Below are 72,089 nucleotides of genomic sequence, written 5' to 3'. Positions count from 1 at the left end.
AAATCACCTGGAGCAATCTGGACACATTCTGGAACAAAACTTCAACTGATCGTCCCAGGACGATCCTAGATCGTCCTGGACGATCCTGGAGCAAAATCAGCACTTTACAACTTTACCCTTAGAGATATGATATAAAATGAGCATACATGTGAAAAGGTTGGCGTAGCTCTAATGGAAGATAATAGAGAGTGTCGCCTTAGATGGTTTGGTCACATTAAACGGAGGTCTTCTGATGATTCAGTTTGGAAAGTTGAGTTAGATTCGACTTATATTAAAAAAGATGGAGGTAGACCTAAAAAGACTTAAGTAGAAAATATTAAAAATAATCTTTCTTTATTAGATTCAAATGAGAATTTGACTTTTAATATGTCACACTGGCAAAAAAGGACTCATGTGGTTGACCCCATGCAGTTGGACAAAGACTTGATGTTGTTGTTGTTGTCTAGTTAAATTTGTATTTCTATTATTAAAAAATGACGATTGTTTTTGTATTGATAAAGTTTCATCGTGTAAATTTTTATTTATTATAGAGATTAAGATTATGAACGTTTTGAGTATTTATTTGAGATTTTTTATTGTGTGATTTTAAAATACGATTTTTTTCTTACTCAGAAATTTATTTTGACTTCTAAAAATAGTAATTTAATTTAACTAAAACTTCATAATGTTATTTTATATAATATTTAATAATTTGGTTAAATTCTAAAAATTTGAATTTTTTCTTAATATGATTTTTGTTGTCTATCGTTAGGACATTTTAGCACTTTCTGAATTATGCTCAATTATTATTTATTTACTATATTGCATTGAAAATGAATGTATATATGTGATTGAGTAATAGCTGGTCGCTATTACTGTTATAGTGCTGTGATAATAATGTGTGTAAAAGACAAATAAAGATTAGTTGCCCCATTAGTTGGAGATTGATTGACCTATACAGGATAGTGGGTCGACAGTCCCTTAAATACTGTGGTTTTGTGTTATCTTTTAGTAATTCATGTGATATACTGATATGGAATTATAAGGAGATGATTAGTGTGCCGACGGACAAAGAGTGATGACTATATTTTCTGAGTCAACGATTTACGGATACTGATACAATACTAAAAAATACTGTGATAAACAAGATTTCTTATTTGTTTAGTGTGACTACTGAAATGCATATTATTGATGCATTGTTCTTATTATTTTATGAATTTATTATTATTGCACAAATTTACTGTTATTGTATTATTCTACTGCTCTTGCCACTGGATTGTTATTGTTACAAATTTAGATAATGATACTATTTAATATTATTGATTAACCGTACTGGCACTAGACATGCGATATATTGAGCACGTGATCTAAAGTACCTGAATAGTATGAGTACACACTTATATGATTTTACTGCATTGATATGAATTCGATAGTCTTTACTGATATTTTGATTTGATGCTTTATACGATTTCTGTATTGATTGATATAGATATAGATATGACGATTGCTTTATTGATTTGATACTCGTATTGGTTTACTATTTTACTAGCTTCAGTACCATAGTGTTTTATTGTTTATAGATTCTACTACTATTGCTTGTGAATTTTACTACTTATGTACTGAGTCAATGATTATATGAATGCAATTATTATAATTTAACTGTTAACATGCATACTGCTTCTTTATCATTTTTTTGAATTCAGTTATAAGTTTTGATGACCTGCTGGACTTTTAAGCTCATTATATGTGGTTAAATGATTTTATGTCAGAGCATATAATCAAGAGTGTAAGGCTAGTCAGGATTATTCAGGTTCTTTTTTATTTTAATTATTTTTTATACTCAGGACATAGTATTTATGACATTATTGTGTAGATCTTGAGTAGTATATATGATTTTGGGAATTGAATACAGATGTATATATTAATGTTTTGATTGATAGTTTTATTTCTATTGTTATTAATATTGATAAAATAAATTAGGTAACTCTGATTGTTATTTATTAAAAGATAAAAGAATAATTATTCCAACTTAGATTCCGGGGCATCACACGAACAAGAGCCCCCCCTTAATCCCCATGCTACCCATCCGCTATGATTGTTTTAGTTTCAAGTTCTTTTTCTTGGCCCTCTTTAACTTTACCATTCTTATTCTGAATTTGTTTGCGTGAAGGGTACTCATTAGATTTTTTGTTGGGCTGACAACATTGGAAACAATTCAGGTTGGCTAGTTTGGAATATGGGTTTTCCTTAATTGAATGCTTTTTCTTGGCCTGCAATTATGACTGTGATGTAGATGCAATCTTGTTAGTGGTTGGGGATGGAGGTTTGTGGTTTTGTCTAGTAATCATTTGCTTATTGTTGCATGCAGGATTTTCGATGGATATCCTTATTGATGAACTTCTTCTGGTGTATCCAGTTTAACTGAAGTTTGCCTCATATGTGAAATTCAGAACTTGAGAAAGTGACGACATCGAGTTTAATTCCAGCTTGCCTTGAATTATGTCTTTAAGCCCTTTGATGTACTTTGCAACTATTTGGTTATTAAACTCATTTAGATTGCTTCGAGCACTGAGACGAAGAATTTCTCAGTGCATTCACTTATTGATCTCATTTCTTGGGCACAGTACTGATTCTGAACATACAACAACAACAACAATAACAACAATAAGCCTTTATCCCACTACGTGGGGTCAGCTACATGAATCTTTTTTCTCCATTGTATCATGTTAAGAGTAAAATTCCATTTAAATCTAATAAAGAAAGGTCATATATATTTTCTAATAAGTCTTTTTAGGTCTACCTCTACCTTTCTTAACATAACCCAAATCTAATACATTTACTCTCCTAACCGGGTCATCGTAAGGCCACCATTTTATTTGACCAAACCATCTAAGGCGACTCTCTCTAATCTTATCTTTCACCGGAGCTACTCCAACCTTTTCACGTATGAGCTCATTTTGTATCTTGTCTCTAAGAGTAAAGTTACTCATCCATTTGATTGAGCATCCTCATCTCTACAACACTTAACTTAATATTATGCTTTGCTTTTAATGGCCAACATTCTGCACCATAAAACATTGCAGGTCTCACCACTATCTTATAGAATTTTCTCTTAAGTTTGTATGAGACTTTTCTATCACGCAACAAGCCCGATGCTTTCCTTCACTTCGACCATCCAACTTGAATTCTACTAATAATATCTCCATATATTTAACTATCACTTTGAACAATAGACCCAAGATATCTAAATTGTGTACTCTTGTTAATGACTTGATAGCCCAAAGTAACAATCCCCTCACTGGATCTATTACTATTGAGCATACAAGATTTGCTCAAAATCAATGGGTAAGAAACGCCCCCTCAAAAGCAAACCGACTACACACATTTCCTTTACCTTCCCGCCTCTGTGTTTGTAGGAATTGCAACCACCCTGCCCTTACCACCCCTTTCAATTGCAGGCCGCATCCTTGACCTACATCTTTGGTGGAGTTTTCATGTAGTCAAAGAAGGTTTCCATGTTGTATTCCTAGTCAAGGTAGTCTTCAATGTTTAGAAGCGCATCGAAGAATAGAATGTCCAATTTGAGTCGAAATTCATTATAACTTCGTTCATGAGAAATGTATAACTTATGGGCTGGAGTATTCATTGGATAATAATCATTCTCTTCATAATTAGACATAGAAATGTTGCCTAGTGTTAATTTGTCTATCAAAATTAGGATCCCGTAAGGATTGATCTCGCACCTCTGTTTCCATTGAAATTTTCTTGGGCCATCTGTATAATTGTCTGATATGCCTTAAGGTGAAAACAATGAGAGAATACAACAAGAACAAAAATAAGTTTAGAAAACAAATAATAATTTTTTTATTAATGCTCCAATACGAAAGTAAGATACAATGATCTGCACATAAGAGAGGTAGCCTAGACATTGCTAGGAAGCCTTCACAAAAGAAAACTATAGCAAACACAACTCAAATTCTGCATAAAACAAAGTAACCCTAAGCTTCCCTTTAAATAAGCTCCCCCACCTCTTTAGCTCCCTTTCCTAATATATTTCCACTACTAATTTAGCCTTCCTATCTTAATTAATTCCTTCTCTTATTTGAATTTAAATTAGATTTTTTTTTCTAATTAATCCCCTCCTAACATAAGTGATTAGATCCTTGTTGGATCCCACCAAATCAACCGTTGGGGCTGCTGCCTTCGCCTCCGTATCAATACTCCCACCCAAAATTACCACCTTGACCTCAAGGTGGAATGTTGGGAACTACCTCCTGATTGTCTCAAATAGTTCCCACAAGGCGTTGTGCTATGGCATATCTTTCCACTTGATTGACACATCTTGTGCCTTTGCCCCTCCACCATGCATCCCCGCTACCTCTAGGGGTTCCAGTATGACCTCCATTTCTTATGTCAATGTCGAGGGTACTGTTGATGGTGTGTGTTCTCCGATTTCCTTTCTTAGCTGGGAGACATGAAAGATTGAGTGCAACGCTGATTTGGGCGGTAACGCCAATCGATAGGCTACAGCCCCAATGCGATCCAAGATCTCATAAGGCCCAAAGTTTCATGGGGATAATTTTTCATTCTTCCTCCTTGCTAGTGCTTTTTATTTGTAGGGCCTCAATTTTAAGTAAATCATCTCTCCTGACTCGAAGTTTTACTTCTCTCCTATGCTCATCAAGCTTCCTTTTCATGATCTGTTGGGCTCTCAACACATATCCCTTGAGTTCAGATAATATCTTGTCCCTCTCATCTAAGTATTACTTTACATTGGATGCTAGTGTAGTGTTCTGCCCATAATGAATCAAGTGAGGTGGATCTCTCCCACAGAGAATCCTAAAGGGAGTGGTCTTTGCTGCTGAATGGTATGAGTTGTACTAATACTCGACCCACACAATCCACATTGCCCACTTCTTCGGCGTGTCTAATAAGAAGCATCTCAAATAGGTTTCTACACTTTTGAATAACCAAGACAATAGCCATTAACTTCCTTTTGTAAACCAACTTGAGTTTTGCCTTGGCTGTAAGCAGGTAGCTAAAGTATGCAATAGGTCTCTGATCTTGCATGAGTATTTCCCTTAGCCCATAACCTGATGCATCAGTCTCCACCTCAAAGGGTCTCCTAAAATCTAGAAAAATCTAGAAGTTCCAGCACAGGTACACTAGTCATTGTTGCCTTCAACTCTTGGAAGGCTCGGGTTGCCTCTTCCCCCCACGTGAAATTATCCTTTTTCAATTGCTCAGTTGAAGGTTTTGTTATGGTATCATATCCCCTTCACAAACTTTCGGTAGTAACCGGTGAGCCCTAAGAACCGCCGCAGCTCCCTCAAATTCTTAGGAAGTGGCCAATCCACCATGGCTTGAATATTGGACTGATCAGGTGACACCCCCTCTCCGTACACCATATGACCTAAATACTCCACCTGTGTTTGCCCTGCCCAAATGTGCAAACAACTGATGCTTCCTCAATGTCTCCATGACATTCTTCATGTGCTTAGAGTGTTTTGCCTCTGTCCCATTATATATCAAAATATCATAAAAAATATTAGGACAAACCTTTGGAAATATGGTTGGAACACTCAGTTCATAAGTGACTGGAAGGTGGCTGGTGTGTTGGTGAGGACAAAAGGCATCACCAAGAACTCATAGTGCCCTTCATATGTCATCAAGGTCGTCTTATGCACATATGATTTCTTCATCTTGATTTGATGATTTCCCGACTTCAAATCTATTTTGTAGAAGATCATAACTTCAAATAACTCATCCAAGAGTTCATCTATAACGAGAATTGGAAACTTATCTAGTACCATTTTCTTATTTAAAGCTCTGTAATCTACGTAAAACCTCTGATGTAGAACCAAGCTAGCTACGATTAGGGTGGGATTATTGATTTAATAAAGTTGCCAATTATGATATATCAATTAAGGAAATAGGAATTAAATCAAATCTCAAATATGAAGTTAATTTGGAGCAATTGATTGAGAGACTTAATTGGGAGGAGCAAAAGGGGAAAGGGAGAGAGGGAGCGGTCGGCTCCTTTAATGAGACTTGATTATAGTGTTTTATGACTTGTCAATTCTAGGCTATCAATTATGGGAGGGGAAATTAAGGTCAATCTTCCGTTAAATTCAAATTGACAAGGTTGGGGGAGGTTTTCTAAGACAGCTCATGTTATTTTAGGAAAGAGATTTAAAATTTTGAGTAAATTAAAATCTGATTTAAAAACGTTCCTAATTTAAAATGCGCTAAATATAGAAAGTAGTGACTATGCATTTGAAATTTAAAATTTGAAATCATAGGGGAGAGGTGGGATGTTTAATGACTTGTCAATCTTAGAATACTAATTAGGAAAAGAAATCATGGTAATTTTCTATTTGAATTTTAAATAGCATGATTGAAGGATATTTCCTAACATAACGCTTTTCTTTTAGGAAAGAGATTTCAAATTCAAAATTATTTAAATTTAAAATATTTTGACTTTTCAAATTTACAAGAATTTAAATTAGGAAAGTAATGAATGCTTGGTTCTGAAATTTTGGAGTCAAGGGGAGGGGGGGTCGAGGATTGTGGCCGGTGGCTAGGACGGTAGTGGGGCCGGTGGTTGTGTGGGGGAAGGGGTTCAGCCAAAGGTTGGGGAAAGTGGAGGTAGGCGGCTTGGTGGCAGTGATTGGGCCGAGAGGTGGGGAAGGACTGAGGGAAGAGGAATAGTATCAGAGCGGGATGAAGGTGGTGGGTAGGGGAGAAAAAGGAGAGGGAGCGTTGGAGAAGATAAACCATAAGCCCGGACGCTTCATGCGACTGATGAGTAATACGTTGCCCTTACCTAGGTACTTCAAACCACGAGCCCGGATGGTTCGTACGGCTGGTGGGTAATACGTTGCTCTCACCTAGGGAATTCAACTCTCATAAGAACTCTCAAAGCTTTTAAGAACAAAGTGCATGATTTTATTTTAAGAAGAGGAGGGGGCTATAAATAGCCAAAATACAATAATAAGATAAATAACAAAAGTGCCTATAGGCCTACTCTCTCAAGTGAGGGTAAAAATGAAAAAATACATAAATAAATCAAACTATAAATAATAACTCAATATAAAGTGGTACAATCATGGCCGTTGATCTTTGGCTCCTCCTATGATAAACTTTCACGGTCGGATGTCCTCATCAACCTCCAACTGCCATCTTTCTTCACCAACAATACCGGGCTAGAGAAATGACTCACACTAGGTCTGTTGATCACTTTCATTATCTCCTTGATTAGTCTCTCTATCTCATCTTTTTGGATTTGGGGATAACGGTATGGTCTGACACTAATGGGAGAAGTCCCTTCTTTCAAGTTGGTGGCATGCTTGTGCTCTCGAGGTGGTGGTAATCCGACCGGTGGCTGAAATACATTTTGATAGTATTACGAATTCAGATGGGCCTCTACTGGAATTTTCCTTTCATCATGTTCCTGGGCCCCTACTGAAATTTCCCTTGCATCCTGTTTCTAGTCCCCTTCTATGCTTTGCAACTTTACCAAATATCCGCAGCCTGTATCCTGAATTGTCCTGAGCATGGTTTTTAAAGAGAGCATGCTCTTGCATAAGCTGGCACCCCCAATAGTTTGTAGTCACTTCATCGCCATAATCACATTCGTGCTTCCCAAGTCCAGGTGAATGAAGCCTTCCACCACCTAAACGCCCTGCAAGTTCATCACCACCATTTTACATATCTCCATGCTCCTCTCTATCTTGCATGTTCTCATCATCACCCCACATCCTTCAGTCCTCACTAACTTCAACCCCAACCGATCCACCAACCAAATTGAGATGAAGCTATATGTAGCCCCGCTATCTACCACAAATTGCTCTCCAATTTCCCCCCTCACCATCATGGTGTGATTGGGAGTAAATACCACCGTTGAGTTCAAGGACACCTTTGCCACATCCAGATTTAACTGCTCAGTCTTCTTTAATACATCCTCCAGCTCATCCCCGCTCTCCTCTTCCCCTTCACAGACCAGTAATACCCGAAGGGCATAATTCCTGCACCTATGCTTGGGTGTGAATCTCTCATCACACCTGAAGTATAACCCTTTTGCCCACTTATCCTGAACTTCTGCTTCTGTGAGGTGTTTGAAATTGCCTCTAGGACGGACTCCAGTCCTTTTCTCCTTAGGGGCTTCCCTCTGAAATGACATTGTTTGGGTCCTCGGTGCAAAGGTCGTAGAAGTGCTCCTATAGGCCCCTCCCAGGGTGTTGCTTAGACTGCTCCTTTCCCTTCGCTATTTCTCCTCTATCTTTTGTGCTAGCTCCATTGTCTCCCTCAGCCCCCTAGGCCTCAATATCTTGAGTTCTATCTGTATGTTCTCCCTAAGCTCCTTAATGAAATTCTCCTCCAATCCTTCCTCAGATATTCCCCTCAGTCTCCCCGACAACAGCTCAAACTTCTCCCGGTACTCCATAACTGTCCCTTCCTAAGTGAGGACATAGAACTGCTCGTGGATGTCTTCTTTTCGGATGGCTTGGAAACGTTCCAACAAGCACTCCTTAAATTCTCCACATAAGTAGATCAGATACCTAGCCTCATGGGGAGATCGAATACCTAGCCTCCCTCCATTGGAATCAGGCTAGGGCTTTCCCTTCCAAACATAGACCCGCGCCATGAGTTTTTCCCCTTCAATCAACCCGTTGATAGAAAAGCAATGCTCTACGCGATACACCCAACCTAAGTGTCTTCTTCTTCAAAGATCGGCATTTTCAACTTTCTTGATTTGGTATCCATACCCCAATTGTTTCTTCCTCCGTTATTTCCTTTTGTGAAGTGATGGTACGATTCTCTCCCTTTCTCCCTTGGTTGATTTGGACCACATGGTTCGACCCCACCATGGACTGACCCACTGTCCCTCCTTCCTGGGTGGTCTCCAACCCGTTTCAACCTGTCCTCTCATTGTTGTCCCTTCTTTAGGATACCTTGGTGCACCTCCCCTCAGAGCCCGTCGGATGTTTCTTGAGGAAAAATTATCTCTATTTCATCATTGTCCTCTTGGACTCTCTTTCCCTTCAGACCAACCAGACTAGCCGATGAAGCCTTCGACTGCAACTTGATTAATTTCCTCATCAGACCAAAAAAGACTTGGTTATAAAATATTAGAAATGATATTTCTTTATTAGATTTAAACGAGAATTTGACTTTTAACAGGACACAATGGAGAAAAAAGATTCATGTAGCCGACCCCACGTAGTGGGACAAAGGTTTGATATTTTTGTTGTTGTTGTTGTTGCATGCCTTCCATGTTCTCGAATCTGTTTTCCATGGATGAATACCGTCCTTCCACCATCGTGAACCATCCTTTTATTGTTGTGAACCTTCTTTCCATCACTGTGAACTTCCCCTCAATACCGGAATATTGTTCCTCCATTCTGGCCTTGAATCGTTCCCACTCTCCTTCCAACGCCTTCATCTTCTTTGCTGCCAGTTAACGGATCTTGCTTTAAATCCTCCCAAAAAAAAAAGCGATAACGATTCAAACAATGAAATTAACAAGGGAAGGAAATCTGCCGTCGAAAACAGCAAAAACAGCGAGAAGAAAACTGGTTTTGGTCTAGAACATTGTTCTGATACCAATTTCACACGCCTTAAGGTGAAAACAACGAGAGAATACAACAAGAACAACAATAAGTTGAGAAAACAAAGGATGAGTTTTGTATTAATGCTCCATTACAAAAGTAAGATACAATGATCTATACATAAGAGAGGTAGATCGTCTTTCCCGCTAAACCTAGACGCCGCTAGGAAGCCCTCACCGAAGAAAACTACAACAAACACAACTCAAATTCAGCATAAAATGAAATAACTCTAAACTTCCCCTTAAATAAGCTCCCCAACCTCCTTATCCCCCTTTCCTAATATATTTTTGCTCCTAATTGAGCCTTCCTGCCTTAATTAATATACTCTCTTATTTGAATTTAAATTAGGAAATTTCTTTCCTAATTAATCCCCTATTAACATAAGTAATTAGATCCTTGTTGGACCTCACCAAATCAACCGCTGGGGCTATTGCCTCTGCCTCCATATCATTGTCATTTACGTCAGTCAGTTTGTCAGAATCGCGAGGCCTCACGATTTGAGGCTCTGTATCTCACGTTGCATCTTCATGGAGAACTTGTGAAACTCAAGGGAAAGTTTGCCCATTCGTTGAGCAAGGCCAGATTGCGCCGCTCATAGTGACTCCAAGCTGTGATTGACGCAAAGAGCTGGACGTTTGCTACCTTCAGCCATGATGTTCTCATCTGTTTGGCTCTGATACCAATATAGCATAGAAGCTCCATGCTTAAGCAACAGAAAATCAAATAGGATAAAATAGCCAATGAACTTCAGTATTCAGTATTAAAATCATTATAATCCTTTCAAATGGAGCTTTCAACCTATATATCCCTCTGGCAATTACATGTAATTCTTCCTATCCCAAATAGACCAATCTATCATGAAAACAGAAATTATTCTCTATAACAGAGAAAGGAAAGTTTGCCAAAAATAGAGTAGAACTATAATTTGTAACTTAAAAGGGTATAACAACGGTAGAGTATTTTGGAGCTGATAAATAGTATGGCGCACCGCATCAAATATGACTTCTTTGAGTATTATAAATGGTTTGTTGGCTAAATATTATTTGTCCTTTGATTGTTTTGTTATTATTATTTGTCCCACTAAAGGTTTTAAGCAAAAATTATAGATCAATTAAGCTACAGTTCACCAAAAACATTGCATTAGACTTTATACTAGTTTCTAATGTGGAGTATTACATTATATCATTCTAACCGAACATTTATGTCTCTAAAGAAAAAGTCACGTCATCTATATTAAGCCTACTATGTATGCATCAACAAAGTAATTATATATGGTTGATGTTGATCCAGTTAAAAAAATGATAGTTCATGAATTTTCATTAGAGGATGTTTTAGATGTTGAAAATGATTTACATTTATAAAATGAATCTAAATTTAATATTTTGAATTTGAGTTTGCACAAATATTAGAGCAGGCTGGTGGACTTAAACTTATTTTTAATCAAGTCACAATAAAACTGAATTGAGCTTAAAAATTTATCTAAACCTAAATGTCTAATGGAGTTTGACTTCTTTCTGTATTCAATATGTTGGAGAGTCTAGACTAGGGGTACTTTGGCGTGCAGTTCATCTAACAATCTCAAAGTTTGATAGTCTTTAGGGGTGTCAAAATGGGTTGATTGGTGAAGTTTGGGTCCAACCCAAAAGTGACCTGATCCGAATCCAATCAACTCTCAACCTCTTTAGTAAAAGGGTCAAAAATACCAATTCGAACTCGACTCACTAGCTACCCAAATGACTCGAATACAACTCATTAACCCATTTTCTTAAATTTTTTTATTACTTATTAGCTATAAAGTTTATATCTTAGGTCTATTGTTCAGAGTGATGGTCAAATAGATGGGGGTATTATTAGTAGCAAGGTTGTGAAAATAAGTCCGGACAACGAATTGAAAGGAGGGGTTCATGGTTCAATCGGTTGAATCGGGGTCAAACCGGATGACGTAATAAATAATAAAATTATGAAAAAATTTATAAAATTAACATAATAACTTAGGAAGAAGAAACTTCGTATTGAGTATCTTTAAAGTTTTTGGTCCTGTTGTGCCCACTTATAACTTTTAAATACACTCACAGTTAAACTAACAAGTCATAAACCCTACATGAAGCTGAACAAGAAGAGCTTAGATCTTCTCTAAGAATAACGAAAACTAATACACCATAGAGAAAGTAGGGAACAAGCTTCAATGCTAATCTTCTTTAAGATTTTAACAGTAAATACTAAATAATACATCATAGCGAGTACAAAACAAGCATCCACCCTGATCGTTCTTAAGGGCATTAAGAAAGTAAAAGAATTATTAAATCCTTGGCAGAAATCCTTCACAAACATTTTAAAATATAACCAAACAAAACTTAGAAAAATTATGTTAAAAAAACTTACATCTTACGACTTGAAGCAAATAGGAGAAGGAAGTGATGCGGAAGAGGAATAATGACTTCGTTGTTGTAACTCGTCAAGTCCAATTTGCAAATGAAGAGCGAAGTCGAGCATACGAGAACAAGAATGAAACGTCGCCTATTCATGGGAATGAAGAGCAGCGAACGAAATAGGTATAGGAATATTATGTTTTTACTTCTTAATTTTTTGTCAAACACCACTCGATCTCATTCCTACGGCTAATATCACGTTTTAATCGAATCAAATGGTTTTTTAAAACCGGCGATCGGTTCACCCAGTTTTCTGCTATCCTGTTTCAAGAATTAATCAAAGTTGGCCGGTTCAACCGGTTGAACCGGCAGGTCCGGTCAGGTTTTAAAAACCTTAATTAGTATAATTCAAGTTGAATGATTGAAATGGAGGAATGCATCAAGCTTGTTGTCTAATTGAAAATCCCTCCTCAAACTTAAGGGAAATTTCTATAGGATGGTGGTGAGACCTACAACGCTTTATGGTGCAAAATGTTGGCCATTAAAAGAGAAACATAATATTAAGTTAATTGTTGCAGAGATGAGGATGCTCAAGTGGATGAGTGGCTTTACTCTTAGAGATATGATATGAAACGAGCATAAACGTGAAAAAGTTGGAGTAGCTCCAATGGAAGATGAGATTAGAGAGAGTCGCCTTAGATGATTTGGTCAAATAAAGGGGCAGCCTTCCGATGATCTGGTTAGGAGAGTGAATCTATTAGATTTGACTTATGTTATAAGTTAGATGAAGACCTAAAAATACTTGGTGAGAAAATATTATAAAGGACATTTATTTAATAGATTTAAATGAAAATTTGACTCTTAATAGGACACAATGGAGAAAAAAGATTCATGTAGTCGATCCCACAGTGGGACTTGATGTTGTTGTCGTTGTATTAACTATGAAGTTTAGAATATTTGATGAAATTAAGAAGATTATACTTACAAGTACAAGAAATAAAAGAAAAAAATTATTAAACGTGTTATTTTCGGATAAAAAATGAATTCGCGGGTCGACCTGAACCCGACACATTATTAAACAGGTCGGAAAATCCAACTTGTAGTCCCGAACCTGACCAAACATGAATTTTTTGGGTCAGGTTTGAGTAGGATAATTTTTTGACATCCATAAGTATCCTCCAGTCATCATCTTTTTAGATTTTCTTCCTTTGATATTTCTTATCAGCATTGCATATTAGCGTGTGTTTACAAACAATTCTCATCAACCTGGAACTCTTGTGTCACATGGACTTGGCCCGTATGATATATTGAACGTTCGGGGGCCGAATATAGACTGAAGAATAGACTTGTTTAATGTATTGCTCCCTGGATTTGATTTGATTTTTATTTTTTTACTTGGCTGTTAAAAGCTGATACATGCTCTAAAATATAATAGTTTTGCACATGCATCGGAATCTGCTCGGATGGACTGGTCCTCCTTTACCAAGGGCTATTTTCAGAATCGAGACACTTTGGTCGCTGTCTTGCTGCTTGTTGATGCCAGTATTCCACCCCAACAAATTGACCTAGATTGTGCCAACTGGCTGGGTCGCAATAACGTAACACTTTTAAGCCTTCCTCTATTGCTCTCTTTCTGTTTTTTTTTTTATTTTTTGGTGGTAAGCGAATGTTCAATTTCTATTAATTTCAGATTGGGATGACCTTTGTTTTCACGAAATGTGACAAAACTAAGGGTGGTAAGGGAAGTCATCCTGCTGATAACATAAAGCAGTTTCAAGAACTCATCAAAACATGTTATCGTGAGCCTCCTCCATGGATCATGACAAGTAGTGTTACTGGCTTAGGTCGTGATGAGCTGCTGCTCCACATGTCCCAGTTGAGAAATTTCTGGGGTAATAATGAGGAGTAATTTGTGTAGGCTTGGAACTCTCTTACCAAACCAGTTAGTTGTCTTCTTCAGTAGGTAGCTTCTCTGTATATTTTAGATTTGATATCTTATGTGATAATAAGGGAATTATTTCAGTGTACAAGCAAAAGCCACAGGCAGGAATCTGAAAATGGAGCGTTCCAGATTTATTTAGTTTCAACTAGTGTTGTGTTGTGACTTGTGTGTGAGTTTATTTTTAATTGACTAAAAAAATCTCATTAAAAAAAAAAAAACATATATAAAATTAATGATACTTTGAATACAATGATAGAGATTGATCAAATCAATATTTTATTATTTCAAGAAATAATAATTTCCTCCCATGCTCTATAAGTCTGAATTAAATATTCGCAAACCATCAAACCAGTTTTAAGATTAAAAATGTGAGTCTTGTTGTGTAAAAGAAACTTTATGGTGGTGGAAATTTGGGGTCTAATTAATTTGTATGAAGATGGAGAGACAAAAGTTGTGTAAATACATAGAACAAATAAAATGTTTTAACATGAAAGTAAAATAAAATAAATGCTTGATAGGATTTAACTCAATTAAAATAGATTTTCTAGCTTTTATTTAAGATTAAAAATAGTTTTCCTTACCTACCATAAAAGATTATGAGAATATACTGTAAATATTTAGTAGGAGAGCATCTCTGTTGATGATGTATTTGAGTGTCGGTGAAGTTGAAGAAGAGAGATAACTAGCGTTTGGTGTAGACACCGATGGGTATTGTTGGATTAGAAAGTTTAGTGTTGTTGGTCGAAACATGTTTGATGGGTGATGGAGAAGTCAGAAGTGATGGCTAGTTTTAGGAGTTCGTTTAGGTGATGTTAGTCGATTGCATACGTCTCATGACATTGCCTAACAAAAGGAAATAGCTTGTTTAGAAGCAATTAAAACTAAAACATTATCTATACTTCTTGAAAAGATAAGGACATGGAGGTTGAGAATTATTCTAAGATATTCATGGTCCATATCAACGATGGATCCAACAAATCATACTCTTAGCTGATTGTGAAATAGCTAGTTTGTCCTCCATGATCAAATCATGGTTGGGGTGTGTGATGTCTCAAAATTTAATTTGGAAGAATAATTCTTTTATCTCTTAATAAATAATAATTAGAGCTATCTAATTTTATCTATCAATATGAATATCAGCGAAAGTACTACTATTGACCAGAACATCAATATACATATGTATTCATTCTCTAAAAAATTATATACACTACTCAAGATCTATACTATTATATCTTAACTACTATGACATGAGCACATTAGAATAATTAAAATAATAAGAGCCTAAACTTGAAGGATTTTGATCAATCAGTACAGGAAAATCACCAATTACCGGTGGTAATCTGGCGGTCAAAGAACCGCCGGAATTACCGATGGTTAAACCGGCGGTTTACCCAACGATTTTTAATAATAAACTGTCAGAAATGTTGGTTGTAAAATAACCACCGGATAGGCCATCGATTTTGTGTTTTTGCGTCGCATTTACCAGTGGCTTGGACGCCGGTGTTAAGTGTTTTTTTCCCTGCGGTTCAAACCGTTGGATAAACATCAGAAATTGACCTAAATTTGGCAAAACTGGCATTTCATCCTCAGTGTTCGTGTATTTTTTTTCCTCTAGATGCCGCTCGTGCTCGCCTCCGACTGTATCCGTAGGACTCCGTAGCCGACATCGTAACTCCGACCGCCGATCATGCCTGCACTCTACCCACCGACACCCTCAGTCCGGCTTGCGAACGCCCCGAAAGTTCTCCTTGCATTTACTTTTTTTATTTCTTTAGTCATGGATGGTTATTTAGAGAAAATAATGAGGACCTACATATGATATTTATTGATTAGAGATAGCATATGATAAAGTTCCAAGAGTAGTGCTATGGAGAGTTTTAGAAAAGAAAATTTTAGTAATGCTTATATTCAAGCTATTAATTGTGTTCAAACACTAGATAATTTGATAAGTATTTTCATATTTTAGTTTGATTACATCAAGGATCAACCTTAAGCCTATATCTTTTTATATCATACAGAGAATAATGAGGGCATACATATGATATTTATTGATTTAGAGAAAGCATATGATAATGTTCCAAGAGAAGTGCTATGGAGAGTTCTAGAAAAGAAAGGGGTTAATAATGCTTATATTCAAATCATTAAGAATATGTATGCAAAAGTTGTTACTTGTGTTCAAACAAAAGATGGTTTGACCAAGTATTTTCCTATTTCAAATGGATTACATCAAGGATCACCCTTAAACTCATATCTTGTTTCTTCAATCATGGATGTTCTTACTAGAAATTTGCTAGACGTTGTACCTTGGTGTAAGCTTTTTTGCTGATGATATTCTTCTTGTTGATAAGACCACAGAGGGAGTTCAAGGTAAACTTGAATTGTAGTGGTCACCCTTAGAGTGTAAAGATTTCTGTTTGAGTATATTTATAACTGAATATATGGAGTGTAATTTTAATAGTAATAGATCTATTGGGCGGATTGTGGGTTTCGGCAATTAAGTCATTAATAAGAGTATACATTTTAGATATTTTGGGTATATTGTTCAGAGTGATGGTGGTGAAATAGATGTGAATATTATTAGTAGAATTCTAGTTGGATGGTTGATCTAGTGGAATGCATCGGGCTTGTTGTGTGATAGAAAAGTCCTCCTCAAACTTAAGGTAAAACTCTATAAAATGGCGGTTAGACCTGCAATACTTTATGGCACAAAATGTTGGTCATTAAAAGAGAAGCATAATATTAAGTTAAAATAAACATATAAAACAGTTGCCTTTTGATAACCCGGATAGGATAGTAAATGACATCAGTAAAGACTATCAAAAGTATATCAATGCAGTAAAATTAACTAGGAGTGTACACATACTATCCATGTATTCTATATCAGCATTAAATCAGTATATTACATGCTTAAAATGTCACATGCTTAATATCAATACAGTGAATCGGTACGTAGCATAAACAATATCAGTATCTATATCAATAAAAGTAAAAAAAATATAAGTGTAATTAAAACACTATAATATCTATGACATGAAAAAGGCGATTTGTAAGTTGGACTTATAATGAATCCTGAAAAAAAAATTAACTTGATTAAAATATGGGCTATTACAGAGTGGACTTCTACTAGTGGCAGGAGGTAGTAGTCTAACATGGAAGATACCTCATTTAAGCCCTTAATATCAAAATGGCAACTGTATCTATATATAAAAAATTTATTTGTAGATGCACAAAAACCTCCTCACAAAATGGCAACTAAGTCTATATATCAAATTTTAACTCTAGTTTTCCAAAGGATTTTCAATGTTGCTTAAGTTAAGGTTATGTTGGGCAAACTGTCTCATCTTTTCATATGTTTGATTTATGTTATAGTCATGAATATATATTTAAGACTCTTTTATGTAGGACCTTTGATTTAATTTTCACTTGAGAAAATTAGTAGGTCCTCAATTGAAGTTTGATTTCATATAATTTACCTCAAGTTAAGTAATTTTCATTTATTAAAGAATAAATGTACCTTTCGTTCTTAGGGGCATTATTCTTGTTACTTGTATTGGGTTTCTATAAATTGCCAGTTATGCTTTCATTGCTTATTATGAACTTTCGAAAGGACACCGCCGGTAGCAGAGTGTAGTGGGTATACGACCGCACCACCCCTAGGGATAGAGACGCTCGCAGGCCTCTACGCTCTTCGCAAATGGGCCAATGGAAGGGCAAATTAGATCGCACATACGACTAACTATTGAGGATAGCGGCTCTCGCAAGCGCACCCCGATGGGTAGTAATATATACGACCTGATCCCCACCCTATATATCTGCTCGAGTGTGATTTATTTGATGGTGGAATTTCATTTTTCATGGGCGCAAGCTCCCGTGGTTAATTACATATCGAGCATCGGGCCCGAGAAAACTCTTGATTAAGGATCCTATATTATTCTTCCCGAATAAGGGGATTGGCTCACAAAGGGAGACTAGAAAGTTCCTACTCAAAGGGGAAAGAAAGGATCGATTCAAATGGCTTAATCGACATGCACGATTCATCTCAGCATCTAGAGGGGCTAAGGTAGTAAAGAGGGGAGGAAAATCAATCACTCAAAGCATACAGAGAGAGAGGTTAGAAGTGGCTTCATCTATGTGATGCGAATAAGTAGGATTTATAGTTCCCTGAAGAAAAAAACTTACACACTATTTAGGCACACTACGAGACATCTAATGTAGTAGACTCGAATCCTAGATCTAAGGTGGATTTAGTGTTATACTTAACACTAATACCCGTATCCTAGCTAATGCACCTGGGCTTATACCCTGCCTGAAAAGGGATGCCATCTAACCGCCTAGGCGCTTAAAATCTATATAGTACAGTCTTTATGAAAGATGGGTAGGTAGTTTAGTATTTTTGGAATTAGGGTTGCTGTCTAGAGAGTTTTCTAATTGGCCATGGACTTATGTAGGGTGAATGATCCTAGTGCTAATGCAATTAAATTTTAATTTATTGAGTTTCTAATGCAATATATGTTAGTTGAAGTCTCCAAATTAGATATGCATAAGATTTAAAAAAAAAGTTTATATAAAATAATTTTTTAGAAAAGACTGGGTCTCCCTAGGTCTGACACTTCATCCTCATATGATAGATTGTCCAGGCTCTACCCGCAAGCGAGGAGATGTCTTATTATAAGGAGAGAGAAGAATGCATTCAATATGCATGTGAGCCCGGACAGTTCCGGTAGTTCCCTAGCTCATTAGGTTTTTATGTTATTTAAACCCTAAAATATTAATTTTTTAGTTACGAGTAGAAAAATAATTTTATCACAAAGAGCTTAGCGAAAATCATGCCATACACATGCAAGAAAGAAACCTAAGAAAAACAAGCAAGTTCTACTACGCAAACATAATAAACACATCAATAAAAATATATCATAAAAAGTAAAGTTCAAAGTTCGTGGCAAGTGTCACATAAGTAAAACCCAGGGTCTGTACAAAAGTAATGGTACGTGGTCAGGCCCCACTGATAACAACTTGGATTATAATCCCACTAAATGATGCAAGTCTTAAAAGCTAGGCATTTCATCTTTAAGGTTATGTCTTTAAGTGGATCGTCCTTCTCCGGATCATCTCCCTTTGGATCGTCTCCTTTGGGCTCCATCTGGTTTGTCCTCTAGAAGGGTACCCAAATGTCTAAAAAATTTCCCAAGCGGGGACCTTTCTTATTCTCTTTGGGTAGCGAGTATTTGAAACGTTGGACTTTTAGAGACTTTAACAACTCAGTACTTTATAAATTACATTATATTTGAAAAAGAAAATCTAGACTCGGACTCATGCATGATTATCCTAGTAAAAATCATAATTAGTTTATATATCACAACACAGGCAGTTAATAGGTATAGAAAAGTAAACACGCTTAGCCATGCACTTTTAATTTTAAGGGGGGGGGGGGGTTTTAATTTGGGGGGGGGGGGGACTAAGTAATCTCTGGAGCATCTACAGAAAATAGCATTAGTCTTAAATCATTATGATTATGCCCCCTTTATTTTAGCGCTGCATGAATGTGGCCACATACATAAGACTAGATTAGTATAAAAGTGACCCTAGACAAATCACATCATAAGCAGGAAATATAGTAATAAAATATCACAGTAATCACAATAAGTCAAACTAAAACAAGTCAACCAACATTCGTGCCATAAGCAAGATCATCACATCATAGAAATAGAAAGCAGAAAAAGTAAACACCTGCCCTAATCCTAGAGCAAGAAGTGGTGCCCTAGCACATCTATATGTGTGTAATAGGCTTGTATGACTTTAGATAGGTCATATGTAGGATAATTAGTTCAAGTTATGTTATCTAAAGTTTAGATTTGTTGAAGGTTTAAAAATGAAATTTGATTAATGTTTAAATATTAATGAATTAGGATCAATTTTAAATAATTTAGTTTGTTGGTCCATTTTAATGCTTAGGGTAATGATATTTAAAGTTCAAATTACCTTAGCAAATTTTGGAAAGTCCTATGTGCTAGGCTAAGGAGGTCCAAAAAGTCACTATAGGAAATATGCTAGGTTTGAGAGATCTAGCATTTTAATTAAATATTAGGCCTTACAAGAAGTAATTAGGTTTTGAGTTTGCTGGATTTAGAATTTTCTAGGCCAAGATATGAATTTCTGAAATTTTGGACAATTATTGAATTATTAAAATTAGTTAATTATGAGGTGATTTTATGATTTTGCTTCAAATTATCTTCAAACTGATTGAAATCACCCCCAAAGCTCAAGAATGACCTAAGAATATGTTCCCAAGTATTTGGAAAAAAATTGGAATTTTTTATAATTTTTAATTATCTAATAAGGGCAAAAAAGTAATTTTAATTAAAATTGAATTAAGGGTCAGATTAAATTCTAATTAAGGGACCCTAACTATATAAGTTTAAGGACTGGATTCTAAAGAGTTTGAGCTATCATGAGAAATTTTTTGAGTTGAAATGAATTTATTAGATTTTTTTCTGAAGTTATCGGGGCCTAATTAACAGATAAATTAGGGTTCATTATTTAAGGGATCTAAAGACTCCTAAAAATTCCTTTAAATTTTTGAGATATTTATAATATCACTAAGTTTAAATGTTGAAAGTTTCATATCAATCGGTGATCTATCCTATCTCCTAGAATTTTTCTAAGTTTGTTAGACGGGTCCTTAATTATTATCCTTAGAGTGTCGCTACGTTATAAATTTTGATCAAGTGTTTTGAGATTAAACCTTGAGGTAACATGCAATGAATGTGTAAAATAATAAACACATCAACCCTAACATCCAGGAGGGCTTAGGTTAAATGCTCGTGCGTCCTACACATGCAAAAAATAACAAAACGAGTAATTAAGCATGCTTAACGATGTAGTTAGTGAATGCTTGAAACTCAATCATCCATTAAATCACCTCCCCATGAATGTTATTCATAAGTGCAATCAATGTTTAAAATTTCTTAAGTAGATCTCCCAAAGTTAGGAATTTAATAATATACGTAATTTTAAAAGCATTTAAAATACATATATTATTAATAAATAAATGTATAAGTTTAAAATATGATAATTAAAAATAATTTCATATTCATATTTATGGGAGATCCATTGGCCATCCAAGAGAGGTTTCAAAAGGATTTGAAAATAATTTTTTAGTTTTAAAATAACTATTATATTTATTATTTAAATAATATTTAAATAGCCAAATAATTAAGTAAAATAAAAATTAGCCAGGAAAATCAAATTTAGCTTCTGAAAATAATTTTAAATGAAAACTCATAATTTTTTGAAAAATATGAGGTATTATACGTCAAAATACGATTTATAATAAATTAGATATGAATTTTTCCAAGTTTAATGCATTAAAGTGTATTTTAAAAAATAATTTTAAGTAATTAATATTTTAAAATAATCATTAAATTAAAATAAATCAAGAATTAAACTTTCTATAATTTAGAATAATTAAAAAATAATAATTTTTGTAATTTTGGAAAGTAATCATATCTTAGTTATTTATAAATCAGACCTTTTAGGTAATTAGTTAATTGAAATAATTTTAAAATAGGAAAATAATCATCGACTTAAATTAAATAATAATAATAATAATAATTCTGATTTAACATAATGTCATAAATAATAATTAGGTAATTATTATGAAACACACTTTTATCTTGTTTAATTAATAATTACATATATAAGTATTTAAATAATTTCAAATTAATTAAAGTAAAAAGGTATTTAATTATTAAATTTAATTTAAGATAAAATAAAATAAAATAATAATAAAAAAATAATAATATTTTATTATTTTAATAATATTTTAAAAAATATATAATATTTTTAATTAAAATTAATTTTGAATTAAAGAGAATGAAAATACGAATGATTTGATATATTAAATGGATTTTTTGAATTTAAAATGAATTTTCTACAATTATTTGAGTTATTCTGAATTTAAAAAGAGATTTAAATTAATTTAGAATGAATTTTAAATAAAATTAGTGGTGGTGGTGGCGGTGGCTGCGGGCCATGCGTCGGCTCGGGACTGGTTCCGCGGTTCCTAGCAATCATTGCCAATGATTGCGCGGTTGCGCTGCCGCACAATTATTGGTAATGATTGCATGAAAAACGACGCAACATTTATCCACGTCAGTGCCTGCTCCCAACCGTCGGATCATCCGCAGTTTTATCCAACGGTTCAGATCACGCCAGATGAGTACAGTGATTGTGGGATCAGTTCCGCGGTTTGGACAAAACAACGGAACGACGTAATCTCCACCGTTAATTACAATATCAATGGCGAAGATCTTGTACACCAGAGTTTAGGGTGAATCTGAAGCCCGTATGTATTTTTTGAGATTTTCTCTTGATCGGGTGCATAGATTCGAATGAAATTTTAAACCTAGACTAAGAGTATGAACATAATACATGGGAAAAAAATAGTTTAGCCTAAAACGCGCTAAAAATAAAGTTAAATAACCTTAAGTGTAGTGACCTATGTTAAGGGTTTTTGGAGAATTTCACCATTGGATATCATTCAATTTAAATAAATAACCTTCAATTTATTAGCACGGTTGAGCTTGTAGACTGTCATAGTACAAATTCCTAGTTGATCCCGAGCCTTGATACGCCTTAATTGGATCGGGGGGAAAAAGCTTTGGGATGTCCTTGCTCTCGATTGGCCAGAGATCTCGCCGCCGACGAGCTTTGACCGGCGGATCTTGATTGGGAAGGGTGAAGGAAGCTTGTGAGAGCTTACACACGAGAGTTCTCGAGTTAGGAGGCTCTAGGGTGAAAGCAAAAAAGCAAGATCCCCTTATAAGAACCCTAGGAGGTATTTAAAGGGTTTGAGACAAGATCAACGACCTAGATCCAATCTAGTATCATTTAGGAGGGAAATTAACTTGAGTAAGCCGTGGTTTTGAATTAGAGAGGATTAGGATATGATTAAACCCATTAAATGCATTTAATTTGACCTAAATATGTCAAAATTGACCAATGAAGACTTGGCTTGACCAAGTCAAGGGTTGATTTGGTCAACCCAATTAATTGGGTCAAAGGGAGTGGGGATTAAGTCTTGGAGGCTTTGAATATGACTGAATTTGAATAAGAGGGGATTTGAATCTATTAGGCATAGTTTGACCAAATTGAGCTAGAGTTGACCCAAGCATGGGTTGACCTAGTCAACATGGTCTACTAGACTTAAATAGGTGGAGAGTCCCAGTTCAAGAAGCCTTGGGATTGAATTAAAACTAATTTGAGCCTAAATTGGCTAAATGGATTAACTTGGGTTGACCTGGTCAACCAGGTTGACCTAGGACATAGGTCAGGGCCCAGTGGGATGAGTCTGACCCACTGAGTCCAAAGGAGTTGAATCTGAGCTTGAGATGAACATGAGGAGTTCTAAAATCAAGAAAAGAAGTTTGGGTCAATTTGGGTCAACCAGGTTGACCTGGTCAACCAGGTTGACCCAGGGCCCCGGTTTGGGCTCAACAGACTAGGTTTGACCCAATGAATTGAATGGAAGGGGTCTCAGGGTCTAGCTTGATCAATTTGATCAAGTCAACCCCTTTGACCAAGATTTCACAAATTCAAGGTCAACACTTATTAGTTACTATGCATGTGTAGAAGATATTATTTATTATCTATAATAGATACATCATAAACTAGGGCTAATATTATCTTATTTAATGTGCACGACAACTTATCCATTGAATTTGATATCTATCATAGAGAATCTAATATCATGCACATTAGTTCTATTAATTTCAATAAATGATATTCACGTAAATGTTATTGGTTGTAGAATTTGCAATTCTGATATTGGTGATAGAATACATATTGAAAAGCTTGTTTAAGTGAATTTAAATATAAAAATTATATGCCTGTGTGCAATGATTTGTTGGTTGATAGACCCCTTTTGAAAATTATTGAATTTTTATGGGTTGATGCTAACGTTTTCGCTGCAAGATATTTGGCAACATTGAATATAGATATATAGATATATGTAAATAGATGTAAACCGAAACCGACGAATGATTGATAATTCATATTGTGAGATGTAAGACGATACCAAATGTGATTGTATGTGGATGCATTTGAATAAAATTATATTAGTGACAATTTGACATATACATTTGTAATATTATCAAAGTATGAATCTATCATAGAAATTATGTCATGTTTTTTTTTCTTCACATTGATACATAGATTATTTGTAGCTATGTATTCATTTTTATCATTTTTTTGTTGTTTATGTTCCATTCCCCATCTACTTATCATATATGCTTTAATAAATAAAAGTTATTGACTTTGGATTTTAAAACTCACTCATTATTAATTTTTCTTATAGCAAATTTTATTGAAGTGCTTGGTGGACCATCACAACATGGGTAGATTTACCATTAATAAGATATATTGGTCGAAGTGTTTGGCGAATCATTATGATCACATGAGCAAATTTACAACAATAGGATTTATTTGAGGTTTTAAACTATTGAAGTAGATTATTCAAATTTTCTTTCGAGGGCTTGTGGTAGTCTTTATTTTAGCAGTTGCTTGTTTTAGTGCACTTTTAATTTGATATGTTGTTCCCACTTTACTGATATGTTATCATTTTGATTTATGGTAGTGAAATAAAATATTGCTTTTCTTTTCATTGTTTAATTACTCTAATATATTATGTTATATTACTTGTATATGAAAAACCTTCTTTTGAGTACAAAACATATTTCACTTATCCCTTCATAACATCCTGTGTTGCCAGGTTGCGGCACATTTAGAATTCATGATGTGGCACTAGGAGAGTAGACTAACGTTACAATCATTCTTTAAGAGCCCCTCAAAGGATTCACCTATATCAACCCACACGCATATTACTTGCCTTAATTGAACCAGCTACTCACTCACAGTGGTTGTTCGCAACCAAGGCTTTCTACCTAATATTGATATTCTCAATCAAGCTATAGTAAGCACACACCTCTAAAGATTTTGAATATGACTTCACTGGCTAGACTCATCCCTTACTAGCAACTATCATTGTTCGGGGGAATTGTCCCTCACTCCAAGGGACTAGAAGCTTGTTTCTATGAACTCACATTTATAAACTAAACCTATGACTCAGATCCCGAAGGCTCACCCAGACACTCGCTTAAGAGGATGAGGCTACTATAGAAAGATAGGGATTTATGTGTACGTATAACGTTCAACTAATTTGTATATCTATGTCAATTTGTAATAATCACATAATGTACTATTTTTTAATATTTTATTTTAAGTTTAGCCTTCCTTATAGCCATCTATATCTTATTAATAAATGATATATATATATATATATATATATTGAAATAAACTTGAATAGCTTGGCTTGCTAACACAAATGGATCAAACTTTCCGTATCTTCTACTATGTTTAACATCTACTAAACCATACACAGGATGAACCCTTGTGCCTCTATTTTGTACTGGATCATACCACTGACAGTTAAATAAGCATACAAAGTTCTCATCTTCCCCTGGGTACTCCAAGTCAAGGACCTCATTCAAAATACCATAATAATCACACTCATCTTCTTCATGAGTGTTTCCTCTAACACATACTCCACAATTTTCAGTTTTTCTTCCTTCACTCCACGATTTGGTATGAAATCTGAAACCATTCACTATATATATTGGCCAAGTTTTTACTTTTCGCATTGGACCCCATGCTAATGCTTGCAAACCTTTATCGAAACATTTGTTATCAGGATTTTGTACCTAAAAATATTTTCAAATTTTAGTAATTTTGATAATAAATAAGATTTAAATTTATAAAAAAAAATGTACTCACATATGATCTGAACCAAGTTGGAAATTCATTTGCAACAGCTTGCTCAATTTCCCTTGAATCTGTCAAGGGCAAATTGCTTACGAAATACCTGTTGACAAATAATACATAAGTATTTTAAATAAACATTACTAATTTATTATTAACATTATGTAAGAACTTACTCTAAGATTGGCTCAACTTCTTCACAGTTCAGTAGTACATACAAATTCGCTGTATTTATTTCTAAATCGTTGAGATATCTTTCAACACATTTGCCACTAGGCTTTCCTTGCCTTCTAAATACTGTTAGTGTAGCATGTGATTGTTCTTCTACATCGAAGTCCATGTTACGACCCATTTTTGTTCTTGTACTCCTTACATGTGGCTCGAAATAGTAGGAGCAAAAGTGTGTTGTTTCTTGAGATAAATATGCTTCACATATCGATCCTTCTGGTCGTGCTTTATTCTTAACATATTTCTTCAACTTGTTCAGATATCTATTAATCAAATAAAAATATGTTATCTTAACTGATTCAAAAAATTTGAGTAATTAATAATAATCTTAACACATTTACCTTTCGAAAGGATACATCCAACGATATTGTACAGGTCCACCAACTCTAGCTTCGTAAGGTAGATGGACTGGAAGATGTTCCATAGAATCAAAAAAACCCGGGGGAAATATCTTCTCTAACTTGCATAGGATGATTGGTATGTTATCCTCGTACCTCCGTAAAGCATTTTCACTTAGTTTAGATGAACATAAATCTTTGAAGAAAATGCTAAGCTCAATCAACGGATTTGATATGTAATCGGGTAACATACTGACTATGATCGGAAGAAGAACCTCCATAATTATGTGACAATCATGACTTTTGAGTCCAAATAACCTTGCAGATTTCAAGTCAACACATCGGCTTATATTTGATCCATAACCATCCGGCATTTTTAAACCTTTAAACCACTGACATATCATTCTTTTTTGCTCTAACGTGAACGAGTAAGGAGCTTTGGGCTTCATTACTTTACCGTCAGTTGTTGTTACTAACTCCAAATTTTTTCGCCGACAAAACTCTTTAATGTCCATCCTTGCTTTGACATTATCTTTACTCTTGCCTTTAACATCCATAATTGTATTAAAAATATTATCCAGAAAGTTCTTCTCAATGTGCATAACATCCAAGTTATGTCTTATCAAATTAGTTCTCCAATAAGGTAATGTCCAGAAAATACTTTTTTTAATCCAATTATGTTGAACACCATAACCCGGAAATTTAGATTCTGATAGCATTGGATACTCAATAATTGTTGGAATGTTGGAAAGTCTCTGGAGTATCTCATCACCACTTAATCTGGGTGGAGGAGGTGATCGCTCAATTCTGTTTTTAACAAATGCTTCTTTATTTCTTCGAAACTGATGATTAGCATGTAGAAACATACGATGACAATCAAACCAAGTATTTTTCCCTCCATGTTTTAATGTGAAAGCTTTACTGTTCTCCATGCAGTAAGGACATGCTAATTTCCCTGCTGTGCTCCAACCAGACAACATACCATAAGCTGGAAAATCACCGATAGTCCACAGCAAAGCAGCTCGAAGGAGAAAATTTTGTTTTATTGATATGTCATATGTGAGCACTCCTTCTTCCCATAATAATTTGAGGTCATCAATTAATGGCTGCAAATAGATATCAATCTTTGCCTTCGGATTATGTGGTCCAGGTATAATCAGAGTTAAGAACATGAACGGAGTAGTCATACACATCTCTGGTGGCAGGTTGTATGGTGTTAATATAACTGGCCAACAAGAATACGGTGTAGCTGTTTGACTATAAGGAGTAAAACCATCAGTACATAATCCCAATCTTATGTTGCGGGGTTCAGCAGCAAATGAAGGATGCACTCGATCAAAATGTTTCCACGCTTCAGCATCTGATGGATGAGAAAGAACATCACTTTTTGCTATTTTCTCCTTATGCCATCTCATATGGCCTGCTGAACTCATTGATGCATAGAGCCGCTGAAGTCTTGGAATGATTGGTAAATAAAACAAACGGGAATATGGCACATCTTTCTTTGGACGACGTTGTTTTCCCGAGTTCTGCTTAAAACGAGGAGCATTGCAGCTGCGACAAATAACTTCTGCTGCATCATCCTTATAGTATAACATACATCCATTGATACAACAATCAATCTTTGTAGCAGTGAGACCCAGCTTGGATACTAATTTCTTTGTTCGGTACAAGTCTGAGGGAATTATATTGTCAGCCGGATTAGTTTCCTTCATAAGACCAATAACGTCATTAAAACATTCACGGGGAATATTATACTCAGTTTTAATACTTAACATCCTCACTGCAATGGATAATTCTGAATGCGTACTGCAACCTTCCCAAATTGGCTTTTGAGCTGAATGTAATAACTCAAAGAATTTTTGTGTCTCTGCATTTGGTGGCTCTTCCACATTAGACCTTAAATTATGACCTGCTACATCAAAAATAAGGTCTTCATAGGGTCTACTCATTTGATCTTCATCAAATGTTTCATAAGCTGTAGATGAACCAGCATGAGCATCTCTATGTGGCTCGTACTCGCCATGTGATGTCCAAATCCAATAGTTTGGAAGAAATCCCCTACGATATAAATCAAGCTTCACATCATCGGGCTTTAGGAATGCTAGATTTTTATGCTTCGAACACGGACATCTAAACATTTTATCAAGCTGAAAGGAAGGCAGTTGAGATGCAACTTGAATGAAAGTTTCAACTCCCTGTATAAATTCAACTGTCAATCCTTTTCGACCCGGCAACAATCTATTATACATCCAATATCTCTCTTCTTGGATAGTCATTTGCACGTTGAAGTAAACGTACCCTACATGTTGGAGGCATAAACAATCTGTTATACATCGAAATAGATTTTTATGCTTTGAAGGACTTAATCATGCTCTAAAAGAACAAAAGCTTATCCATATGTTGCATTTATTTGACTTGGGGCCTAAAGGGGCAAAAGTGCCTACACTATGTGATATTTTCTTATGATCAATAAAAGAGATATACAAGCAGCATAAATAAATAGCTGAATAACAACGAAGACTCAAAATAAGTGGATATAAGTAAAAACCTTTCATAATTTGCAAAATTTTAAGGCATTTTTTTACTAATAGTTAAAGCCATCCAAATCCCTACTTAATTCCACCACTAACAAATTCTGCATTTTTCACATATTAATTAAAGGCAGCTTCATTCACTATCAAAGATAGAATAAGCTCCACTTATAACAAATATCAAAGATATAAAAATTGATCATGCACATTACACCCATAACTAACATCACATTAAGAATGCAAATAATTCATTCAAGCTATTAATATTTAATATCATATTCAAAAGACGAGTCATAATATACACACTCACAAATTATTCATAATAAATATTTATATTTACAAGAGCCTATTCTTCATTCTCCTCTCCTTATCTCCTAGAATACCATCTAATGCTCCTTTTTATTGTAGACCCCTCAGCATAGACGATAAAATATCCATAACCTCATACAATGTGATTGGATGCAAGGTCTCTATATTAGCTCTCTCACTATCTCTATGAGGTAAAATATCTCAGCTTCATATGCTCGTCTCAACATGAATGCCATAATCATATACTTGGGCCTAGTAAGCCTCCTTTTTTTCAAGCATCCTTCACCTCTATATATATATATATATATATATATGTAGGTTCTATCAATTCTACTTTAGTTATACATATTAATTAGTTCATATACGACCATGTAAATGTAGTCATGAATGTGATTATAAACAGCAAGATAGAACATACGGTTTTAATGTGATATTTTTATCCTTCCATATGTTTTATGTCTATCATATCTATTCATCACTATCTATCAATCATATATTTCAATTATTCCTACTAAATAAATATTTTATTTTAAGGAAAGCCCACATGCTCATCCTGTTACTTGGGGTATTATATTTCAAGATCCAACCCATATTAATTATTAAATTAACAATCATTCTTCCCTTTTTTACATGAAAATGCCACATTTATCTCATATAATAGTTATACTATTTTCTCTATATAATGCAATATTATATATGAAACACATTAATCCATGAAATGCATGGAAAAAATATATATTGTGCATTAACTTCAAAAAATCATAATTATCACTTTAACTAGTAAAATTTAATAATACTATAGTCATAATACTCATAAAATTCATATATATCATATTTAAAATGTTACATGATGAAAACATTATAATTTAGGAGAAAAATATATTTTTAACAAATTTAAGAGATAAAATTTTTTGAAAGCAAAACCATAAAAATAGGAGTAAGAATAATCACTTACTTAAAGTAGAACAAAATTTGTAATAGAAGCGATGGATGAACTAGCTTGAAGAGCTATCTGGATCATCCTTATCCAGATCGTCTTCCTTCAGATCATCTTCTTTGAGCTCCGTATGGTTCATCCTCCAAGAGAGTATCCAAATGAATAAGGAATTTCCCGAGAGGGTGGCCTTTCTTTTTCTCTTTGGGTACCTTATATTTGAAATGTCATGCCTTTGAAGACTTTCAAAACTCAATACAAATTACATTACATTTAAAAAAAAAGAAAATTTAGACTCATACTCAACCTGCAGGGTTATCCTAATAAAACATTCCAAGCAGTTTATGTATACTATCCCAAGTAGTTAATATGAAAAGGAAATGCACATTGCCAATCACGCTTGGCCATTCTCTTTTTAATTTAGGGAGGGGGCTTTATCAATTTATGGAGCGCCTAGAGAAAACAATGTTAATTTTAAAGCTTAATTATTTTTGGCCCCTCTATTAGTGCTGCATGAGCATGACCACCTGCATAAGACATCGTTAGTAATAAAAATGCCCCTAGACCATGGCTAATCTACCGTACAAATCACATCACAAGCAGAGAATGAAAGTATAATAATAAAATAAATATCATCACAATAAATCCAATCAAAGCAAATCAAGTCAAACAATACTCGTGCCACATACAAAAAAATATCACATCATAGAAAGCAGAAAAAAGTAAAGCACCGGCCCTAATCTTAGAACTAGAAGTAGTTCTATAAAAAAATAATTATACGTGTGTGTAGTAGGTTTGTATGGCTTCGGATAGGTTCTATATTTGGTGGTTAGTTCAAATTACTTAGAGTTAGAGTTTATTGGAGGCCAAGAGGAGAAATTTTAATTAAAGTTTAACTATTAATGGATTGCGGTCCATTTTTAGTAAATTTAGTTTGTGGATCAATTTTAATACTTAGGGTAGTGATCTTCAAAGTTTAAATTATATTAACCAATTTTGAAAAATCTTGTGTCTTTCTATATGCTAGGTTGAGGGGGTCCAAACGGTCAATATAAGAAACACGCTAGGTTTGGGAGATCAGTATTTTAGTTAAATATAAAACCTTAAGATGAGTAGTTAGACTTTGAGTTTGCTAGGTTTGAAATTTTTTAGACTAAGTTATGAATTTCTGAATATTTGGATAATTAATGAATTATTAGAATTGCTTAATTAAGGGTGTTTTAGGAGTTTTTATTCAAATCAACTCTAAAACTCTTGGAATCACTCCCAAAGGTCATAAATGACCTAAGAATATGTTCCCAAGTATTTGGGAAAAAATTATAATTTTAATAATTTTTAATTATTTATTTAGGTAAAAAATAATTTTTAATTACAATTAAATTAAGGCTCATTTTAAAGTCTAATTAAGGGGCCTTATTTATCTAAGATTAAGGGTTAAATTCTAGAGAGTTTGAGGTATTATGGTTAATTTTTTGAGTTAAAATGGATTTATTAAAATCTTTTGAAGTTCTGAGGGCTTAATTAAGGGTTAAATTAGGATTTGTTAATTAAGGGGTCTAAACAGTCCTAAAAATTTCTAAAAAAAATTATGGGAAGTTTAAGATGTCACTAAGTTTAACTGATAAAATTTTTATGTCAACCAGAGATCTATCCTAGCTCCTCTGATTTTTTTAAATTTGCTAGATGGGTTTTTAATTATTATCTTTAGGGGTGTCGCTTACGTTAAGTGGCTTAAATATAGGTGTTTGAGACTAACCCTTAGGACAACATGTAGGGAGTACATAAATAAAGTAAACACGGTAATCCTAAAATCTAGGAGAGCCTATGCTAAGTGCTCATGCATCTTACACATGTAAGAGACGATAAAATAGTAATTAAGCATGCTTTAAAATGCGATTAGTGGATGATTGAAACTCAAAAAACCACTAATCCCATCTACCCCATGAATGCAATTCATGAACATAACCTATGTTTAAAATTTCACGAAGTGGATCTCCCAAAATTAAGGGATTTAAAATATATATATTTTTAAAATAATTTAAATATATATATATAAATATAATAAATTTTAAAAAAATGTATTAAAAAAAAAAATAATTTTATAAAAATAAATAAATATATGGGAGATCCACTGGCCATCCAAGCGAGGATCAAAAGGGATTTGAAAATAATTTTGTAGTTTCAAAATACTTAATCATATTAATTATTTAAATAATATTTAAATAATCAATTATTCAAGTAACATGAAAATAATCCAGAAGAATAAATTTTTTATTACTAAATTTTTTTAAATGAAAATACATATTTTTCTAAAAAAATATGAGATATTATACATCAAAATCAGATTTAAAATAAAATTATGGTGAAATATCGATGTTTAATGTATTTTAAAAAAGGGGTTTTTAATAATTTAAAATAATTATTATTTAAAAATAATCATTAAATTAAAACTAATTAATTATTAAATTATATAAATTTAAAGTATTTGAAAATAAATTTAATTAAATAAATTATTTAAATTTAATTTAATTAAATAGTAATTTAAATATTTAAGTATGTAATTAATAAATGAAAAAGAAATTATTTAAAATGATAACATATTTTAATTATTAAATTTAATTTAAAATTAAAAATTACATAAAAATAACTTTTCTGATTTTTAAAATAAATAAACATATTTTATAAGTGATAATAAAATAATAATTTTAAAAAAATAATAATAAAATAATGATAAAACAATTTTAAAATAACTTAAAAGAAAACAATAATAATCAATATAAATTTGAAAAAAGTAATAATAATTAAAATAATAGTAATAAAAACAATTTAAAAATAAAATACAAATAAATTAAAATAATAATAATTATAATATAATATAATATAATCAAAATAATAAAAAATAACCAATATAATAATAATAAATATTTTAAAGTAATAATAAATAATAATAATAATAAATGACTAATATTATTTTTAAATTAATGAAAATACTTTTCTAAAAATAATAGTATATATTATGTATATATATATATATTTTTAAATAATTTATATGAATTATATAATATAGTCTGTAAAAAAGCATTTAAAAAAGATTTAAAATTAATTTTAAAATAAAATGACGGCGGCGACTCATAGGACGACACTTGGCACGCTCGGGTTCACTAATTCAAACCACGACCAATGATTGCATGGCGACACAATCATCAATTATTACCAAATAATCGTGACAATGATTGTCGCTGACACGACAATTACTTAGCCACGTCAATGTGGTTAAGGGTCATCCGTTCCTCCGCTGTTTCGAGCGAATGGCTCTGATCGAGCTAGACAACCCAAATCAGTGGTCCGCGGGATGGATTTGGAGAATGATATGCCACGATCTAGATTGTTAATCACAAATCCAACAGTCCAGGGTCCACCGCGAACGCTCGGACCGAAACCCTAAAGCGATAATCGCCTTGTTCTCTTGATTGAGTGCATCAAATTGAATGAAATTTTAAAAGTATAATGGTCACATGAAGAGCATCCGTGGGGGGTACTTTACGTGGTCTAAAATGCGCTTAATGCAACGCTAATTAACCATAAGTGTAGTGACTAACCGTTGGATCTTTGGGATTTAAGTTTGGTTGAGCTTATAGATTGTCCTCATATAATTCCCTAGTTAACGCCGCAATCAAATGAGTTACGGATCATCAGGAAATCGCCTTGGATGCTCTTTGACCTCGGTTCACCAGAAAACTCATCGCCAACAGGCATTTAATGGCGGATTTGACATGTAAAAAGTGGGGAGGGCTTAGATGAACTCTCACACCAAGTATCTCGGGTTTTGGATGCTTGGAGGAAGAGCAAGAGCAAAAAAAATCCTAGAAAAGCCATAATTTCTCATATTTAAAGGCCTAAGCCTTTGATCAATGGCCTAGATTGAATCTAGGATTGATTAGGAGGGAGGAGAGGTAATTAGGATGGGATTTGCATGAAGGGGGCATTTGGAATGATTTTAATGCATTAAATAGGGCTAATTTGACATAAATAGGTCAATTTGACCCAAGGAGGATTTGGGTTGACCATTTCAAAGTTTGACTTGGTCCACCTAGTCAAATTGACTCAACAGGTCAGTGGATTGGGCCAATGAAGTGGTTGGATTGAATTAGAACTTGAATATACCCATTTAGGCTAATTGGGTCAACCTAGGTTGACTTGGTCAACCAGATTGACCCAAGTATGGGTTTGGGCCCAATAAGTTGGGTTTGACCTATTGAGTCCAAGAGATGTAAGATTTGGGCTTGAGGAGCCCTATAATGGATTTGAAATTGAAAGGAAGGGAATTAGGTCAATTTGGGTCCACCCAGGGCCTGGGTTTGTGCTCAACAGACTTGGTTTGACCTACTAAATACAAGGGAGGTGGTCTTTGGGGCCTGATCTGATCAATTTTACAAGATCAACCCTTTGACCCAAGTCTAGGTGAAAAACAGGGTCAACATCCACCTTAGAAAAATATCATCCTTGACATTTTTCACTATGAACCACTAACAAATTGAACAAAATATTGATTACTAGTTACATCAATCTTCTCATTCAAATCATGTATGCATTCATTTACACATGTATGTATGTCAATCAATCAACCATATAATATGTTATGCAATGTATGTCAATTAAAAGTAATAATATTAAGAATAAAGAACTATACTAATGGACCTCTCAGGTGGTCTCTCACTTCCTCCTAACTCAAATTGTATACCCTTAGTTGTACCATTACTGTCATCATTGATGGTGTGGGATGCCTCTAACTCCCACTTATAGATCCTTGGCTACACATTTTAGATCTTGTAATTTTTCCCATATGCCAATTTTGACTGATATATCTTGGACCCTGATCTCTTTACGTATCTTCTCTATGGCCAGTCGTTGATCATCCTATGTCCATACTGACCACATTTTAAACACTATGATGTGATCAAATAACACTACCTAGCATGCCTCCTGCCACATCAGGGGCACTCTGGTATACTACCATGTGCTACCCTAGATCATCTTCATCTTCTGAAATAAGAAAATCTTCTTTACTTCTCAATTCTCATTACTTTCTCGCTTGGTCACTTCTTCATCTCTACTCTCTTCCTACTCATATCATGTCTGAATTTGGGAATGGCTGGATCATTTTTTACTATTCTAACTCTTTCTACTAACTCAAAAAAACTATAGAATCCTTAGTGGTACTAATAGATATCTCAGCTCAACTTTTAATCCCTCAAAAGTCTATTACATTTTTCTTGATAGTGTTAATTAGTTGAGGTGCATACCTAGCCAATGCAGTAAACTCAACTTTATAGTACATCACCATCATGTTTCTTTGTTTTAGCCTCGTTAAAACTTCCTACATCTTTTATCATGCTAATGAAGGTATGAACTAATCTATGAATGTGTTAAACAACTCCTCCCATATGATTAATGAATTCAACTTATCTTGGAACTTTTCTCTCTATTATCCTATCCAACATCTTTCATCTTCATTTATAACAACATTTTTAACAAGAACACTGCTAGAGGTACTATTTTTTTTCTATTTTTCAAACATTACATGCTATATTTGTATTATTTTTTTTGCCAACCAAATATCCCCTATGCAAATGTTTGAAAAAAATAATGAAAATATTATTTTCAAATAAATATATATATTTTTTACTAATTTTTTTAAAAGAAATTTACATACGTACTACTTTATTTTATGTTATTTACATATCTAACACCTAAAACATTAATATTACATGTCTAACATCTATATATAACTTTAATATCAAATATAACACTCTTCTAATTCATTTCTACAATTCATATCATCCTATAAATTTTAATATTTCATTTTCATGCACATAAATTTGATCTATGGATGATAGATATGTAATATTAATGTTTTGAATGTTAGATATGCAAATAATATGAAATTAAGTGTTATGTATGTAAATTCTTTTTTTTAATCATAAAAATAATTGAAACACTCTTCCCAACAAAATAATATTCTTTATGCTTTTTGCGTTTATATAATTTTTTTTAAATAGTATGTTTTTAAAAAATTGCAGTTTTGTAAATAAAAATTTAAATATTTTGCATGTAACTTTTTGTGCTTGTTATATTACAAATTTCTTATCAGTAGATTGGAAGGAGAGCGCTGCAGGGATCGGTGAGCTAATATCGGCAGCGATCGCCAACTCGCTGGAGATGCACCGATCTAGAATCACGTTCTCGTCAGCGATTGCGGCGCGTGCGGCGAGGGATTCAGACGAAGAGGAGGAGCCTGGCGAGGTTATTGAATCGGCGCCCCCTCTCCAAGTCGGGGAGGAGCGGGAGATTAACGCTTTCCTCAAGAAGAAGCTACTTAAGCCCGGTTCCGGCTGGGAAACCCCTGTATTCGACGACGAAGTCACTGGTTCTATTTCATGTTCCTTTACGACATCTTCATTCGTGGAGATAGGTTTTGGTGATGTATGGGGGGAAAAAAAATCGAAATATTAATTTTAAACTCATTGTGTTATGCATCCGCAGTTCAGTACGAGGGATTATTGCTCGATGGAACGAACTCCGATTCCAGCAAGGATAAAGGGCAGCTTCTCACTTATAGGCTGGGGCAAGGTGTGATTCCCATTCGTTTTTTCGTCATTCATAAGCTCATAAATACTTTTATTTCAAGTATTTTTGTTTCCAATATCATTACCCCTGACATTTATTATGGGTGCCGTGAACTTTGAACTAGTATTATCACCGTCCCTTAATTTTTTTAAATTTTTTCTTTTGTTTTCCAATTGTTGTGTTTAGCATGGTCTTGTCAGTCAATTAGGGATCCCTGCATCTCCCTTTACGTGCAACATGGTAATGCAAACTGCTTAAAATCGGAAGGAATAGAGGAGATAATCTTGTTTAATAAAAAAAACAGTGGATGTTTGTTGGAACATTTAGTCTCTTATATCCTTCTTTTAATCTAATATGTTTCAAGTTTGAACTGAAATAATTAATGGTAAGTTTATGATAATGAGGTTTGAGTTGCACTGAATGATATTTGTTTCGCCAGACGAGGTGGCCTCTGGATTAGATCAGGGAATACTTACAATGAAAAAGGGGGAAATGGCTTTGTTCACGTTGCCTTCTTCTGTGAGATATGTGAATCCTGGCGCTCAAAGTGTCTCCTCTATTTCTATTTGCCAGTTTAAAGTTGAACTAGTATCATGGTTAACAGTTGTTGACATATGTAAGGATCGTGGAATAATTAAGAAGGTTTTGTCAAGCGGGGATGACATGCAAACCGGTGATTTGGACGAAGTTAAAGGTACATGTCCTTGCAACTTGAATTCTCACACTAATGTGCAATAATTCCTTAAAATTATTCCTAAATATACTTGTGGATTGACATTCTCTTTGATGTTCATCTTTTAGTAAAATATGAGTTGAGGTTGCTTGATGGAACAGTTGTCGCAAAAACTCCCGAAGGTGGCTTGCAGTTTTATGTCAGTCAAGGTATTCTTTATAATTTATGTATATTAGGGCTAATAAGAATGCTCGAGGCCACTAACGCACTTGATAACATCTTGTAAGCTTAATCAAATCAATCAATCAAGCTGAGTTATGAGCCTAAAATTTTTTACAATTAGATTTCAAGCCAATTTTAAGCCAGGGATGCCTTGCTTGATTTCTGTATGATTGTTGCTTTTAATAATTGCATATTATTTTTATATCTACTAAGTGTCTACATGGTTTTAAGTAGTAGCGATGACTTGTATTAAAACTTTGAGAATGATGTATACCAATTTTTTCCCCCTTTTTAATCTTCAACTTGATCTAGCTCAACTTAAATTCATTTTGATGTGCCTTCAAATAAATGATTTTCAAGCTTGGCTAACATCATTTGGGTGTGAAAAATTCAAGTTGATTTCTCATCAACCAAAGTTTGAATTTTGTGTAAAAATTAGAGATGACAACTAATTTTATTGAACTAGTTATTAAATGCACAATTCTAAAAAAAACTTTGATGTTCATTTCTCTTTTTATTGATCACATCTTAGACACTTCAACATATTAAATATTAAAGAAATACGATACAACACATCTAACATGTATAAAATTGTACTATTTATAGCCAAACTCTAGTGCAATGAGTCAGCATACTATCAGTGGCCTACATTCCTCTAATATCTTAATTGCATGTAGACGAGCTTCTTTTCTTCTGTGTGTTTTTATGTGCTTGCATGCATGTATTGTATGCTACTTGTGTAACACATATTTGCGCAACGTCTGGAATTCTTTATAATTTCCTAAACTCTTGGCATGAAGTTGATCAAATTTCACGTTAGTTGCAATTTTCCCAAGTTGTTTTTGTGCAGTTATCAAGAGGCATTTAAGAAGTGAAAAGAGTCATAATAAAATTGAAATCAAGCCATGTCAAATAGTTCAAATGTGATGTAGACAAAGGGGGGATCAACTCAAGCCCAAAATAATTTGATTTTTGGCTTCCATTGATTTTTGGCTTCCATTGATTTCAAATTTAAGCTGGAATTTAGCTCATTTATGAGCTGGTCTTTAGTTCACTTATTGAACTAAGGGTTAGCTCATTATTAGCTAAGTTTTAGTTCATAGTTATCTTTAATTAAATGTAATTTTTATTATTTTTATGTCTTTAATTAAGTTTGTCTCTTGGAATTCCAAAATGGCTTTTAGAATTCCAATAAATTTTGTTTCCCATACCATGGCTCCTTGGCTTCCAAGGTGGACTGCTGTTTTCCGTGCATGGCCCCTTGGTTCTCATGGTGGCTGTTGGTTTTCTGAGCTGGGGGGGTTTTCCCGTGGCTTTGGCGCCTCGGTTCCGTGCGACTCCTTTGATTTCCGTGGTTGCTCCTTCGGTTCCTGGGCTGTGCTGTTTTTCCGTGAAAAGCATGGGGGGATTTCCGTGCTTGTGTTGCTTGAATTCTTGTGTGAATTCAATGTCGTGTCCTTTTGTATTCCCCCTTTCATACCTATAAATATGAGGGGTTTGTTATGTTTTAAAAAAGAGAATGATAAGTTATTTTTGGAAGCTATAACCTGCGGGTTTGCTTGGAGAAGCTTGCGAGCTTTGTCCATCTTCTTTTCTCATCCCCTCCGGAAATCTTGCGAGCTCTTTCCACCATTCTTCTCGGCTTCTAACCTCTTTCGTTTCTCCGCAAGTTTATACCTCACCTGTGTCCTTCTTCTCTAAGTGAAGCAAGTTTAGGTTGTCTTTGATTTCGATTTGAGTTTAAAAGTCGTTTAATTATAATTTGTAGTTGCCGGTTTGTTTATTTTTAATTTCTAAGTCTGTCTTAGATTTGAAATGTAAGAGTTTGTTCTTCCGCTCGTCGTATTCTCCCCTTTTTGAGCGCGTCGTGTCTTCCCTCCCCCTTTGTGCCGGCGGAGGTCCTCGGGTGCCCCATCCCCCTGATTTTTTGCCCGCATCAAAATGACATGTTTCTAATGGTGCTATTTCTATGTGTTTGACATAATGTTTGATATGGAAACCTTTAGGAAAGTCTATAGTTGAGGAATTAAACCAACAGGCATAATAAAACATAAATGTCAATATTACGTTATATTATCTACAAAAAATGAAAACATCAAGGTTTATATAATCTTCAAAATAACTTCTCAAATTATGATCTCATTGATGTATCACTAATTGAACCCAAGCCATCCAACATCACGATCATTATTATCATGTATGCTAATGTTCTCTTAAATAGTCCCTTCACTATATATATAAAAAAACATAGTTTATAAAATTGACTCATTGGGAGAAAAACAATTTCACCAATATTGTGTGTTTAGGTTGTGTCTGGGCTTTCCCTATAATTGTCAGGGCATGGTTTAGTTGTATCGAACTCTATTTTTTCGACCAAAAAAAAAAAAAAAAACAAGCACGATTTTCAATGTGTCAAATGTGTCTAGGTGTGTAAGATGCATGCTGGTGGCAATGTGTTCTATATAACATGAAAGTTTTTTTTAGGTGTATGTGTTTTGTAGATGTCTTCTTGAAAATTTTCAACCTAATATTGGAAGCTTGAACAACTAATTAAAGGTTAAAAAATTTTATTTAGTGCCTATGATTGGGAGATGGAATGAACTGGTCATATTTTAGGTATGAGGGCCACGGAAGTTCATGAGCATGATGGATAATGAAGGTTCAAGGCCTTGGTCTTAGAAATCACTATTTTACATCCCTCTCAATGATTCAAGTAGCGACACATTATCAAAGCAAGCTCATATATGGGGGTGAAAAATTCTAAAGCAAGCTCATATGGTTGAAGAAATCTATACCTACGTGCCCTTCCTCTTCATATACCTACACCCTAATTCACCATTCATCCCATTAGTAGTTTCGCCTCAACCACCTTCACCTTATCCAATTGCCTGCTATAGGAATTGGCCCCCATGTGCTGGTCCCCACATCCCAATTGCTTTCAAATCAGTAGTAATTAATTCCTGCATCTAATTTCCCTTGTAGGCAATCAAATATGATTTAGCACACATGGATTGAAGCTTGTAGTCATTGGACTGCCACCTAGGCTCCCACGGATTCACCTAGCCATCGGTCCCCATGGGAGATCTTTTGACTATTTTTAATTTAATATAATTTGCTTTGATTTCTTTCCTTATAAAAGACCTATGAACAAGTTTTTATAAACAACCTCTTGTAGTACAAACTGATAACAAGAAAAACTATGTTAGTTTTTCATATCTTTTCTATTCTATTTTAAATTTTCAGGTATTATAACCAAAGAATGATTCCTATGCATATTCTTTCCCTAGATGCCGCACAAACCATAGGCCGCAATCATTCTTTTAGTATCTATTGTGCTCTTCTCATAATGTCCGATGTTACAACCACTCCACCTTCATTCAAATATACATCAATTTTCCATATTAAAATCATCCCGTTCAAATCACACCATCCAATTGAATGGAGATAATTTTCTTTGTTGGTACCAATTAATTTGAATGCATATTAGGGGGAGTGGAAAAATCAATTACATCATTGGTGATGCAAAGAAGCCTGATATGAAGGATCCCACTTATACTATTCGTCAGTTTAATGACCAAAGAGATAAGTGTAAACTCTGTATGATATTCCCCTGCCAAAGATTTATGGGATAATGTCTCATAAATATACTCTGACTTAGGGAATCAATATTAAATGTATGAACAGTGCTTACTTACACAAAGACAAGGATATTGTTTGATGTAAATAGGTATTCTTAGCATAATGCAAAGCTGATGGGTTCTATGAAATGATCAAAGCGAGACTTTTGACAAAAGGGTTTACTCTGATCCATGATATAGACTACTTAGAGACTTTCACTCCAGTCATCAAAATCAATTCTATTAGAATACCTGTATCTCTTACAGTGAACTTCAATTGGCCACTCTATGAAGTTGATATTAATAATGCATTCCTTACGACGACTTGCTAGAAAAAGTATGCATGAGTCTTCTCTCTGGATTTGAAGGCAATTTAGGAAAGGAGAAATCATGCAAGTTGTAGAAAATTTTGTATGGGCTAAAACTCTCTCCTCGAGTATGGTTTGAAAGATTTGACAACGTCATCAGGAAATATGATTTTCAACAAAGTTAAACTGACCACACATTATTCCTTTTTAAGAGATGAGCTGATTACTTGGAGAAGTAAAAACAAAGTGTTGTTGCTAGAAGTAGTGTTGAGGCCGAACATGACTTTTGTGAAGTGTATAGATGAACATACTCTTAGAAGAATTAAAAGTTTAAACATCAATATCTGTGAAAGCCTATTGTGACAAAAAAGCTGCAATTTTTATAGCATATAACCCTATTTTACATAACAGAATAAAGCATGTAGAGGTAGATAAGTACTTAATTAAAGAAAAGATTGATAGTGGTGTGATGTTATGATCTACATGCCTATAACAAACAAAATTGCTGATTATCTCAGCAAGGTATTCTTAGACTATATTTTGAATATTTGGTTTACTAACTTTTCATGAGTGATATCTTCATGCCAGCTTGAGGGGGAGTGTCATAAGTTTTGCCTCAGCCGCATCCACCTTGTCTAGTTGCCCGATCCTGGTTGCTATGGGAATCAGCCCTATTTGGTGGTTTCCACAACCTGATTGCTTCCAAATTAGCAGTCCTTAATCATGCATCTAATTTCCCTTGCAACCAATCAACTTTGATGATTGAGAGCATATAGATTGAAGCTTGTTGCCATTGGATTGCCGTCTAGGCTCCCATGATCTATTAGCTGCAAATTTCTTTAGTATTTTTTTATTTAATATAATTTGCTTTGATTATTTTCCTTGTAAAAGGCCTATGGAAAAGTCTATGTAAACAGCTTTGTATTGTCCATACTGAAATATATAAAAAACTATTGTAAATTTTCATATCTTTTCTATTCTCTTTCAATTTTAGTACCACCAATGATTGAATATCTAGCATTTTATTCTATTTTATAAAAATGCCTAAATGCTAAGAAGATTTATTATTGCTCTTATTTCCAGTATTTTCCTTGATGAGCGCTTTGATTGTCTTGAAGTAGTTTGTGTCCTGCACTGTGATAGTCTTGTTTCTTTTCAGAACATTTATGCCAAGCGCTACCTAGAGTCTTGAAGACTATGAAGAAAGGAGAGAAAGCTACAGTAACCGTCCAACCACGGTGTACGTATTTCTCTGAAAATATTCTCATAATTTTAATCTTTGCTATGCACCAGCGTTTACATGTAATTGGTGGGTGGGCCTAGGGTGACGAGTTAGGTTGACTTCATTGTGGCCTAGCTGTGACATGTTTGAATCATATAAATTATTTCTGTAATGCAGGGTCAAGGTTGCATTGATCAACTCCTTTTAGTTCCTCCGTTGGAGGGTGCATCAGGCATTGTGTATGAATTTAATCTTGTATCAGCTATAGCTTGCAGAAGACTACTCTCTAAGGCTTTTTAACCTAAAGGAGTATATTGGCTACTCCTGAAGAAAATCAATATAGTTACTTTTATCTTGTGTTTTATTTTGTTAACATTTTATGTTTGGAAAGTTCTATTAAGGATAGCCAAGCTAATTGAAAACAAAATTTGAACAAAGATGCATTCATCGGATTCACTAGTCTTATAAGAATCAACTACCACTTTTATCGGGGGAAGGCGGCGAGGGATTCAAAGTTTCATCCCATTTACGACCTAAGGAGGATATTATTACGTGAAACTGGTGGAGAGTTCCGCCTCCTGTACGTAGGAGCCGACCACCCAGTTCAGTGGAAACTTTTTGGGAAAGATTTTTGAGGGATTTGAGAGGGAAATTTGATTGTAGGGATTGTTTAGAGATTTTCTTTTGAATTGTATGCATTAAATAATTTATTGTCCTAGGGTTAGGGCATCTTGAATTTAGCTGAAATTTGAGATATCTTAGATTTAGGTTTTCCTTTGGGCTCTAGAGGCGTCTAGAGATTTGGGAGAGAAAGACCCTCCTCTCGAATAGAGGATCAATTGTATATTGCTATTTTTCTTCTTCTACTAGAGAATTTCAAGTGTTTTCCCTCAGATTTTTCACTGTTTCTACTGTTGTTCTTGAGTTTTCTGCTCTATTATTGTTTTTTTTGTCTGGAAACAACAGCTTTAACTGTTGTGGTGGAGTGTTTCCTATCAAATTGATATTAGAGCTGTTTTTGGGACCTTTGGTAGGCTGTTTTGGTGAATTTCAGTGGCTGTTCTGGGATTTCGAAGAAGAAAATTGCTATTTTTGAAGGTCGAAGTCCATATTTGTAAATTTTATTATTGAGTCCATAAGGAAATTATATTTTTATTCTTCGGGATAATATATCATTCTTCTTATGCCGTACTCGATCAAAAAATATGCAATCCGTTTGAGGACAAGAAAATTCTCCTACAAATAATAGTTTGCTTCTTAACACACTATGAAACTAGCACAATACTGAGTCGTGGACTTGCAGTTAGTGGAGTTGTCAGCCTAAGTTGAGTGTAATAGCCTAATAGGTGTGGAGGTTCAGGTGTCTCAGATTGTTTGGAAGGTCTGCGTGTAGTTTTCTTTGTACTCATTTGAGTAGACATCTCATATGCTGAAAATGAATGGTCATTGAGTGGTGCATATGCTTACATAAATGGTTGTTGGTGAAGGATATGTTCAATTTGGTGATGGTGAGATATTGTAGTAACCCTACTAGATGATAAATGTTTGGTATATTTCACCATGCACAACTTGGGGGAGCTCTCTTACAGCCTGAGCATTCATGCCTCTAAAACCACATATGAGCTCGAACATCATTTTGCAATGCTCAACTTGGGGGAGCTCTCCTATGTCTCGTGCATTTATGCATCCAAAACCACATACGGCCTCCACTTAAGCCAAAAGCAGTACGCCTTAGACATCCTACATATGGAAAGAATGCAAAATTACAAACCCATCCAAAATCCCCATCCCACAAAATCTATTCTTTTAGAAATCATCCTGGAAATGCAGTTGGGATCATTGCTTATGTGGAGTATGCCATCAACATAAATGAGAATATGCATGATTGTATTGTTATGATTGTACAGAAGTAAAGAAGGCTCTGCTGAGCAGGATCGAAAGCCTTGGTGGTGGAGGTAGTCGGAGGTGTTGAACCACTGGTGAGGAGCTTTTTTAAGGCCATAAATGACCTTTTTGAGAAGACAAATATGTTGCAGATGATTGGGATCGACGAACCTTGCAGTTGAGTCATGCATACCTTTTCTTAAAGGGGTCCTTGAAGAAATGCATTAGATTGTTTGTCATTTCTTTGAAAGAGCTACTCTTAGAAGAATCCTAGTTTTTTTGCATTTTGGCAAATGGATTAAAGGTTTCCATGTAATTAATGTCTTGCTCCTTGAAACTTGGGTTATTAATCGAGCTTTGTACATGACAATTGATCCGTGAGAATTGATTTTAATTTTTTTTTTTATGTCCATTTACTTCCTAGGAGTTTTTGATGTGATGAAGGTGGAATGATGATCCATGTGCCCTGATTTTGAAGGGCTTGGAAATTGACCAACATGGTTTTGCACCAATGAGTGTATTTTACTGCCATTGAGTGGCATTTTAGATCCTGAACAGTGGTGGTTTGGTGATTAAGATTTAGAATGTTTTTTGGCTTCAAGTGTCCTATTTTGATTTTGGTGAGGACGGGATGGGTGGGGGGCGTAGAGGGAACGGTTGGATGATATGCAGCTTCAAGGTTGATGAGAGGTGTTCTTGGGTAGAAATTGAGGTGAAGTTATGTGACTTGAGGATTGAGATGAAGCACTATAAGGTTTATTGGATTCTAAGGAGGTTGAAGTGGAGTCCGAATTCATGTTATTGTTTGTGGAGTTTGTCAATGAGGAAGTGGTTCTAGATTCTAGAATAAGTGTGAGAGGAGAGTTATAGGATGAATTGCTTGTGTGGTCAAAGGTAGACTTGTTCATCAAAGAGGATATGCCTGGATATGAAGATTTTATGGGTGGGGCATTGAAGCAATTGTAGCCTTTGGAGTTAAGTGTATAGCTGATGAACACATATGCTACAAGTTTGGGCTCAGTTTAATGGGAGAATATGAGTCGAGCTAAGGATAGCATAAACAACCAAGTGTTTTTGGATGGGAGTAGTCTGGAGGTGTTTGGTAGAGGAGTAGATAAATAGAAATGTTCTTTATGTTGGGTGAGGGAATTATATTTTATTAAGTAAAGTCCTATTAGAAGGGTGCCAACCCAAAGCTAATGGGATAAGGCTGCTTCAACCATAAGAACATGAAAAACGTATCCTTAGATAAATTTAGGTTAGGACCCTATACATCTATATAAAAAAGTTTTGGCGGAGTATGAGTTTGTGACACTTGGAAATAGGTGTAGAGAAATGGCAAATGGTGACTCTTGGCCATGTTACATGAATTATAAGAAAGAGTTTTAAGGGTGGAATTTAAGTTTTGAATAGTTTTTACTAGTGCCAAGAAGGCGGTCTGTTACGTTGCCGGCCCAGGAGGGGCCGGCTGAATCGGTCCAACAGGGACCGGTTCACTGCTATAGCCGTCGACCCAAGCTTTGGGCAGAACCAGGGGGGCGGAAGCCCTAGTGGGGCCCTCAACTTAATTAAATTGTGTTTAGGAGGGAAATTAGAATTAGGGGTTGTTTAGGGATTTTGTAAGCTTCCTTTGGCTTTAATTAGTCTTTTGGAGACTAGGGTTGGGGTTAGCTTGAGATTTATTGAACTTTTGAGATCTAGGGTTTGTTTGTGTGGGCTCAAGGCTTTGCTAAAGATTTGGAGAGTATTTCTTCCTTTAGAATTGAACAAATTTGTATCTTGCTTTGTTTTTCTTGTTCGTGGATTGAATCAAAGTAGTTCCCTTGTGTTTCTTCTCAAATCTACTAAATTTCTTGAATGATTTTTGCTGATTTCTCTCTAAAATCCCCCTTTTTCTTGCTGTTTTTGCCAATCCTTGTTAGGTTTGCTTGCAAGCTCAAGTGTTACCCTTAGGGTTACTTGCGAACTCAAGTATTTCCTATCAAATTGGTATCAGAACGTTCTCTTGGGACCATCGGCAGCTGAAATTCCAAAATTTCAGTAAAGAAATTTCATCCAAAGGAAAATCTTCTCGTAAATCTTGGGAAGAAAGATGGTCAGGAAGAAGGTCGAAGTTTTGGAAGGTGAATCTGGGCAACTAAAATCAGATTTAGAGGAAAAATTATCTGATTTTCAAAATCAGATTTCCTCCAACAGCTGGTGGGAACTAGCAAGATAAAAAGCCCAAGGAGAACACTAATGCAAAAAGAACACAACTCAACCCAAAACCTTAGTAAGCAAAATCACCATATAACATCAAACAAACTGAAATTGTTTTATAAGAAAGAAAATAAAAACAAACTACCCTCAGAACAACCAACTAGTGATCACCTCACATACACCGATGAAATAGGTAAATAGAATGCTCAAGGACATGCAAACCAGTGGTCCACCACAGCTACTTTGATCCAATCCAACGTCTTCCACAACTCCGGCAAATCCCAACAAAGCTAGCCCAACCAACACCACTCTCAATTTTTTTTAGAAGAAAGATACATTAGGTTGGACACTTGTGGAGTGAAGAAGGGGATTAGAAGACTTTGAAGAAGCAACAAGAAGTAAAGAAGTAGCTCTCAAGCTAGAGAAGAAACCCTCAGGTTTTTACTTAGTTTTCACTTGCACAAAACTGCTTCAAACAGCCCAAAACTCCCCTATAAATAGGATAGAAAAGGGAGGCCGACAGCCATGTTCAGCCTCCCATCACATCCAACCAAAGGAGAGAAAAAAGACGCAATAAAGGCACTGTTGGACCCTCACCCGAACAACCACAACAAGGGAAATCGGAAAAGCAGAGAGCAGGAGCAGAAATCGAACAACCAAAGGCTAAGAGGTAGCTCAACTGCTCACTAACAAACTCAAGTTAACCCAAGCACAATGGACCCAAAGAAGCTAGCACACCAAAGGAAAAAAATATGCAAAGAGCACCAAAATCACATATGTTCATCGGTTGCCTTCCATCATCGGGTAAACAAAATAAAACTTAAAAATTACAATAGCATAAAAAAACATAAACATTTGAATGCATCAATTTCCCTCAGGTGAGAGAATCTCATCTCCTGATGAGAAAACTTCACTAATGCGTTGATAGATTTCAGGACAACGAGATTGAAGTTTCACAGCTTTAATCCAAGTACAATCAGTCAACGGACATCCACTCCACTTTACTAAGAACCGCTTATGCACTCCATTTGTGGTATGAGTAGTCCTGATGTCCAGAACATCTTCAATGTGATCATCTTTGGCTTGAACTTGACAAGTAACTGGTAAGGTCTCTAAATCCATAGAATCAACATGATTTCCATCATATAAAGTAAGGTCAGCAACATTAATCATAGGTGAAGTCCCAATAGAAAGTGGAAGATCCAGAAGATAAGCATTTGATCCCAATTTCCGAAGAATTTTAAAAGGCCCAAATTTTCTCCTGCTTAACTTGCCAAAAGTCCCAACAGGAAAGCGCTGTTGACAAAAATAAGCCATAACTAGATCACCTTCTTGAAAATAACACTCTCCGGTGTTTGTCAACATCAGTTTTGTATTTAGCATTTGTCATTCAGTTTTTCAAGGACTTGATGTTGGATTGATTTAATTTGATCAACAATTTCTATAGCTTCAGCACTGATTTTATTGGGCATGGGTAAACAAGTTCGGTCTAAAATATGAGGAATAGACTGACCATAAATGATTTTAAAAGGGATTTTTCCAGTAGATCGGTTAATAGATTTGTAGTAAGCAAATTCAGCTTGATGTAAAATCAAATCCCATTGAGAAGGTTTCTCACCAGAAGAAATCTAAGCAAGTTTCCTAAACTTCTATTTACAAATTCAGTTTGTCCATCTATTTGCCGGTGATATGCACTACTAAATTGAAGAGTAGTTCCTAACTTTGACCAAAGTGTTCTCAAAAGACGGCTTAAAAATCTAGTATCCCTATCAGTGGTGAAAGTCCTGGGAATTCCATGGAGTCTCACAATTTCTTTAAAAAAATAGATTAGCAACATGTGAAGTATCAGTAGTTTTTTTATAAAGAATGAAATGTGTCATTTTGCTAAATCGATCGACCACAACAACAAACACAGAGTCAAATTTTTTAGCAGTAACAGGTAGTCCTAAAATGAAATCCATGAAAATATCCTCCCAAGGTTTATTTGGAATTGGAAGAGGAGTATATAAGCAAGTGTTTTGAGTTGTTCCCTTGAAAGTTTGACAGATTTTGTATTGTTTTATAAATTTGATGAATTGTTTTCTCATGTGAGGCCAAAAATGTTTTTCTTCAATTGAAGCAATAGTTTTTCCTTGGCCAAAATATCCTCCTAATCCTCCACTATGAAGTTCTTGAATAAGTTGTTTCCTTAGAGAGTTTTGAGAGATACAAAGTCTAGTTCCTTTAAACAAAAATCTCTGTTGAATGATAAATTGAGCAGAAAGGTTAGTTTCTGAAGTTTGACTTGATTCCCAAATATCTTTAAAATCTGGATCAGTGTCATAAGTTTCTTTTAAAGAAACTAATGAAATTATGTTTGGGTAAAGGGTTGCCAAAAGATGAGTTTGTCTACTTAAAGCATCAGCAACCTTATTCACTACTCCATCCTTGTGTTTTAAATGAAAAGTGTATTCTTGCAAGAAAGATGCCCATTTGGCATGTTTTTTACTTAAGTTCTTTTGAGATCCTAAAAATCGAAGAGCCTCGTCATCAGTGTTTAAATAAATTCCCTTTGAGTAAGGTAGCATCTCCAAAATTTCAGGGCCTGAGCAGTTGCATAAAATTCAACATCATATGTTGAATATCGAGATCGAGAATCATTTAATTTTTTGCTAAAGTAAGCAATGGGTCGACCTTCTTGACTAAGAACAACTCCTATGCCAATATTAGATGCATCACAGTCCATTTAAAAATTTTTATCAAAGTCTGGTAAGCTAAGAATGGGAGCTTGACTCATTTTTGCTTTTATTAATTGAAAGATTTGTTCAGCTTCAGGTGTCCATTTAAAAATTCTCTTTTTAAGCCAGTTAGTGATGGGAGCAATTAAAGTACTGAAGTTTTTCATGAACCTACGATAAAAAGATGCTAAACCATGAAATCCTCTAACTTTACTGATATTCTTAAGAGTAGGCCAACTTTGGATAGCTTCAACTTTGATAGGATCTACCTTAATACCATTAGCAGAGACAATAAATCTAAGAAAAGTTAAACTTTGCGCCATGAAAAAATATTTTTTTAAATTGATGTACAATTGTTGCTCTCTTAAGGTTTGTAAGACTTTTTCCATATGTTCAAGATGTTCACAGAGTGCTTACTGTAAATCAGGATGTTGTCAAAATAAACTATCACGAATTTTCCAATGAGAGGTCGTAAGATATGATTCATAGTTCTCATAAAAGTGCTAGGGGCATTTGACAATCCAAAAGGCATGACTAACCATTCATACAATCTCTCTTTTGTTTTGAAAGCTATTTTCCATTAATCTCTTGGTCGAATCCTTATTTGGTGATACCCACTTCGCAAATCAATTTTGAAAAAGGCCTTTGCACCACTAAGCATATCTAGCATGTCATCCAATCTGGGAATGTGAAACTTATATTTGATAGTTATCTTATTTATGGCTCTACTGTCTACATACATCCGCTAGGTTCCGTCTTTTTTGGGTGTAAGTAAGGCTGGGATAGCACATTGACTCATACTTTCCTTAATCAAACCTTTGTCCAGAAGTTCAATTACTTTCTTATGTAATTCATCATGCTCAGTAGGACTCATTCGATAGTGAGGAAGATTGGGTAAAGTTGCTCTAGGAATCAGGTTGATTTTTTTGTTGAATATCTCTTATGGGTGGCAAAGATTTTGGTAACTCATCAGGGGTTATGTCAGAATATTCTTCAATCAGAGGTTGTATTGCCATAGGAATTTTAGAAGTTTGTTCAGATTCTTTTCCTAACATCAAATAGACTATCTCAGAATTCTTTAGATCATTTGTGTTGAGAAGTAATTCAGGAGTGTTTGCTTTTGATGTCGATTTAGTATTTTTGGCAGGAGGGTTAGGAAAATTTTTCTGGGGGTACAAAGTGAATTCTTTGTTGTTTTTAGTGAAAGAGTAAGTATTCTTTTCCCCATTATGAATGAATTATTTTGTAATCAAATTGTCAGGGACGACCAAGTAAGATATGACATACTTCGAGGGGCGTTATATCACACACCACTTGGTCCATATAAGCCACACTTGTAACATGGTCCTATTGGCTTTGTTCCTATCACACCCTTTCCCTTATCAATAATTTGAGTTTCATTCGGTTTTGTTCGCAAATTAGGATTTGAAGTAGATGCACCAAAAGAGGTTTGTGAATACTTGATTTTGATCCCACTAGGTTGTCGAAACTTAGTTGTTTCAAATGTCTTATTAGAGCCTCTTTGATGTTGTTTTTGAATCTTAAGCGCCATTCGATAAGCTTTATCGAGTTTAATAACATTATGTAAGTTCAATTGATTTTGAATAATCCATTTTAATTCATTTATGTATCGAGTTATGCTTTGTTCTTTAGATTCATCCAAATCATTTCTTGATTGAAGTTCATAGAAATTTTTAGTGTATTCTTCTACGGATTGATTTCCTTGGCGAAGATTATTAAATTCTTGAAACAGAGTTCGGGAATGGTCAGAAGGTAAGAATTTTCCCTGCATTTTTTCTTTCATTCTTTCGCAAGTTTGAATCTTTTCTTTTCCTCTTCTTACCCTATTGTTTTGAAGGTTTTTACACCACGTTAAGGCATGACCCGTCAGTTTTAAGCTAGCAAACCTAACTTTTCTATTTTATGGGATTTCTTTCCATTCAAAAAATTAGTCTATTTTTTCTATCCATTCAAGAAATTGTTCTGGATGCAGCTCACCTTCAAATTCTTTTACATCGAATTTAATTCCATAATACCATTGTCTGTTTTGTCTGTTTTGGTTTCTAGGAATTTCATCTTCACTTTCAGAATTTGGAGCATTGTTCACATTTAAGTTAGCTAGTGTTAGCCATATAGTTCAATTGTTGTTGTAAGTTAGCCAACAGTTGCATCATTTGTTGTAAATTCCCTTGATTGTTTAGATTATTTATTTTATTTTTAAGAGGGAAGACTCAAACACAAACCAGGGCTCTGATACCAAATTTGTGGGAACTAGTAAGATAAAAAGCCCAAGGAGAACACTAATGTAAATGGAACACAACTCGACCAAAAACCTTAGTAAGCAAAATCAACATATAACATTAAACAAACTGAAATTATTTTATAAGAAGAAACAAAATCAAAACAAACTACCCTCAGAACGACCAACTAGTGGTCACTTCGCATGCATCGATGAAATAGGCAAATAGAATGCTCAAAGCAGTGGTCCACCACATCTACTTTGATCCAATCCAACGTCTTCCACAACTCTGACAAATCCTAACAAAGCTAGCCAACCAACACTACTCTCAAATTTTTTTTAGAAGAAAGATACAATGGGGTGGGCACTTGTGGAGAGAAGAAAGGGATTAGAAGATTTGGAAGAAGCAACAAGAAGTGAAGAAGTAGTTCTCAAGCTAGAGAAGAAATCCTCAGATTTTTACTTAGTTTTCACTTGTACAAAATTGCTTCAAACAACCCAAAACTACCCTATAAATAGGATAGAAAAGGGAGGCCAACAACCATGTTCAGCCGCCCATCACAACCAACCAAAGGAGAGAAAAAAGAAGCAATAAATGCACTGTTGGACCCTCAACCGAACAATCACAGCAATGGAACCGTGAAAGCAGGGAGCATAATCGAACAACCTGCAAGGGGAACCTGGAAAGTAGGGAGCAGAACCGAACAACCCAACAAGGGAAACCAGGAAAAGCTGAGAGCAGGAGCAGAAATCGAATAGCGAAAGGCTAACAGGCAGCTCAGCTGCTCACTATAAACCCAAGTTAACCCAAGCACAATGGACCCAAAGAAGCTAGCACACCAAAGGAAAAAGACATGTCTAAGAGCACCAAAACCACACATATTCATCTGTTGCCTTCCATCATCGGTTAAACAAAATAAAACTTAAAAATTACAATAGCATAAAAAACATAAACATTTGAATGCATCAACAATGAATGGTTGGAAAGAAAGTTTACCTTGATGGAGGAGATGCTGAAGAAATTACTAGAAGTGAAGAAAAATCCGGCGACATCGGAAGCAAGGGAAACCACCGGCGGCCATGGGAAAGGAGGGAATCCGAACCCATTTAAGGGGAGGGTATCCGAACCCATTTAAGGGGAGGGAAAATTCGGAAGTGGAGATCCTTGAGGGAGAGGACGGCATGACACCTCTAGAACCACTTTCTAGGGAGTAGATGAGTATGGAATACGAAAGGAGGGGTGCTGATTTTGTGGGGAGAATGAGAGAATGAGAGATTTCTACCACCGAGGTGTTGATTTTGAATGGAGAGGGGAAGTTGATGAAGGGTATGGTTATGATCGTCGGAGGGAAGATCGTGACAACTGGGGAGCACCTCATCTTTGCGGAATGGAAGGTTATGGGGGATTCAGAGGCACCGGGGGTAACCTAAAGGTGAGAAAGCTGAAGATGACCATCTTTGAGGGCGGGGATGTCCATGGCTGGATCTACAAGATGGAACGATATTTCGTCGTCAATGGGTTTATGGAGGAAGAAAAGCTGACGCTGGCTGGGCTGTATTTGGAAGGAAAAGCATTGGCATGGTACCAATGGCGTGACATAAGGCAACCCATCTGAAGTTGGAGGGAGTTTAAAGAGTGCTTACTAGAATGTTTCCGAACCGGCAAGGGAGGAGACTTATATGAGCAATTATTTGCCTTGATATATGAGGGGACTGGCAGATTATCATGAGAGGTTCAAGTACTTGGTCAACAGATTAGACCGGCTCTCTGAGACAGTGTTAGAGGGGAACTTTTTGAAGGGGCTTAAATCAGAGATATGGGCAGCGGCTAGGGTGATGAGGCCAAGAGAACTAGGGGAGGCCATGGAGCTAGCCCAGTTGGTGGAGGATCATAAGCAGCTGGAGAGAGGGGCTAGGGGGAGCAGTTGGGGGGGGGGTCGCACAGAATGACCACCACCTTAGCTCCCAAAGGGCTAGCGCCAGCGCCAGCGAGTTTGAAGGAAGTGCCCAAGGAGAGAACTAGAGGAGGAAATGGGGGAAGTTTCAGAAGGCTAACATAGAAGGAGATACAAGAGAAAAGAGAAAAGGGGTTGTGTTTTAGATGTGATGAGAACTACATGCCGGGGCATAGGTGTAAGGATTGAACTCTTTAGGTTCTCACCATCAGTGATGACGAGGAAGCTGAAGAGGGTGGTAAAAGTATGTTAGAGATGGAGGAAGATGAGAAGTTGCATCTTGATGTGGCAGAAGTCTCCCTAAATTCAGTAGTGGGATTCACCTCGAATCATATTATGAAGGTGAAGGGAGAGATAGTGGATCGGGAGGTTGTAGGGTTAATAGATAGTGGGGCAACCCACAATTTTATCTCCACCTAAATTGTTGATATACTGGGGTGAAATTAGTGGATACGGGAGGATACGGGGTGATGATGGGTACGACAATGGTAGAAATGGGGAGAGGAATTTGTAGGGGAGTGGTGTTGACCATTCAAGGGATACATGTGAGAGAGGATTTTCTTCTCTTGGAGTTGTGGAGTACGGACGTCATCTTAGGGATGAAATGACTGCAAACCTTGGAGGAGACCAAGGTAAATTGGGGAGCGCTACGGATGAAACTAGTGGTGGGGGGAAGGAAAATGGTGATCCAGGGTGATGCTGGGCTGTCCAGAGCAGGAGTATCTCTCAAACGCATGATCAGAACTATACAGGAGGTGGGAGGCGGATATTTGATCGAATTGCAGTGCTTAGAGAGGGTCAGTATAGGGGAAGAAGGAGACATTCCTCTTGCAGTATAACCACTCCTACAACATTTCAGTGAGGTGTCCAGCCACATCAAGGGTTACCACCACCTAGAGAGTAGGAGCATACAATCTTTCTGAAGGATGGGGTGTCACCAATTAGTGTTTAGCCCTACCGCTACCCCAAAATTCATAAAGATGAGATTGAGAAGCTGATTATGGAGATCTTGGAAACAGGGATCGTCAAACAAAGTGTGAGTCCTTTCTTTAGTCCAGTCCTACTGGTCAGAAAGAAGGATGAGAGCCGGAGGTTTTGTGTGGATTACAGGGCATTGAACAGGGAGACTGTACTGGATGAAGGAGGATATTCATAAGACGACCTTCAGGACACACGAGGGGCACTACGAGTTCTTGGTGATATCCTTTGGGCTCACTAACAACCCTGCTACTTTCTAGTCTTTGATGAATAGGGTGTTCTGGCAGCACCTTAGGAAGTTTGTTATGATATTTTTTTTGGTGACATTCTGGTGTACAACAAAATGGTGGAGCATTTGGAGTACTTGAAGGAGGTTCTTAAAATTTTACTAGCACATCAGCTGAGTGCCAATCTAAAGAAGTGCAGCTTCGCTCAATCTAGGGTGGAGTATTTTGGACATGTAGTGTCTCAGGAGGGAGTGACAGCCGTTCAGACAAAAATTGAGGCAATGTAGAAATAGCCAATGCCTAGGAACATAAGGGAGTTGAGGGGTTTCCTAGGATTAACTAGCTACTACAAGAGGTTTGTGAGGGGGTACAATACCATCGCATTGTCGTTGACTGAGCAACTGGAGAAGGACAATTTTTTGTGGGGAGAGGCAGCAACCCAGGCTTTTAAGAGGTTGAAGGAAGCCATGACAACAGTCCTAGTGTTAGCTCTTTCGTATTTCAGCCAGATCGTTGTGGTGGAGATCGATGCATCAGGACATGGATTGGGGGTAGTGTTGATGCAGAATCACAGGCTCATAGCTTACTTCAGTCAAGTGTTGTCAACCAGGGCTCGAAAGAAGTCGGTGTAGGAGAGAGAGTTGATGGCCATTGTCTTGGCCATTCATAAATGTCGCCCTTACCTTTTGGGAAGGCATTTCATTGTCTGTACGGATCAGAGGAGCTTGAAGTACTTGTTGGAGCAAAGGATGGTGACTGAGGAACGTCAGAGATGATTGTCAAAACTTTTATGCTATGATTTTGAGATCTAGTATAGGTCTGGGGTGGAAAATAAGGCAGCCGACGACGCCTAATCCAGATGTGTTGGGGAACTTCAGGAGTTGGCGGTTTTAGTATCACTAATGGTTGACTGGGGTGGCCATCAAGGAAGAAAGCATGCAAAACGAAGAGTTGAGGATGATCAGGGAGGATTTGATGAAAGATAATAATAGCCATTCGAGGTACTTTCTTGAGGGGGAGAGGTTGTTGCATCAGGGGAGGTTTGTGATGCCACAAACTTCCATACACATTTCTCACTTATTACAGGAGTTCCACGGCTATGCAGTTGGGGGTCATTCAGGAGTACTAAGGGCATATAGGAGGCTGACATCGGAGCTTTAGTGGAAGGGGATGTATACATATGTTGAGGAGATAGTGGCAAAGTGTGAAGTGTGCTAAAGAAACTAATATATGGCAATGGCTCTAGGAGGATTACTACAACCCTTGGCACTTCCAAATAAAGTATAAGAGAAAGTTTCCATGGACTTCATCGATGACCTACCATGCTCAGAGGGATTCATAGTCATTTTGGTTGTGGTGGACCGACTTAGTAAGTATGCATATTTTATCCTCATATGACATTCCGATACCGCAGTATCAATGGCGGTAGCATTTATCAGGGAGGTGGTTAGATTACATGTGATTCCTGAATCGATTGTGTTTGATCGAGACAAAGTGTTCCTTAACCAATTTTGGAGGGAGTTTTTCAGGTTGCAGGGAACTATTCTCAAGAGAAGCACTGTTTGCCATCCACAGATAGACGAAAAAAAAGGTGATGAACCGTAGTTTGGAAACATATTTGAGGTGTTTTGCTTCTGAAACACCACGGATGTGGGCAAAATGGTTACCATGGGCTGAGTATTTATACAATACTTCGTACCATTATGCGTCCCAGATGACTTCTTTTAAGGTGTTGTATGAAAGAGACCCCCCACACTTAGTACATTTTGGGAGATGAAACACACTGGTCTCTTCAGTTGTACAGTACTTAGAGGAGAGGGACCAGATGTTGGAGTTAAAGGAACATCTGTGGAGGGCAGAACAAATCATGAAGAAGCATGCAGATACACATAGGAGAGACATACAATATGAAGTGGAGGAGAAAGTGTTCTTAAAACTAAGGTCCTACAGGTAGAAATTAGTTGCTAACAGGAGTGAGAAATTGGCTCTGAGATACTTTGGTCCTTACGAGGTGGTGGACAAGATTTGAGCAGTGACATATCGATTGAAGTTACCCCTAACGGCCACCATACACCCAATCTTCCATGTATTGCAGCTGAAGAGAGCTCTAGGGGAGCATGCAGTTAGTGCGGAGTTGCCAGCTATACTGACAGAGGAGTTGGAAGTGATCTTAGAACCACTAGAGTTAGGAGGGGTCAGAGTGGATAAAAAGGGGAACAAGTACTTATTAGATGGAAAGACATTCTCGAGTTCGAGGTCACTTGGGAACCTTACGACAGAGTGAGATAGATTAGGAATTGTCGAAAGCAAGTTTTTGTATATAATGAAAGTTTCAAGAAAGTTTTTGATGCGGACATCCAACCGTCTATGCCTATCCGAGGAGGAGCTGAAGATTGACGGCTGTGATCATCCCACGTTATCTTAAATTTTTATTTGTAATTTTATCTTAATTATGCATTATCCATTTTTACCCTTACTTAAGGGTCTAGTCTTATGTAAGCCATAGGGGTATATTCGTCTTATTTTAGTCTTTTAATTTTTGAGGCCTATATATAGTTGCCCTTGCTATTATATTGGGATGATGGATTATAAATAAAATTTTTAGTTTCTGCACTTTTGTTCTTTGGGGAAGAACGTTAATGAGAATCCCTATAGAGGGAATCGTGGTTTCCACTAGCCACAGGGTGGGTCCGGTTCGTGGCTTGAAGTCCCTTAGTGAAGGGCAATGTATCACCCGTCAGTCTTCGGAAGAGTCCAAGGCTCGCGATTCTATCTTTTTCTTTGTTTTGTTTTTCCTTATTTTCTTAAACCGCCACCTCCCAAGGCGCCGATCCTCTCTCCCCAATCACGTCCACGCCATTGGTCTACACCAACCCTTCCCTTCCTCCTCTCTCCCTTGGCTGAAACCCACCATGACTCCACTCACCTGCCGACCACCTCCTTCCCTAGCCCCACTTCCCTAAAAAAAATCCCTTTTTTCCTTATTTAAGTTATCATTAATTTGAAAAGATTTTAAATTCAAATTAATCTAATTTGAATTTTAAATCCATCCTCATTAATTACCTTATTTTTGGAAACCTCTTTCATTCAATTAATTAATCAATTCTGAAATTGATTGATTAATTAATCCCTAGTTCAAATATATTGAACCTAGACACCCCTAATCCCCTCTCTTTCTCTTGGAAAGTCTTTAAATCAATTCCAATTCAATTCCAAATTGGATTTGAATAAAATTCTCTCCCTCAATCTAAGACTATTGAATAGGCAAGCTTTAATTCCACCCCTACCACTCTCCTATTTTAATTAATGATTCTCTATTAAGGCCCCTAATCTCTCTCCATTTAAGGGATTAATTAAGTACCCCTTCCCTCATTTTCCCATTTAATTTGAAATTCAAATTTCAAATGACCCCCATATCCGTTCTATATCAGTTTTATAACTTGAAAATCTTGTGTAAATGTAGTTTATGACTGGGAGTTGGGAGGAAACTGATAGAAAATAGCCACCAAAATCAGAGAACTAAAATTCAGCAAGTACAGTGCAGATTTTACAAAAATTTGTAGAGGAAAGGGAAGAAAAGCACTTTAAATTCAGTAATTGAAGAAAAAGAACAACTCGATACAATGAATATTCAATTCAAGAGAAAGATTTAGCTATCCAAATCTCTAGCCAAAGTCTAGAGCCCAAAAACCAAGCAAAGATCTGAAATTCATATTTCAAATTCAAGATGCAAACCTAGCCCTAACAAGAAGAAAATTATTTAAAGCAAAAGGACAATTCATTAATCCCTAAACATCCTCTGATTTGAATTTTCCCTCCTAAACTAAGCCTTCATTATTGTATGGGAAAGGCTTCCCCCCCTGTTTCCATCCCGGTTCAATCTGCCCTTGGATGAGTCTAAAATTATAGCATTCCCAAAGACTGACTCACCTTCTCCTCAAGGTGAAATGAAGGAAATTGATGTTTCACCCTCTCATACGGTTCCCAAGTGGCATCGACGTTGGGTAGGCCCCTCCATTTAATCAACACTTCTTTGTTCCCCCTTTTCCTAATCTCACCCCTTTCTGGTCCAATAGTTCCAACACCACTTCCAACTCTTAAGTTAGTGTCGCCAGTAACTTCACACTTACTGCATGCTCCCCTAGAGCTCTCCTCAATTGTGACACATGGAAGACTGACTGGGTGTATGATGGCGGTCTGGGGTAACTTCAAACGATAGGCCATAGCTCCAATCTTTTCCACTATCTCGTAGGGGCCGAAGGATCGTGGGGCTAATTTCTCATTCCTCTTGTTGGCCACTGTCCTATTTCTGTAGGGTCGTAGTTTTAAGAACACCCTCTCCCTAACTTCGAATTGGATGTCTGTCCTATGTACATCTGCCTGCTTCTTCATGATATGTTGTGTCTTTAACAAGTGTTTCTTCAATTCCTCCAACACTCTATCCTTTTCCTTCAATATTGTTCTATTGAAGAGATTGGTGTGCTTCCTTGCCCAAAATGCACCAAGTTCCATACAATACTTTAAAAGAGATCATCTGAGAAGTTGAGTGGTACAATGTGTTGTACTAATATTTGGCCCATGCTAACCACTTGGCCCACATCCGGGGTGCTTCCGATGCAAAACATTATAGGTAAGTCTCCAAGCTTATGTTGACTAGCTCTGTTTTCCCATCCGCCTGAGGGTGGTAAACAATGCTTCTCTTAAGAACTGTACGCTACAATCTTAACAGCTCCCTCCAAAACTGACTAAGAAACACCTTATCTCAGTCAGAAACTATCGATTTTGGAACCCTATGCAATTTAACCACCTCCCTGATGAATACTACAGTTACTATAACTGCGGTGTAGGAGTTTCGTAAGGCAATATTTTTACTCAGTCTATCAACCACCACCATAATCAGTGTGAATCCCTCAGATCGTGATAACCATCTAAGAAATCCATAGACACCTCCTCCCTTATCCTATTTGAAAGTACTAAGATTTGTAGTAATCCCTGGAGCCATAGCCATGCACTTCTTTGTCTGCCGCACCTCACACATTGCCATCATCTCCTCCACACCTTATGTATACCTTTCCAGTATAATTCAACAGCTAATTTTAAGTATGTCTTCTGTACCTCCGAATGGCCTCCAACTGCACTCCCGTGGAACGCTTGCAGTAGGTGGGGGATATGGATGGAGGTTTGTGGCATCACAAATCTCCCTTGGATCAGTAGTTTCTCTCCATCAAGGGAGTAGCCTGTGTGGCTGCTCCTATCCATTAGTAAATCTCTCCAATCTTTTTTAGCTCCTCTTCCTGCACACTTTCTTCTTTGACAACCCCCCAATCTACCATAAGGGGCACTGAAATGGCCATCTCCTGGAGTTCTCCCCCACACCTGGATAAGACACCAGCCGCTTTATTCTTAAATCTTGGTTTGTACTGGATCTTAAATTATATCCTAACAATTTGAACAACCACCTATAGTGTTCCTTAATCATCAGATATTTCAGGCTCCTTTGGTCTGTCATGACGATGAAGTGCGACCCAGCAGGTATGGACGCCACCTTTGAATGGCTAATACGATAAGCATCAATTCTCTTTCATTTACAGACTTTAGCCTAGCTCTAGCTATTAACACTTTACTGAAGTAGGCTATGGGTCTATGATTCTACATAAGTATTGCCCCCAGCTCATATCCTGATGCATATGTCTCCACCATAAAGGTCTGTCTGAAATATCGCAGAGCCAAAAATGGTACTATGGTCATGGCCTTTTTTAGTCACTCAAAAGCCTGGGTCGCCACCTCTCCCCGCATGAAATTATCCTTCTTTAGCTTCTCTGTCATTGTACCCCTTCACGAACCTTCAGTAATAACCCGTCAATCCTCGAAAGTCACTAAACTCTCTTAAGTTCCTAGGTAGAGGCGACTTCTGCATTGCTTCAATTTTTGCTTGGTCGGTTGCCACCCTCTCCTGCGATACCTCGTGCCCCAAGTACTCCACACTAGTCTGTGCGAACCTACACTTCTTCAGGTTGGCCTTCAACTGATGCTCCTGTAGAACTCCAAAGACCACTCTCAAATGCTCCAGATGATCCTCTTTAGTCCTATACACAAGTATGCCATCAAAGAAAACTAAGAGAAACCTCTGGAGGTATGGCCAGAACACCCTATTTATATGGGATTAAAAAGTAGCAGGGGTGTTAGTAAGCCCAAACAACATTACCAAGAACTCGTAGTGCCCCTCGTGTGTCCTATAAGCCGTCTTCTGAATATCCTCTTTCATTTTGATTAGATGGTAGCTCGACTTCAAATCCATTTGGGAGAACACCACTGTTCCATACAGCTCGCCCAGTAGCTCATCGATCACCGGAATGGGGAACTTATCCGACACCATCTCCTTATTCAAGGCCCTGTAATCCGCACAAAACCTACCGCTCTCATCCTTCTTCTCAACCAGTAAGACTGAGCTAGAGAAGGGACTCACACTTGGCTTGATGATCCCTGCCTCTAACATCTCTCGAATTAGCTTCTCTATTTCACCCTTCTGAATTTGAGGGTAGCGTTATGGTCGCACACTAATCGGTGACACCTCCTCCTTCAAGTTGATTGCATGCTCCTGCTCTCTGGGTAGTGGTAAACCTTAAGGCGGATGAAAAATCTTATTGAACTGTTGTATGAGTGGTTGTACTGACATAGGGATGTCTCCCTCTTCCCTCAGTTTGAACCCTTTTAAGCGTTGCAGTTCCACCAAAAATCCTCCTCCCACCTCCTGTATGATCCTGATCATGGATTTGAGATATATCTTGGCCCTGGACCGCCCTGTATCACCCTAGATCACCATCCTCGTTCCCCCCACCACTAGTTCCATCCTCAGCGCTCCACAATTGACTTTGGTGTCTCCCAAGGTCTACAACAACTTCATTCCCAAAATGACATTAGTGCTTCCCAAGTCCAATGGGAGAAAATCTTCCCTCACATGAATCCCCTGAATCATCGGCACTACTCCCCTGCACACTCCTCTACCATCTCTACCTTCCCCGTTCCCATCATCACCCCATACCCTCCATTGTCCTCTAATTTCACCCCCAACAGATCTACGATTTGATTGGAGATAAAATTGTGGGTAGCCCTGTAAAACCCAAAATTTCATTCTAAATTTTACTATTGTTAATTTACTGTTAAATTAATATTAACAGTTAAATTAGAATTAATTAGTAAAATGATAAAAGTTAAAGGATTTATATTTTAGAATTGATACTTATTAAAGTTTGTTAGTATCACTTATAGGCTTTTAATAATATAATGTGGATATCTGATTTCTCAGCTAATAATTAATTGAAAAGAGGCATCACTTGGCTGAAAAGAAGTTATAGAATAGCAGTTTTGTGTGGACCTTATTGTCCGTATCTTATATGTTCCACGAGAACTAACCGAATTCCTTTTCTGTTAGAATTTTCACGCAAGCCAGCAGGATATCGGGTAAGGAATTGCTGAAAAGATGTTGGATGCATCTATTAGAAGGGAATAGATAACTGAGAATAGTAGTTATTTCTTGTGGGCCTCTCTTCCACTCGGTTTACACGCAAGCCAGAGAAAAGAATTCCTTCGGTTACACTTCTCTAAAGAAAATTTCAGAAAATCTTGTAGCAGAATCCAGAAAAATGCATAGGAAGATTTCAGCATAGTGCAGGATTTACTGTAGCATAGTTCGCTACAGTACCGCGACACTGTAGCATAGAGAATTTCTGTACGAGTGAGACCAATGGAACAGTAGGTTGCTGTGAGGGTTTGGCGGAGTATAAAACAAAGGAAATTTTGAGGAAAGAAGAAGTTAAAGGTAAGTATTTTGATATATTCGTAATTGTAATAATTTATGAATAAATATATCAATTGTTGCCAAAATGTATGTATAAGTTATCTGACTATATGCAGAAAGAAAGTTTTTGGTTAGTATATCAAAGGAGAAGGTTGCGTGGTGTAAGTTTGAAAGAGATGACTCATCAAGAAGGTAAGTTGTGTAAGTTTAGTTCACCAATGCCATCATTATTGATTCTACATATATGTATAATGCTTTATGAATATTCCAATAATGATAATGAGTATATTACAAAGTTGTTATTGATGATGGATCACTTGCATACATGTATTAGTGAGGTTTAAAATAAGATGTATAATGATGAGTCTAAGATTTTCATAATTGATATTAAATTGAAAGGAATTCATTAAAGTTCATATTGACAAAAATATTCTAGCATGCAATTAGTGTAAGCTACAGAAGATACAAATTCTTACAGAATATTGTATATTGCAAGTCATGTATAATTTAAGAATATATGAAGTATATGGAATATTAAATTCAAGTAAAGAATGGCTATTCTATGATATGATGTCTGCAATATTAGGTGGGCAAAAGGGACCCAAATAAGAAACCTGTATTGCAGATGGGGCAAAAGGGACCACAAAGGAAATGAATACCTGTATAGCAGGTGGGGCAAAAGGGACCCCTAAAGAGGCAAAATGGACCTCGATGTAATTCAATGGCGATAATGCTAGGTTTACCTGGGCTCCATTGATTATGATTATGAAAGTATAGCCAAGTCTTTTACTGGATGAATTTGATATTCAATGCAACTTCGAAAGAAGTTAAGACTAATGTTAAAGATGATATTATGATATTTGCAAGGTAAGTTTTGTCAAAGATGGTTTTAATGATTTGATAAATTACAATTATTGTATTTTAATTGTTAATCAACTTGTATAGTTTACTGAGCCTCATAGCTCATCAGTATTTCCTTACTGGTTGTTGTTACAGGAAAAAGAAAAGAAAAGATCGGAGACGACTAATTGCAAGTACTTAAATATTTCATGTTAGTTTTAAACCTGTTTGTAAAACTAAGTTTAAGGTATGTTAACCTTCTAATGAACTGTTACTTTAGATTTCTATAATGGCTCTGTAAGTATCTTATGTTGAAACTTAAAGTTATTAGTTGCTTCCGTTTGATGAGATATATGATAACTGAATTGTGAGATGTTTTATAAGCATTATCAAATGTACAAAAGTATTGTATGATTAAATAAATGAAAAGTCTATATTAGTAATAACCTCTGTACTGTTAAGGAGTACTATGGGGTGTTATAAGCCCACTATCGATCAGCACCACCTCTCTGTTAGCTATCTCTCCCTTCACCTTCATGGTGTGATTCGGGGTGAATCCCACCACAGAGTTCAGAGAGATCTTTGCCATGTCCAGATGCATCTTTTCTTCTTCCTCCTCCTCGTCTCATCTCCCTCCTCAACTTCCTCATCATCACAGATGGTGAGAACCTGAAGACTTCGGTCCTTACACTCGTGCCCCAATGTGTACTTCTCATCACATCTGAAGCACAACCCCCTTATTGCTCGTTTTTTCCTGCAACAACTCTTTGAACTTCTTGAAGTTCCCCCCAAATCCACCTCCTCTAGACTTCTTCCTTGGGGCTTCACGCAGATCTCCTGGTGTGGGTCCCTTAGGAGCTAGAAAAGCGGTGTTCATCCTGTATGATCACCCCGAACTACTTCCTCTAGCTCCCCTCTCTAGATACTTTTGGTCGTCTACCAACTGTTCCAGCTTCATGGCCTCCCCCAAGTCACGTGGCCTCATCACTCCAATAACTGCTTAGACTCTGGTTTGAGCCATTTCTTCAAGTTCCCCTCTAGCACGGTCTCAGAAAGCCGATCTAGCCTACTAGCTAGGTACTCAATCCAATCATGGTACTCTGCCACGATCCTCTCCTACATCAGGGCGAAGAACTGCTCATAGAAGTCCCCTCTCCTACTAGTTTGGAAACATTCTAGTAAACAATCATTGAACTCTCTTCAACTCCGAATGGGTTGCCTCATATCCCTCAACTGATACTAGGCCAGTGCCTTCCGTTCCAAACACAAGCCAGACACTGTCAATTTCTCCTCCATCAGCTTGTTGACCGCAAAGTACCTATCTACCTTGTAGATCCACTCATGTGCATCCTCGCCCTCAAAGATGGGCATCTTCAGCTTCCTTACTCTCAGGTCTCCCCCATTTCTCTTGAATCCTCTATAGCCACCCATTCCTAGAAGAGGCGGTGCTCCCCAAGTGTTATGCTCTTCCCTTCAGTGCTCAAACCCAATTCCTTCTTCAAAATCCCCTCACCTCTTACAAAATCAACACCCCAGCGATCGTAATCCTCCCTTATTATTGCAAAATCAGCACTCCTTCGTTCGTACTCAACACTTATTTCCTCCTTAGAAAGTGGTTCTAGCGGCGGCATCCCATGTACTCTATCCAGAATCTCCACTTCCGGATTTTCCCTTCCCCTGAACGGGTTTGGGTTTCCCTCTCTCCCATGGCCGCCGGTAGTTTCCTTTGCTTTAGATGTCGCCGGATTGGGCTTGGCTTCAAGCAGCTTCTTCAACATGTCTTCCACTATGGCAAATCTTCCATTCATCTTTTCATGGATGGATGCGAATTTGTTCTAAAAATAAGAAAATTTTTCCTCAATATTTAATTTTAGTTTATATAATTCTCCCTCCAAAACTTTCACTTTCCTTCCAGCCATTGATACCCCTTAGATCAACATGATTTGATACCAATTTGATAGAAAATAGCCACCAAAATCAGAGAAAACTTCTGAATTTCTCTAAATTTCAGCAAGCACAGTGCAGATTTTTGTAAAATCTGTAGAGTAAAGGGAAGAAGAACACTTGAAATTCAATAATAGAAGAAAAAGAATAATCCGATACAATGAATCTTCAATTCGAGAGGAAGATTCATCTCTCCAAATATCTAGCCAAATTCTAGAGCCAAAAATCCAAGCAAAGATCTCAAATTCAGATTTCAAATTCAAGATGCAAGCCTAACCCTAGCAAGAAGAAGATTATTTAAAGCAAAAGGACAATTCATTGATCGCTAAACAACCCATAATTTGAAATTTCCCTCCTAAACAAAGCCTTCATTATTGTGTGGGCCCCAATCATGCTTCCGCCCAAGCCTAGCTTCCACCCCCCTTGTTTCCGTCTCCTGTCTCCTGTACACCTGAACCGACCGGCCCTTGGGCCGGTCTAATAGAAACCTTATTTGGTGTGGGAGATGGGCATTGTTTTTCCCTTTCCCACGATGATTTGTTGATATCACTTGTTTACTTGTGGATTGAATAGTTGAATGAAGTCAACTGTAAGGTGAAAGTGCACCCGATGTTCAAAATCTTGTTATCTATGGGCTCTTATGGGGCAGCTAGCAATGCCTGCTACGGGCTTGGTGCGGTTGGTGATGTCTGATCTATACTAGCAACATGCAGTCAAATGCCCATATTTAAAGCATATTAGGCATTCAGTGGCTGAGAAAGCTGTACTTCCTACATTGAAAAGCTAAGAAGTATGACATCGTCTGTTTGGGTGGTGTTCCTCCGTGCTGAAATCATTATCCAGAGCCTTCACGTCCTCATCCTCTCAGTGCAGAAAGTTCAATTTGATTGTCAGGTTATTGTAATAGGGTGTTTTCTTTCATTGCTTAGTTGTCTAGATTAGTTTCTTTGCTGCTGAGCAGTGAGTATAGATTATCCATGACTTAGAGGTTGAAGCTTAATAATGATGGCAGTCTTGAATGCTTGGAATGGTGGTGGTAGGCCATCAAATGTGTACAGGATTATGCCTTTTACGTCTGAGGAAGAGCCAACTGCTGTGATACAATTTACTTTGTGGCCTTTATGTTAGACAGTTATTGGGTCATGGTCCTACTCTTTATGGAGAAGTCGTGTAATTCAATTTTTGAATTAAATTACTTTGGACCTATTTGTAGATTACATTCATTTGTTCATAATATTCCAGATTTCTCAATAGGAATTTATATTAAGGACATAAGGAAGGAGAGGGAGAGAAAAGAGGGTATAGAGTTGATGCAAGGTTTTGATCGACTAATATGTAGAGATTGTATACCAGTGAGCCTTCGTTGTGGAAGATCAACTATTGGCTTGAAATAGCTTGAAACTTGAGATCTCAAGGTAGGGTGATTTTCAGTAGTTTACTGTGTGTGAATGATGCTCTTGATGTTTGACATTAAAAAAGTTGAGATGAGGGGGTATGGGGTTTTCTCCCATTTTGGCTGAAGAGCGATTCTTCGGCTTGGTGATGGATGCAGAGGACTTCTCTATGTTGAGAGGGCTTATAGGATGCAAATAGGATGGTGATGTCATGTAACTTATGGTCTCTGATACCACGAAGTTGTCATTGGAAACAAGTGAAGCAACTAGAGACCGAGCAAAAGTTTGAGCTAGTATATGAGAAGAGAACCATATCTTATTTCACTGTTTTCAAACATGTGAATAATCTGGATACAACTATACATACTTATACTAATGGATACATTGGTTGGTTATGCCATGACAAAGAAGGTTGAGGTTGGACAACTGGGATTGGATGGGTTATTTTTCAGGCACGGTGAAGATGAATTCATACTGGTAGTGGCTGCTGCTGTGTTAAGGACTGCCACAGGAAGAGAAGGTTGTAATTGGGAGAAATGATGAGGCCAGCCGTTTTTATATTATCTTATTGAAGGTTACCTGGGTGAGAGAATAAGATTTAAGCTAAAAAAGGTGGGGTGGAGTCTCTTTTTTTTTACCTATTAGGTAGGTAGGGGACGGTTGAAGTGGAGGAATGCATCGGGCTTGTTGTGTGATAGAAAAGTCCCCCTCAAACTTGAGGAAAAATTCTATAAGATGGTGGTGAGACCTGCGATGCTTTATGGTGCAAAACGTTGGCCATTAAAAGAGAAGCATAATACTAGGTAGGGGATGGCGGGGTTAGCGATGATTTGGTGGTAGATAGTTGCATTAATTGGCTAAATGGATGCTTCAAGTTCTTATATGTAGATCATGCCCGTCCACACTTATGCACTATGCCTTAATCATGTATGCGCTATGTTCTGATTATGAAGTTGCAAAGGTCTGTAACCATAGCATTTAAAGTTGCTAATCAATAAGTTCTCATCGTGTACTTTTTAAACTGTCTCTTCTTACAATTTGATTTTAATTTTTTTGCCCTTCGCTGTCTATAATTATGTTAACTACTGGTGCTCACTCTGCAGTCATTGATTTTCAGATGCTTTTGGAGAGAATGGGAGAGAAGCTGAAAATGGATTTCCTGCTATACCTACCAATTCTGAATTGATAATTGATCTTGAGCTTCTATCCCTAAACCCTGTTCTTGATGTTACTGGTGATTTGAAGGTTTTGAAGAAGATTTTGAAAGTGGGAGAAGGTATTCGTAAACCTAATGATGGGGAGGTTGTCTGGGGTAAGTCCATTTTTTAACCAGTCTGCTTTCCAAACATGTTATGGTTGCATAGATGTGCATGATAGTATGGTATTATTGGCTGTTTTTTTTATTAAACACAGTTCATTTTTTTTGGAATAATGTTGTTGACTAGAAAATTTTGAAATCTATGCTGATTGAAAGGGATAGTGGTTAAATGCAACTGACCTGAGATAATTCCTTAGTTCGGTATACTGCCATGTTGGAAGATGGAAAAATTTTCGAGAGGAAGGGGTTTGACGAGGTTCCCTTTGAATTTGTTATAGATGAAGGTTGGCTGATTCCTCTACGGCTTCTTTCTCAGCTGCATTGCTTTTCTTAGTTTATATGGAAAAAAAAACGTACTAGTTTTATGTGATATAACTGTTCTCATTGATATGGTATATAGAGCAAGTCATTTCTGGTCTAGATCGAGCAGTAGCAACGATGTTGAGGGGTGAATTGTCACAAGTGACAATAAAACCAGAATATGGTTTTAGAAATGAAGTCAAGCAAGGTGATATGCTCGTTCCTGCAGGATCAACTTTATTGTATGAAGTGGAGCTGGTAGACTTTACAAAGGTAATATTGTACCTAACCTGCTGGTAGACTGGCAAATTAGAAGTGTATTCATGCACTGATTTGCGTCATATTTGGTTTCAGGAAAAGGAAACATGTGAAATGACTGGCCATGAAAAGATTGAATTTGCCGAGAGGATGAAAAAAGTGGGCAATGATCTGTATAAGATTGGGAAATTTCAGCGAGCTGCAAAAAAGTATGACAAGGTAGCGTAGTCCCAGGTTAACTAGAATGGATCGTTTTTTATTGATTTGTGGATAACCTTTTTTCAGTGATTTGGTATGCTCTCTCAAATGCAATGAACTTTTATTGTTAATTTAGATACTTGGTTTCCTTGCCTTCTGGAAGAAATGAACTGGTGTTATTGCTGTCAGGCCATAGACTTTGTTAACGAAGTTGAGTCATTTGAGAGTGGTGAAGAGAAGCTAGTTAAAACTTTGAGAGTTTCCTGCTGGTTAAATCATGCCGCATGCAGCCTTAAATTAAATGACTTTCATGGAGCGATCATGCAATGTTCCAAGGTAAGATTCTTTTTTTTTTTTTTCATAGAGCGATCATGCTATGTTCCATATACAACTTTTCCACCTTCCAGGTACTTGACATTGAATTCTGCAACGTGAAAGCTTTATATAGGAGGGCTCAGGCACATATAGAAGCTGCTGACTTGGACTTGGCTAAATTGGATATTCAGAAAGCCCTAGAATCTGATCCAGAGAATAGGTGACTTTTGCTCTAGAATTATGCTTTAAATTTACTTAATGGACTAAGACTAGTAAGTTCTATCTTTCATAAGTTTTCACTTGCAGGGAGGTGATATCACTCCAAAAAATACTTAAGCAACGTCAGTTAGAGAACAATAAAAGAGATGCTAAGATTTTTGCTAACATGTTTGAACGGATGCGAAAGGATACTGATGTGGCACCTAAGGTAATTTATGGCTTTCTTGATGTAAACTATTGCTTTCTTTGGTAACATATTTTGCTATGACTATATATATGGAATTTTTTAACCAAAGTGGATATCAAATTAGATGTAAATATATTGTTTTGTTATGTTAAGCAATAATTTGTCGTTCTACGTTATTAAATTACAAACTTGAATTGCGCTGTGAATGAAGTTCCTGTACACCAATTTGAATCACTGATTCAATTGTAAGAAAGGACATCAGCGGCTGCTTCAAAATTATGATTTTTCGGTCATGTTAAACATTTTGCATATAAATATTTTTATAGTTATAACTTTTATTAAGATCGTGGAGTGCTACTGTTGCTATATAGCAAATGGTAGTTCTTGGTCCTTGGGATGAAGAAATTGAATTTATTCACTGTTTTGAATGAATTTGGTTGTGCATTAACTGGATTTCTTGGTATGGGGTGGTGGAAGCTAGCTTGTCCATAAATTGGATTCCTTGGTTTTGATGGTGGCTATTTGGCTTATCCGATAAGAATTTAAAAGCAATCGAATTTCAAGTTGCCAACATCTCTTCTGTGATCACATAGCCATGGGAGATGTAGAAATATAACACGTTGACATTGAAAATAAATTAGCTGATATCTCTACCAAACCCCTAAATTATGACTTTTTAAAAGAACTTATGACTTGACTTGGTGTTATTGATATAAGTGCTTAGTAATTTGGGGTCATTGGATGCTATGATTGATGTTTTTCCTTTATGTTTTTATGTGTTAGTATTTGAGACATCTTATTTACAGTTTGAGTTTGAGTCAATTGTCTCTTTTATAATGTTTTTATAATTTTTGTCAAAAAAAAAAAGTGTGAACATGTACTTAGGGAATTTTCTTTGATCATGACAAACAATACTAAAATTCTCTATTCATCATAATATATGATTACCGACATACTATATGATAAACATCAACAAGCACACATCAGCCATTCATTTGAAACTAATAGCTAAGATTAAATCAGTTGTGGTTTGTACCATACAAACACTCTATCATACTGTATGAATGATATAACATAAATATTGTTGTAATCTTAAATTTAATTACTGTGATCCTTAATTACTTATCATAATGTATGAACACCTACTCTTATTGGATGACCCATTTAGTTAATGATCAAATAAAGCCCCTCAGGATGAATAAAAAGAAGAAGATTATACTATACATTCCCTGATCATACTGGATGATTTAATCATGTCTTTGTACTATTTAAACAGGATAATTTGTTTTCTTTTAATCATAATGTATGAGATAAATGATACGATGAATAAGTGTAACGGGAAGTTAGATCGATATAATTGGTTATAGTAGGTCTTAGTGGTTTACAAGTAAATAGTGAGTATCAAACACTTAATAAGTAGATAATGCGCCTTACGAGTCTTTGTAATCCTATAAATACTTTCCTTTTGGGAGTATCAAGGTGTCAATGAAAAATTAACTAATTATTCCTTACTATGAGATTCTCCTATTCCCTTCTAAACCTCACATTTTTTGGAGTTTTTGACGAACGTGCATTGTTGTTTATCCCTCTTCCTCATGTGTTCGTGATAGTTTATACCCTACATTACACTTGCTGAACCAACCATGTCTATTAATTAATTTATTTTTTCATTATCTCATGTTTGAAAGTGTTAAATCCTAGCCTCTCGTCTCCATATGATCCCATAGCCACAAATAGGGATCCATGGAAGCTCGTCTAAATCACGCTAATTATCTTCCATAGTTAGGTAGTTGATTTAGGAAGAAATATACGAGGGCAATAATGTCTGATTTTGTAATTTAGTTATTTCTTTATTTAAACATTCTATATAGATATATAAATTGGGATGAAATTATGTATTAGAGGAGAAGTTTTTCCCTCTCAAATTCCTGAATTCGACATAGTATCAGAGCCACGTTTAGTTATTGCCAAATCTTCATAAGAATATATACGAAGGAAGCAGAGAAAGTGGCCTGCATTGCCGCGACTGTCGCCAGATCGTTGTCAAGGGTATACGAAGGAAACAATGAAGACAAGGCGGCCTTCATTTTTGTTAATGAATGATCGTCGAGCAGTCCAAAACTGTTCTATTCCTTTCGGCTCTCCATGCGTACCTGAACAAGCCTCTAAGCGCGTGATTCTCGCGACCGTCGAGCAGGTCAAACTTCTCTTTCCTCTTCAGCTCTCCCTGTATGCCCTAGCTACCTTTGTTACGTGAGTGTATTGAAGGCGGTGCCCTAGTTACGTGGTGGTTCCGAGGACGAGCTTCACTCGAGCGAGCTTCTAGAACAGCGGCTCGTTCAAACTCACATGATTGTGTGATTTCAAAGTCTCCCACGTTTGAACACCATGC

General features: G+C 36.2%; 3 protein-coding genes across 4 annotated transcripts in view; 2 read left to right on the top strand and 1 right to left on the bottom strand.

Moving 5' to 3' along the window:
• The window catches only part of LOC110092914 (GTP-binding protein At2g22870), a 40,000-nt gene extending 25,954 nt beyond the window's left edge, over positions 1-14,046 (top strand). Inside the window, exons 3-4 of the mRNA XM_020817611.2 lie at positions 13,395-13,557; positions 13,650-14,046. Coding sequence (XP_020673270.1) covers positions 13,395-13,557; positions 13,650-13,868 — 382 coding nt within the window. The 3' untranslated portion in view covers positions 13,869-14,046. The remainder of the gene's footprint in view (positions 1-13,394; positions 13,558-13,649) is intronic.
• A 12,218-nt stretch (positions 14,047-26,264) lies between these two features.
• Positions 26,265-29,185, bottom strand: LOC114580143. Of its 2 annotated transcripts, none has more exons than XM_028696708.1 (2): positions 29,014-29,185; positions 26,265-28,649 (listed from the first exon to the last, which is right to left on the bottom strand). In XM_028696708.1, the coding sequence occupies exon 2, from the start codon at positions 28,558-28,560 to the stop codon at positions 26,281-26,283; it is 2,280 nt and encodes a 759-aa protein (XP_028552541.1). In that variant the 5' UTR covers positions 28,561-28,649; positions 29,014-29,185; the 3' UTR covers positions 26,265-26,280. The 2 variants fall into 2 exon arrangements, with proteins under 2 accessions (XP_028552541.1, XP_028552540.1); XM_028696707.1 differs by having other exon boundaries at positions 26,265-28,656; positions 29,021-29,185.
• A 7,006-nt stretch (positions 29,186-36,191) lies between these two features.
• LOC110092910 (70 kDa peptidyl-prolyl isomerase) lies at positions 36,192-69,718 on the top strand (the record flags this gene model as incomplete). Its single annotated transcript, XM_020817607.2, is given in 12 exon segments — positions 36,192-36,485; positions 36,602-36,688; positions 37,125-37,379; positions 37,487-37,567; positions 42,665-42,745; positions 68,020-68,214; positions 68,418-68,504; positions 68,621-68,793; positions 68,875-68,997; positions 69,166-69,312; positions 69,384-69,511; positions 69,598-69,718. Coding segments are annotated over 12 exon segments (1,686 nt in total), but the record flags the coding sequence as incomplete, so codon positions are not given.
• Positions 69,719-72,089: the final 2,371 nt, after the last annotated feature.

Source organism: Dendrobium catenatum, unplaced genomic scaffold (assembly GCF_001605985.2).
Source record: "Dendrobium catenatum unplaced genomic scaffold, ASM160598v2 fragScaff_scaffold_821, whole genome shotgun sequence".
NCBI classification, from domain to species: domain Eukaryota; kingdom Viridiplantae; phylum Streptophyta; class Magnoliopsida; order Asparagales; family Orchidaceae; genus Dendrobium; species Dendrobium catenatum.
This window is presented reverse-complemented; position numbering and strand designations above follow the sequence as displayed.

Excerpts from the sequence above, each read along its gene's own strand:
- LOC114580143 (XM_028696708.1), bottom strand. The coding sequence starts at position 28,560 with ATGACTATCCAAGAAGAGAGATATTGGATGTATAATAGATTGTTGCCG.